Genomic DNA, 72,089 nt, shown 5'->3' on the forward strand with positions numbered 1-72,089 from the left:
GGAAGCAGTGCTCGTCGACTTTCTCCGTGCAAACGCCGACGTCTTTGCGTGGAGTCCCTCGGACATGCCCGGCATACCGAGGGATGTCGCCGAGCACTCGCTGGATATTCGGGCCGGAGCCCGACCCGTCAGGCAGCCTCTGCGCCGGTTCGACGAGGAGAAGCACAGAGCGATAGGCGAGGAGATCCACAAGCTAATGGCAGCAGGGTTCATCAAAGAGGTATTCCATCCCGAATGGCTTGCCAACCCTGTGCTTGTGAGGAAGAAAGGGGGGAAATGGTGGATGTGTGTAGACTACACTAGTCTCAACAAAGCATGTCCGAAGGTTCCCTACCCTCTACCTCGCATCGATCAAATCGTGGATTCCACTGCTGGGTGCGAAACCCTGTCCTTCCTCGATGCCTACTCAGGGTATCACCAAATCCGGATGAAAGAGTCCAACCAGCTCGCGACTTCTTTCATCACGCCCTTCGGCATGTACTGCTATGTCACCATGCCGTTCGGTTTGAGGAATGCGGGCGCGACGTACCAGCGGTGCGTGAACCATGTGTTCGGCGAACACATCGGCCGCACAGTCGAGGCCTACGTCGATGACATCGTAGTCAAGACAAGGAAGGCTTCCGACCTCCTCTCCGACCTTGAAGTGACATTCCGATGTCTCAAGGCGAAAGGAGTCAAGCTCAACCCCGAGAAGTGTGTCTTCGGGGTGCCCCGAGGCATGCTCCTGGGGTTCATCGTCTCCGAGCGAGGCATCGAAGCCAACCCGGAGAAGATCGCAGCCATCACCAGCATGGGACCCATCAAGGACTTAAAAGGCGTACAGAGGGTCATGGGATGCCTCGCGGCCCTGAGCCGCTTCATCTCACACCTCGGCGAAAGAGGTCTGCCTCTGTACCGCCTCTTAAGGAAGACCGAGTGTTTCGCTTGGACCCCTGAGGCCGAGGAAGCCCTCGGGAACCTGAAGGCGCTCCTTACAAAGGCGCCTATCTTGGTGCCCCCAGCTGATGGAGAAGCCCTCTTGGTCTACGTCGCCGCTACTACTCAGGTGGTTAGCGCCGCGATTGTGGTCGAGAGGCAAGAGGAAGGGCATGCATTGCCCGTTCAGAGGCCAGTCTACTTCGTCAGCGAGGTACTGTCCGAGACCAAGATCCGCTACCCACAAGTTCAGAAGCTGCTGTATGCTATGATCCTGACGAGGCGGAAGCTACGACATTACTTCGAGTCTCATCCGGTAACTGTGGTGTCATCCTTCCCCCTGGGGGGAGATCATCCAGTGCCGAGAGGCCTCGGGCAGGATCGCAAAGTGGGCGGTGGAAATCATGGGCGAAACAATCTCGTTCGCCCCTCGGAAGGCCATCAAGTCCCAGGTGTTGGCGGACTTCGTAGCTGAATGGGTCGACACCCAGCTGCCGACGTCTCCGATCCAACCGGAGCTCTGGACCATGTTTTTCGACGGGTCGCTGATGAAGACGGGAGCCGGCGCGGGCCTGCTCTTCATCTCGCCCCTCGGGAAGCACCTACGCTACGTGCTACGCCTCCATTTCCCGGCGTCCAACAATGTGGCTGAGTACGAGGCTCTGGTCAACGGGTTGCGGATCGCCATCGAGCTAGGGGTCAGACGCCTCGACGCCCGCGGTGACTCGCAGCTCATCATCGACCAAGTCATGAAGAACTCCCACTGCCACGACCCGAAGATGGAGGCCTACTGCGATGAGGTTCGACGCCTGGAAGACAAGTTCTACGGGCTCGAGCTCAACCACATCGCTCGGCGCTACAACGAGACTGCGGACGAGCTGGCTAAAATAGCCTCGGGGCGAACAACGGTTCCCCCGGACGTCTTCTCCCGGGATCTGCATCAACCCTCCGTCAAGATCGACGACGCTCCCGAGCCCGAGGAACCCTCGGCACAGCCCAAGGCACCCTCGGCACAGCCCGAGGCACCCTCGGCACAGCCCGAGGCGCCCTCGGCTCAGCCCGAGGCGTCCGTGGTCCAGCCCGAGGTACCCTCGGCCCCCGAGGGCGAGGCACTAGACGTCGAGGAGGAGCAGAGCGGGGCCACGTCTGATCGAAACTGGCGGGCCCCGTACCTGCGATATCTCCGCCAGGGAGAGCTACCCCTCGACCAAGCCGAGGCTCGGCGGGTAGCACGACGCGCCAAGTCGTTCGTCTTGCTGGGCGATGAGGAGGAGCTCTACCACCGAAGCCCCTCGGGCATCCTCCAGCGATGCATCTCCATCGCCGAAGGTCAGGAACTCCTGCAAGAAATACACTCGGGGGCTTGCGGTCATCATGCAGCGCCTCGAGCCCTTGTCGGGAATGCTTTCCGGCAAGGCTTCTACTGGCCAACGGCGGTGGCTGACGCCACTAGAATTGTCCGCACCTGCGAAGGGTGCCAATTCTATGCGAAGCAGACCCACCTGCCCGCTCAAGCTCTGCAGACGATACCCATCACCTGGCCCTTTGCTGTATGGGGTCTGGACCTCGTCGGTCCCTTGCAGAAGGCGCCCGGGGGCTACACGCACCTGCTGGTCGCCATCGACAAATTCTCCAAGTGGATCGAGGTCCGACCCCTGAACAGCATCAGGTCCGAGCAGGCGGTGGCATTCTTCACCAACATCATCCATCGCTTCGGGGTCCCAAACTCCATCATCACCGACAACGGTACCCAGTTCACCGGCAAAAAATTCTTGGATTTTTGCGAGGATCACCACATCCGGGTGGACTGGGCCGCCGTGGCCCATCCCATGTCGAATGGGCAAGTGGAGCGTGCCAACGGCATGATTCTGCAAGGGCTCAAGCCCCGGATCTACAACGGCCTCAACAAGTTCGGCAAGCGATGGATGAAGGAACTCCCCTCGGTGCTCTGGAGCCTGAGGACGACGCCAAGCCGAGCCACGGGTTTCACGCCATTCTTCCTGGTCTACGGGGCCGAGGCCATCTTGCCCACTGACCTGGAATACGGCTCCCCGAGGACGAGGGCCTACAATGATCAAAGCAACCAAGCTAGCCGAGAAGACTCACTGGACCAGCTGGAAGAGGCTCGGGACAAGGCCTTACTACACTCGGCGCGGTACCAGCAGTCCCTGCGACGCTACCACGCCCGAGGGGTCCGGTCCCGAGACCTCCAGGTGGGCGACCTGGTGCTTCGACTGCGGCAAGACGCCCGAGGGAGGCACAAGCTCACGCCTCCCTGGGAGGGGCCATTCGTCATCGCCAAAGTTCAGAAGCCCGGAACATACAAGCTGGCCAACAATCAAGGCGAGATCTACGGCAACGCTTGGAACATCAAACAGCTACGTCGCTTCTACCCTTAAGTTGTTTTCAAGTCGTTCATATACCTCGCACCCACGCAAAGTTTAGTCATCAAGGAAGGGTCGGCCTCGCCTCGGCAAAGCCCGACCCTCCCTCGGGGGCTAAAAGGGGGAGACCCCCTCTGCGTCGAATTTTTTCCTCGAAAAAAAGATCTCTTTTTGGCAGAATTTCTTTCGTGCTTTTCGACTACTTCGAAAAGCGGATCCTGGAAACGACGGAGTACACGTAAGCAGCCAAGGCTGACCGAGCCGAGGGACTCCTACGCCTCCGGGATACGGATACCTCACTCATCACCTTCTGCGATAAGTAACTCGCGTTCGGATAAAGTGACTCCGTGGACCGGACAAGTCTTTACGTTCGGAAGCTCTTCTGCCGAAGCGGTCCTTCAAGCTTTCTCGACTGAGTCGGAGACAGGGCCTCATGGACGGGTGAAAGTACGCGTAAGCGGCAAGGCCGACCGAGCCGAGGGACTCCTACGCCTCCGGGATACGGATACCTCACTCATCACCTTCCGCGAAAAGCAACTCTCGCCCGCACAAACATCCCTGTTACCGACGAAAAAGTCCAGATGCTCGGAATAAGAGGAAAAAAGGCGCAGCTTTACAGCGCAGCGAGGGTGTGTTTTCTGGCCTCAGCGGCCGCAGAAGGCACACGCTACAAGGCGATCTGATCCTGCAGGCTCGGGTCTTCACGCTGGAAGGGGGCTAGCACCCTCGGCATCGACGACGCCTTCAGCGAGATCCGACCCAGCCTCGGACGGCGACGCGGTCCAGGGACTTCTCCGGGAATCCGGCCCGAGCAGGCGGCTCGGCCGGTTACCCCTGGGGCCTCGGCCGACCATCTTCCAAGGGCGCCAGCCCGGCCCGAGGCCTCGGCTGATCGACTCCGGCGTCGGCCCCGCTGACGGACAACCCGACTAGGCTCCGGCCAACCAGGTTCCCATTTTCGAGCCAACTCCGCCTCTGTTCGTACTGATATCGCTACCCCTGGCCTCGGCTCATCGAAGAACGGCCAAGGGGTCCCTTTAACTAAGCTAGAGGAGCCTCAGACAACAAGGCCGATCAAGCCGAGGGACTCCTACGCCTCCGGGATACGGATACCTCACTCGTCGCCTTGACACGGGGCGACTCATGCTTGGTGAAGCGTTTCAGATAATCAACAGGTGAGACTTAGCGCTCAAAAATGAGGAAAAACACGGCTCCGTGCCGAAATTACATACATGTTCAGGCCTCGACAGCCACAATGAACAAAAACACTGGCATTCAAAGTGCCATTACAAACGGAACTCCGGTTCCCCCTCCGCAGGTATGAACAACCCCACTCCGAGGGGGAAGGCCTGCGGAGCAACGGAAGGCCGACGAACGGCGCGCCGTCACCTGCTCCAGCAGCAGCGACGACGACGACTTCTGCTCCGGGGGGGCCGAACAGCGGCAACGCTAACCTCAGGGTGGATGCCGCTGCCAGGAGGCCCCCGCCCATGCCAAAAACTCGTGAGGCAAGGACGGGCAGAAGGCCGTAGAGTTGGAGGTCAGCCCGTGGCCGGCCCCGGCTATCGCGCCGGCGGAAGAACCTCTTCCAGCTGCCGTGGCAGACGCCGGCGCCGCGCGCGGCTCCGAAGCCACTCGCGTCTGAAGACCGGGCACGCTGCAGCTGCCAGCACCACGGACAACAACCGCTCCTCCCCCCCATCACTGAGTGAAGGAGCGGGCCACCGCCCGCGCAGGGGCCGACCCCAACTCGGCACTCTCCCCTCCCCAGCCTTGGTGATGAAAATCCTTGAGGCTGAGGGAGGGGCAGAGGCCGCAGCCCGGCTCGCTTTCCCCCACCATCAAGCCGGAGGTCACCGTCTTGGGTGACCGCCGGTGGAGGGGTGCAGCCGGGCTGCACGATGAAAATCCTTGAAGCCGAACGATGGCTGAAAGGTACCAACTCCCACGGAGTTGCGTTCCTCCAGCGAGGAGGCGGAAAGACAGCGGATACCCCCCATCCGGGGGCTTGGAAGATGGAAAGACACGATGCATAAGGGAGGAAGAAGACATGGTTGCCTTCCGAAAGGGGTCGCCCTCCTTTTAAAGGCAACTCTCCCTACGTGCGCCCCCAAACGCCACGGGCTGAGTCTTCTCCAACACGCTCCAAGGCCCTCCCCTGTGGCTCGGGGGCTGGGTCCCGCATGTCATGCAAACCGGCTCAGAGCAGAAGAAGCCAAACCGCCGCGCGTGGTGCACACAACCGCCCAGCGATTACAAGCGACCCCCCACTTTTGCCCAGACCAACGGGCGGAAGGGGCGGGCAGCCATGCAGGCGGCATGCAACCGCGCCAGGTGGACGCGCTTCTCCGACTTCTGACACGCCAGCTTGGAGGCCCAGGCCCACGCGTCACGCAACCAGCGCGCCAGTTGCTGCATGCAAGCAACCACACCGCCACTTGCGCCACCGTCGCACCTCTTCGGTTGCGGAACCTATGCCGCGACTCGAGGCGACCCAGCGCACGACCCAGCAGCGCCAGCCTGGCGCGACGGTCAATGCGGCCGAAAGTGGGCCGGCAGTAATGACGGTGGCAGGCGGGCGGGAGCAGCAGTCACGTCGTCAGCCAGGCTCACGTCCCATCCAAGGGCAGCAAGAGAGCCTCCTCCCACGCCGTGAAGACGGTGCGCCCGTGATCCGTTCCTCGAACGGCTCGCGCACGCGCAGCGGCCGCCCCGCCAACCACTCGCCCCGTCGCATTAACTCCGCGGCGGGACAGGCGGCGCCTCTGGCAGGAGAAGCGGGCGATGCTTCGCCTTCGCCGCAATAACCGCGCCAAAAAAGGTACGCCACGTCGTTCGATTTCGCATCCTTTTCCTTTTTTCCTCTTTCTCTATCTCTTGCAACAGGGACCGGGAAAGGGGGATACCCCGAAAAGGATCCTTCCCTGTGAAGGAATCGGGCTCCGAGCCCCCCCTACTGATCAGAGGTTCGAAGGCTGGCCCTCCGAAGGGTTCAACAGTCGCCTCAGATCGCGTGGGCCCGACACCCACTACTGGTCAGGGGTTCGAAGGCCGGCCCCCCGAAGGGCTCCATGGCCGCCTCAGGCTACTCGGGCTCCGCGCCCATTACTGATCAGGGGTTCGAAGGCTGGCCCCCGAAGGGTTCACAGTCGCCTCAGACGCCGAGCGAGGGATGACCAGGGGTACGTTCGATACATAACCGAGGCTCGGACTGCGCTCCCGAGGTACCCTAGGACATTTCCGAGACCAGCGGGAGCGATCTTGTAACGGAATCCCATCGGAGGGAGGCATCGAGCCCTCGGACCCCGTCGCCAGGGGACCGGGTCCGGCAGATCACCCGCAGGTACTTTTGGGCGTGCCTCTGGGCCCCTAGCCGACCCCCAACGAACGGGGCACGGACGTCCACTCGGATTACCCGCTTGCAGCTCACCAGAGACACCATGTTCGGTGCCCATCGAGGGTAACATGGCGCACTCCCCCCCTCCTCCTTGCGGAAAGGCGACGTAGGGGCGTATGTAAAAAGCCGAGTCTGTCCCTGATCGCCCTCTCGCCCTGTGCGGAGGCTCGGGGGCTGCTCTCGCAAACCCGACTCCGGCCGAACCGTTGACAGCGTCAACATACCAGCCCGAGAACTTGGGCCCCGACCGTGCACCCGGGCTACGGCCAGTTCGCATGAGGGAACAACGAGACCAGCCGAAGCGTTACGCAAGGCATTAAGACCTCGAAGGAGTGAAACCACTCCTCCGAGGCCTCGGGGGCTACACCCGGCGGGTGCGCTCGCGCGCACCCACCGGAGCAAAATGCAACCGAGAAAGGCTGGTCCCCTTGCAAAAAAGTGCGACGAAAGCCTCCAAGCGAGTGCTAACACTCCCTTCGAGGCTCGGGGGCTACTGTCGGGGACCATAATTAGGGGTACCCTCAAGACGCCTAATTCTCAGCTGGTAACCCCCATCAGCATAAAGCCGCAGAGGCCTGATGGGTGCGATTAATTCAGGGATCAGTCCATACGAGTGACTCGATCACGCTTCGCCCGAGCCTAGCCTCGGACAAGGGCAGCCGACCTCGAGGGACTTCCGTCTCGCCCGAGGCCCCCCCTTTTTAACGGCGGGCACATCTCCGGCACGCCCGAGGCCTTGGCTTCGCTAAGAAGCAACCCTGACTAAATCGCCGCACCGACTGACCGAGTTGCAGGAGCATTTAACGCAAAGGTGGCCTGACACCTTTATCCTGACGCGCGCCCCCCCGGCAGGGCTGAGGTGACCGCCGTCACTTCACTGCTCCACTGACCGGTCTGACAGAAGGACAGCGCCGCCTGCGCCACTCCGACTACAGTGCCACTCGACAGAGTGAGTCTGACAGGCAGTCAGGTTTTGCCAAAGGCGCCATAGGAAGCTCCGCTCCGCCCGACCCCAGGGCTCGGACTCGGGCTAAGACCCGGAAGACGGCGAACTCTGCTCCGCCCGACCCCTGGGCTCGGACTCGGGCTAAGACCCGGAAGACGGCGAACTCCGCTCCGCCCGACCCTAGGGCTCAGACTCGGGCTAAGACCCGGAAGACGGCGAACTCCGCTCCGCCCGACCCCAGGGCTCGGACTCGGGCTAAGACCCGGAAGACGGCGAACTCCGCTCCGCCCGACCCCAGGGCTCGGACTCGGGCTAAGACCCGGAAGACGGCGAAATCCGCTCTGCCCGACCCCAGGGCTCGGACTCGGGCTAAGACCCTGAAGACGACGAACTCCGCTTCGCCCGACCCCAGGGCTCGGACTCCGCCCTGGCCTCTGCCGAACGACCTCCGCCTCGCCCGACCCCGGGGGCTCGGGCTCGGCCTCGGCAACGGAAGACAGATTCGACCCCAGCTTCGGAGGAGCCCCCACGTCGCCCGGGCGCGGGCCCGCCACGTCAACAGGGAGCGCCATCATCACCCTACCCCGAGCCGACTCGGGCCGCGGAGAACAAGACCGGTGTCCCATCTTGCCAGCTCCGCCAGATAGGCAATGATGGTGTAACACCCGGGTTTTAGGGGTCCAAAGCCCGGGCGTAAACATAATCACCAGGTGTGCTGGGACCAAGTCTCACACATATGATGAATCATGGCACAGGATCGAATGTCACATCTTTACTACATAACAGGAGTTCTATACAAAATAATTAAATAATTACATCATATGAGGAAACGATCCAGCAACCCAAAGTTGACTGGGAGACGACGGCCTAGACCACTCACGAACTCATCACAGCATCCTCCACGCGCATCATCCTGCGATACCTGTTCTTGACCTGTGTGGGGGGGGGGTGTGAGACAGCAAGAGTGAGCTCACATACGTTCATCGCTCAACAAGTTGTGGGGAATAATGTGCATGAACTCGCCAAAGGTGGGAGCTCACGTGAAGTGTAAGGCTTACCAAAAAGGATGGTTAGAGCTGAGCATTGCTTTTAAAGTTGGTCAAAATTTTATTAGCAATTACTAAGTATAAGTAAATACCAACCCAATTAAGTAGTAGAACAAAAGTAACAACATCACCTGCGATGCAATGCATATGACAAATTGAATTTAAGTTCCATAAATTAATCATGTGAGGGTCCGAGCTGCTCATGACCGTGAGCACGGCTAGTATACCAGTTTTACACTCTGCAGAGGTGGCGCATCTTTACCCACAAGTCATGTTACCCATCTGCCAAGGGATCGCGACTTCCCATACACCTCTACCGAGGAGGCGAGGCAGGGTAACACTACGAGGCCTTTACAAAGTTCCACTAGCTTCAGAAAACCCGCTACAGTTTATAGGAAGCTCCAATGCAGGAATTCCCTTGCAGGACCGCCATCGCAGCAAAATCCTCCTGAGGGCCTCCCTACACTGACCACTCCCCTACTGCCCTTGCCCCTTTCGGGTAAGGTAGTCCTCCACTAGCTTTCCTAATTAATCAGCCAAGGGCGTCCCATTATACCCTTGTGGTAGCACTGTTTTCCCGGGTGGTCGCTCCATGTTCCAATTAACATAATGATCTTATCATGAACGATAAATAACAACGGATAACAAAAGTATAATCATGAGTAATGTATCTTCATACCCAAAACCACATAAAGCACTAGCAAGTACTACCCAAAAAGTTCAGTGGTAACAAGGTATAAAGATAATCAAACTAGGGTAACCTATTGGGTCCCATCAAAATTAACCTATGCAGATCATTATGATTAATTAGAACATGGCTGGGTAAAAAGAAGTGATCAAGGGCACAACTTGCCTGAGACTTGAGATTCCAGGTACCAGGATGATCTTCAGGTGACACGTGTCCTCACCGCTAAACGTAGCAATACAGACATACATGGTATATGCAAAATTAACATCACACCAAACATAAAAACAAAATACATATTAATAATCTACATATTAAAATAAGATCATAAGAATAGGAATCATAATTTTTTGAGTTATAGATTTTAAGTTATGAATTTTTAAAGGTTTCATGTGTTTTAAATAGGATTAAGTGAGAAATAAATTTTATTACTGTTTTCATGACAAAACATAGACTCTAAGTGATAGAGAATTAAATTACAAAAATTTAGAAAGTGGAATGGCTCAATTTGGACCAGAGATGAATTTTCTATGAATTTTATAAGTTCTAGCAATTCTTTTCATATTAAATATTCAATTTCTAATTCATTTATACAGTTTAAATAAGCTCTGGACTAGGCGCACTATTTCCAGAGAACTCAAGGGCTATTCTACAACTAATCCTGAGACACAGGCGCTCCCTAAGTGGATCGCGGGTTATTAATACGTGAGTAGAGGGGTTTATATGCAAAACTTGCGCGGTCCAAAAGTGCGGTGGATCCCGGCCGTCAGATCGGACATGGGTGTTCCAGATTAGATCTGGAGTGGATCGAAACGGTACGCGTCGGCCACCGCACGATCAAATATCAACGCTCCAGATTCAAAACGCTAGCTACACCAGTCATCCGTCTGATCTAAATCAGACGGCCCACAGCCCCCAAACCCGAATCGGTATACCGGTTCTAATCGCAGCCGTTCCTGGTGGATCCGACGGCGCATGGTTATCGCCCCAACTGGGCAGATGCGCACGGCGGCGCCGCCCACCAGGCCGCGGCGAAGCTCACCGGAGAGACCCGAAACCGGCTAACGAATGCCCTATTCTCCAATCCGCTCACTTCTACGCGATAAGGGAATCACTGCGAACTTGATCGAGCCATCATACCAGGAGGATTTGACGCGCAGAACGCTGGTCGTGGGGACATGGCGGAGCCACGGCGGAGATTAATTGTGGCGAGGAATTCCGGACGCCGGTCTCAACCTCCGATCTTGATTCTTCGCACACGCACTCCACACGGAGTGCCGAACACCTACGACCCCACACCGGCCTCCAAACGACGGTGAAGGTGGAGACACGGCTCCGACGGCGGACGGGCCACACGTATTGGTTTTCTCGGTCACGGGGGATGACGGCTGGGTTCGTGCGGTTTTAGGATCTAGGGTTTCTCGGGCGAGCACGTATTTAACGTCCCGAACCGACGGAATCGGAGTCGACCAGCAGCTCCAGAAGAAGGGGAAGGAGACCGCCCGCCATGCGCGGGATCCAGTTGACGAAGAAGCTGACGACGCCGGCCGTTGCGCTCGGTTTGTTACGGACGCGAGCAGGGTGACAGGTGGGCCGTCAAGCGGGCCCCGCATGTCTGTGGTCGAACGCGCTGGTGGACACGGAGAGAGGGGCAGTGGCCCACGCGACATTGAGAGCAACCCAACGCCCGCGGTGAGAAGAACTGGGCAGTGGGTCCCGCCTGGCGGTGACTGGCGCACGGTTGAGAGAGTTGGGCTGCGTAGAGGATTTCACAGGGTGGGCTGAATTGCAAGCCAAAGGCCCATTAAGTTAATTACCCCCTTTTCTTTTATTCTATTGGAATTTTCCCTTTACAAATTTGAATTTGGTTTTCAATTCCCAAATCCAATTGAAATTCAAAGTTCACAGCAAATTTGTCTTCACATTTATATGCTCAATTCCTCTGAACATAGTATGGGTAATTTTATTTATTTCTCCATTTATTCTATTTTGCATAATATTTCCTTTCTCTAACTCAAACCCTAATTCTCTATTTAGGATTCCAATTTCCTCTCATTATTATATTTCTTTTATTATTATTATTATATTGTCACAAATAATGCACACAAAATAAAATTTCATCATGATGCAATGATTTAGTGGTATACATATTTTATAATTATCTGTTTTAAAATATGGTGTTCACATGTGATGGCACAAAAGTTCAAACTCCCACATAGATAAAGTGAACTTGTTTATCCCTTTGATATTAGCTCTTGCAAATTACAAATCGGGTATTACAGATGGCGCCCCGCGTGCCCTGTGACGACGGCGGCTCTCAGCTCCCTTACGGAAGCAGGGGGACGTCAGCAAAGACTCGACCGCCCCGACAGCTGTCCCTCCGCCAAGCTCCGTTGCTCCTCCGACAGCCACGACATCACACCAGCAGGGTGCCAAGATCTCTCCGGCTGCCACATTGGCATGTACTTAGGGCGCTAGCTCTCCCTCCGCTAGACACGTAGCACTCTGCTACACCCCCATTGTACACCTGGATCCTCTCCTTACGCCTATAAAAGGAAGGACCAGGGCCTTCTTAGAGAAGGTTGGCCGCGCGGGACCGAGGACGGGACAGGCGCTCTCTTGGGGCCGCTCGCTTCCCTCACCCGCGTGGACGCTTGTAACCCCCCTACTGCAAGCGCACCCGACCTGGGCGCGGGACGAACACGAAGGCCGCGGGATCTCCACCTCTCTCACGCCCGTCTCCGGCCACCTCGCCTTTCCCCCCTTCGCGCTCGCCCACGCGCTCGACCCATCTGGGCTGGGGCACGCGGCACACTCACTCGTCGGCTTAGGGACCCCCCGGTCTCGAAACGCCGACACTTAGTAACTGCTAATAAAATTTTGAGCAACTTTAAAAGCAATGCTCAGCTCTATCCATCCTCTTTGGTAAGCCTTACACTTCACGTGAGCTCCCACCTTTGGCGAGTTCATGCACATTATTCCCCACAACTTGTTGAGCGATGAACGTATGTGAGCTCACTCTTGCTGTCTCACACCCCCCCACAGGTCAAGAACAGGTACCACAGGATGAGGCGCTTGAAGGATGCTGTGATGTGTTCGTGAGAGATCTAGACCGTCGTCTCCCAGTCAACTTTGGGTTGCTGGACCGTTGTCTCCTTATAATGTAAATATTTATTTATTTTGTATAGAACTCCTATTATATAGTAAAATGTGACATTCGATCCTGTGCCATGATTCATCATATGTGTGAGACTTGGTCCCAGCACACCTGGTGATGATGTTCGCGCCCGGGTCTTGGTGCCCCGAAACCCGGGTGTGACAGTGTGTCCGTTGCTGGAGGGGGTCCTCGGGCGAGACGTAAATCCTCCGGGGTCGGCTGCACTTGCCCGAGGTTGGGCTCGGGCGAGGCGAGATCGTGTCCCTTGAGTGGACCGAGCCTTGACTTAATTGTACCCATCAGGCCTTTGCAGCTTTGTGCTGATGGGGGTTACCAGCTGAGATTACGAGTCTTGAGGGTACCCCTAATTATGGTCCCCGACAGTACTGTAGTATTGGCGAGATATGAGGTCTGTTGCAACAGTCTAACACTATTTAGCTTAAAAAAAGCTATATAGCTAAACTAGAGTTAACTAGCATTAAAAACAACTATTTTACTGCACAAATAAACGCCGCAGACGTCATGCGTGGTACGGCTCTGCTGAGTGCGAGACAAACACGGCAGACGTCATGCGCTCCCACTTGAGGCCCACATTCCGTCTCACCAAGCAAAAACTCCGTTCTACCGTCACAAAAAGACCACAAGAGGGCACAAACAAGGCGCATGTTTACGTTACGTGGCGCCACAGCAAAAAATGTAATGACCATTTCTCTAGCCCAAAGCACCTCTACAAAACAGCGCTTGTCTTTCCGTAACCGTTCACCTTAAATCATGAACGGATTTCGCAGCGGCTTGTAGATTAGCAAAACCAAATACGAGCACGAATGAACGATCTCAATTGATATAATATAAATGGATGAAATCTGTGATATTTCAGATGAACATGCCACTTTTAGTCGTACTGAACATCTTATTACATGTCATGCATGTAAACCACGTCGTTTCTTCAGAGTTCTACAAAATTATCTCAAAAAAATTCAGTTTAGAATGTTATTCAACCCATCTCAAATTAAATAAGCTGAACATATGTGTGTATCCAAATAAGTCCTTAATTTTATAATAATGACAATAGTATAGGCTGATCCATCAACAACCTTATTTTTCGCGAGCTAGCTGCTACTAGTGATTCCTAATATCAGGAACGATGTGATCTCATCTATATAGTATAGGATAGCTAGCTCTACGTATATATAGGCCGTAGCATGCACACCCACAAATGCCCTAGTGTCCCTCATAATACAGACACGGCGCCATTGTACACCCATGCATGCATAGCCTCTTTTAATCTAACCCTGATAACTTGGTGAATGGTGACAATGACAATACAAGCATGCAAAACTTCTAATATTTTTTAATTAGGAGGTTAATTTGATGCTGACTCGAGAAGAAGGCTGGCATCTAGTGGTATATACATACGTTGAGCCCGAGAGAGAGTGGAGCTTTTGGGTCATCGATGAACCATGTACCATCATGCAAAGGAAGCACTCCCTTCTACCTCTAGTCCTCTACCATGCATTTTTTATAAGCAAGCGATACCCCACACTAGAGTTGGAGTAGAAGGCATTTGTCTGATCGATCAGTCAGTTCACTCACCGTCATATTATATGCTTGCTTGCTTGCACCATTATTCTCACCCCATCAGATCTATGTACCCTAGCTTGCGCTAGCTAGCTCTCTGTTGGAAGAAGCGCACACGTCTATATATACTCCACCAAGTGCCCTCAAATGCCTTGCCAAGCATATACATTACGTCTATATCCATGCATGCTTGCCAAGCACGCGCGCGCCCGGCCGGCCATGTGCATGACGTGTGCGGCGACGGCGCTCGATCTTTTTTTTGAAGTAAAAGTCACTGTAGCGGGTCCTACAGTATTTTATTGCTTAAGAAAACCAGAGTATGGAAGAAGATACAGGAGAGTGAGTACAGAAAAAAGTAAGAATTACAGAACAAAATAAAAAAGCCAGGATCTAATTTTATCTCCAATTACTGGCTTAACTCGATGACTAAGAAGGTTCATTTCAGATTTGAACATAGCACGACAACCTTCCACCGTGGGCGGAGTCTCATTGAACATTCAATTATTTCTGCATTTCCAGATGCCCCAGGTCAAAAGAATTATAGCTTCAAGTTTCCAAGGGACTTGCCAACGTCTTCTGATTCTTAAAATGGTGTTGAGTAAATCCGCAGAATGTGAAGGAGAGATTCCAATCAAGGACCAACATCTCTTAGCAAAATTGCATCTGAAAAAGAGGTGAATGACCGTCTCTTCAACTTGAAGAATACAGTTGCCACAGGAATAAGAGTCCAAAAACATGGACCGCTGCCTTAGAAAAGCTCTGGTATTTAGTCTGTCTTTCAGTAGTAGCCAAAAGAACACCTTGTGCTTGGGTTGACATTTGGATTTCCACAACTAAGAGAAAATGGGATGTGTCCACTGGTTACCCATCAGATGAGCATAAATCTTTTGCGAGAAAAATAAGCTAGAAGAAGTAGAACAGTTCCATTTGTCTTTATGGTTATTATGTGTTTATATATCTATCCGTGACGGCGATGGAGCTCATGCCACTCACTTATCCGTCGAGGTACGTAGCTGCCCAGCGCGGTCGTTGGTTACTCCACCAACAAGAGAGCTAGCAAGCTGCCAAGCTTACGAGCTCCAGCTTGCTATTGCTACTTCGATGGCCGCAGCAACTAACACGACGACGCCGACGACGGCGCCGCTCAGCATGAAGCTCCTCATCGACAGGAAGGCGCGGCGGCTGCTGTTCGCGGAGGCGAGCAAGGACGTGGTGGACTTCCTCTTCTCGCTCCTCGTCCTGCCCGTCGGCGCGGCCGTCAAGCTGCTGGGCAAGGACGGCGTGGCCGGCAGCGTCGGCAGCCTCTACGGCAGCGTGGAGGGCCTCGACTACGCCTACGTCCAGCCCGGCGCCGCCAAGGACGCGCTGCTCCGCCCCGCCGTGCTCTGCTCGCTGCTGGACGGCTCCTCCCTCCTTCGCCTGCTACCACCGCCGCCGGGGCATCATCCCACCACCACCAGCAGCAGGAGCCTGCTGCTGTACCGCTGCACCAGCATCTTCAACAGCAGCTGCCGCACCTACATCACCGACGCCTACGGCAAGGCGTGCCCGACCTGCGGCAACCTCATGACCGCCGCCGCGCAGTACCTCCCGCCCGCCGCCCAGATGCCCGCCGCCGCCGCCGGGTTCGTCCAGGGCGTCGTCACGTACACGGTCATGGACAACCTCACCGTCATGCCCATGTCCGCCATCTCCAGCTTCACGCTGCTCCACGCCTTCGCGGTCACCGACCTCGCCGCGCTGCAGGAGAAGACCGTGCAGCTCGGCTACAATGAGGTCATCGAGTTAACTCTTTGTTTGGTTTAGTTTATATATATGTGTGTAAATAAATATATGAACTTGTAGCTGTAAAAAGCTGACGGCATAAATTTTAATTTGCTGCAGGGTTTAGAGATTCTCAGGGCCTCGCTGCAGTCCAAAACCGTTCTGAGCGATGTGTTCCTCGGCAGGAAAGATCGCGGTGATGCTTGAAGCCAAGTGGTGAATGCATATTTTGCCTGATCACCGTCGTATCACATGGTGTTTTTCTTCACTAATTGCTCTTCTCGTGTCTGTTGATACTACCATTATTGTACGAGATCATATGTTTTCGGTGTACAGGCCAGTTAAAGTCTCGGTGTAAGACGGTCTTCACTGCATCCCTTGTATATATGTTATTTATAAAAGATTCTATTTTATTTCTCTTTCCTCTATATCTTTTTATTTATGTGTTAAAACTAAGGATGTATTTTGCTCTAATTTTTTATGTACATATTTGGTATACCTTCACGTGTCTTATACATATTTTAGTTTTTTTAGTTTTCCTTGATTTATTGTCTAAAATATAAAAATAGATAAAAAAAGAGGTGGTAGAGTTTCTATATATACTAATCGGTTACCCGTGCGTTGCGACGGTTCACAACAATATCCATGTAATTATCTACCAAAAAGATCTCAAGATTTTTTATTGATTGTCTCCGCTTTCCGAATAATATTGTTATGAACGCACGAGTACCATAGGCAGCAAATCAGAGACCCCCACCACATCTCGCCTCCCTCACTTCCAAGGTTTCGTAGAGCAGGAGGGGAAGGGAAGAGACAGACATATCTGTTCGTTGCCGGAGAAGGACACGACGAAGACCTGGACATCTGGAGGCGACATAGATAGTATACCGTTAGATATATAGGGAGAGAGCATGTAAGCGAAGAAAGAAGCCCAGCCGGAGCAGCTCTAAACCGAGAGGCACCCGCACCAGGCGTCAATCCGAGAAGGACGAGAGAATGCGAGTGTCTTCATAGCCCTAGACCCGCCGAAGCGACACAACACCACCACCAACTCCGTAGCATATGCCGACTGTTGCCACGCTACGGGCTTGGTTGTCCAATATCTCAGACCTGGACTCCTTATCGCCAAGATAACCTAAGCACGACAGGCGCCACCATGTCCTCCTCAACGGCACGCACGGAGAAAGGCCAGGAGCATGACCAAATCGCCCTGTACCCGCGTAGACTAGCGTTGGTTGGCTCGCGGCTGCGATCGTGGGCGGGGGCAACAGGTTGGGGAAGAAGAACAGGGCGAAGGCTGGGAAGACGAATGGGACATCCGACGACAACAAAAACGATGGTGCGCGCATGATGTGAAACGTCCTCGTGGACGTGCAATAGCCACTACGCGAGTCGGTGTCGGGGCTAGTGTCGAACGAATACGGGGAGGAGGCGCATGCTTCTACGCCCTCTGCCAAGAATGGAGTGGCGCGGAGGTGGAGGCATGAGGGGAGAGAAAAGAAGTAGAATGGCGAACGAGGTGGTGGCAACTGAGGCTAGGACCATCACTATCGTGCAGAGGTATAGATGGTCAAATGAGTTGTGTCTAGCGAGTCGGTTCGAGGCACGACCCATTTAATAGTGTCTGGACCAACCTGGCATGAGCGTCGTGCGGTGCTTGGGCCATAGCCTCCGCCTGTAGTGTTGGCCCGGCCCAACACGATTATTTTTTTATTTTACAAAAAAGCATATATATATATATATATGTGTACAATTTATATTCAATATTATAAACACCTGAGCATGATGTTCTACTGGTTAGATAACTTCGTCAAGTGTCTCCCACCATCCTTCTTCCATCAGGATGTGGGTTCAAACCTCAACTCCTACATCGCTTTTTAACATAACCCACCTCCTGCACCGCTTTTTAATATTTTACGCTGAGTTGATTTGAAAAAAATGTAGGGACTTTTTTGTAAATAGAAGACCGTTGAAAGTGATTCTTTAAGTATAGTATATATATAGGGACGAGCTAATGGAAGCCTAGGGCTTCCATTAGTACTGGGAAGCCCCAGCCAATTTGCCGACCCGGGCAGCGCGCAGGTTTTCTGGACGGTTTTCTGGGCTGGTCGGACCAAAGCGTAAATCATTCACAAACAAATGTAAACGACTTCGTCTTTTAGCGTAAACGTTATACGCGATAAAATCGCAAACCATAAATGGTAGTTTCCGATAATATTGCATGGCATGCACGTCAGCGGAAACTCGATCCATAAATATGTATCGAAAATTGTGTAACTGGTTTCATTTAGTAGAGTAATACAAAACTGTTTCAACAAACCGAGATAAAATCTACCGGGTTGTTGTCACGTTTCCGAGAATTTCTCCGTGCATGCATGAACAAACTAAATAGACCGTAAATGATAACAAAAAATAGCGTAAACATGACTACCCAAAATTGGACAGCGCGGTGCATATAAGAAAGGGTACTGGTGACGGCGCTTCATAGTTGACCAATGGCTGACGGCGGAGAACAAGATATAGGATATGTTTCTTCTGCAACATGGCGCGGAGCTGCATCAGGTGCGTTAATATTTGTCGAGTTCCATCAGTTTGTAAAAATATGAAGTAAAATATGTTAGTCGGCGTGCAGACTCATGCGATGGTCTACCAGCAGCGCATGCACTTAAGACGCTGGGAGGAGCACATGCAGAATTACGAGCGCCAGGGATACTTGAATCTCTGAACTATGCTGCGAGTCCATGGAGAAATATTGTAACACCACATGCAGAATTACGAGCGCTAGGGATCAATGATGACAATACAATGGAAATTGAAACAATGGGAGCAACAAATCAAATGGTGCCTATGATGACAATTAGTGATCATGAACAAGATACACCTAATATCCTACGGACGGAGCCATGTAAGTTGTTTATATTTGACTATGTCTATTCTTCAATTTAATCAAACTTATGCATCAGGACATTAAGAGTATAACTAATATTATATTTATTGTATTTATGATTATGTTAATTCACAGCCTGAAAGTATTGATCTAAGCATGGTGCCTAGGATCGGTATGACATTTGGAAATGTCGATGAGGCATACACTTTTTATAGTCGTTACACATATGAGGTTGGTTTTCTACTTAAAAGTATAGGGAGAGGAAGAACTGTAAGTGGTTAAATTGTTCAATGGAGGGTAGAAATACGGAAAGGTTAGCTAGTAATCCAAGAATCCGTAATACATCCTCGAGGAGAACACAATGCAAAGCTGGTATGAAGCTAAAAAATCTATGATGACTCCAAAGAAAATATTGTAGCCGTACGAATCGATCTGGTGCACTTAGAACATAATCATGATTTCATTAAGAAGGATACTGAAAAGAAGCATCTACAATGCAACAGGATTTATAATCTTGAGTACATGGAGTTTCTAAGTTCAATGCAGCAAAGCAGAATCCCGCAGCACTGTATGATGGACTTCGTGTCTGAGATGCATGGTGGTCCTGAAAATGTACCAATTACAGCAAAGGACATTGCTAATTTGTAAGCAACGTTTTCTTTATGAATTTAGGATATAAAATTTAAAATCCATGTCAAATTAATGAGTAATAATTCTAATTTTTTTATACAGGAAACAGGCGAAGCAATGAGAAAAAATGCCAATGATGTGTCTAAGCTTTTGGCATTTTTCGTTATGCAAAAGGGATAATCCACATTTTTTCTCTGACTTCCAGCTAGACAACGAAGGAAAAATATTGAGTATTTTTTGGTCTCATGCTAGTCAGCAAGGAGAGTATGTTGATTTTGGGGATGCAGTTACCTTTGATACAACTAATAAGACTAATTTGTATGGAAAACCCCTAGGGATGTTTGTTGGTGCAAACCACCACCTACAATGCATAGTGTTTGGGTTCTCATTTGTCACACCCGGGTTTTGGGGCACCAAGACCCGGGCGCAAACATAATCACCAGGTGTGCTGGGACCAAGTCTCACACATATGATGAATCATGGCACAAGATCGAATGTCACATCTTTACTACATAACAGGAGTTCTATACAAAATAAATAGATAATTACATTATAAGGAGACAACGGTCCAGCAACCCAAAGTTGACTGGGAGACGACGGCCTAGATCTCTCACGAACTCATCGCAGCATCTTCCATGCGCCTCATCCTGCGGTACCTGTTCTTGACCTGTGGGGGGGTGTGAGACAGCAAGAGTGAGCTCACATACGTTCATCGCTCAACAAGTTGTGGGGAATAATGTGCATGAACTCACCAAAGGTGGGAGCTCACGTGAAGTGTAAGGCTTACCAAAAAGGATGGTTGAAGCTGAGCATTGCTTTTAAAGTTGGTCAAAATTTTATTAGCAATTACTAAGTATAAGTAAATACCAACCCAATTTAAGTAGTGGAACAAAAGTAACAACATCACCTGCGATGCAATGCATATGACAAATTGAATTTAAGTTCCATAAATTAATCATCAGAGAGTCCTGAGCTGCTCATGACCGTGAGCTCGGCTAGTATACCAGTTTTACACTCTGCAGAGGTGGTACCCTTTACCCACAAGTCATGTTACCCATCTGCCAAGGGATCGCGACTTCCCATACACCTCTACCGAGGAGGCGAGGCAGGGTAACACTACGAGGCCTTTACAAAGTTCCACTAGCTTCAGAAAACCCGCTACAGTTTATAGGAAGCTCCAATGCAGGAATCCCTTGCAGGACCGCCATCGCAGCAAAATCCTCCCGAGGGCCTCCCTACACTGACCACTCCCCTACTGCCCTTGCCCCTTTCGGGTAAGGTAGTCCTCCACTAGCTTTCCTAATTAGTCAGCCAAGGGCGTCCCATTAAACCCTTGTGGTGGCACGTGGTTCTCAAGTTAAGCTCTATGTTCCAATTAACATTAATGATCTTGACATGAATAGTAAATAACAATGGATAACAAAAGTATAATCATGAATAATGTATCTTCATACCCAAAACCACATAAAGCACTAGCAAGTACTACCCAAAAAGTTCAGTGGTAAACAAGGTATAAAGATAATCAAACTAGGGTAACCTATTGGGTCCCATCAAAATTAACCTATGCAGATCATTATGATTAATTAGAACATGAGTAGGTAAAAAGAAGTGATCAAGGGCACAACTTGCCTGGGACTTGAGATTCCAGGTACAAGGATGATCTCCAGATGACTCGTGACCTCACGGTAGTCGTAGCAATACAAACAAGCAGTGTATAGGCAAAATTAACATCACACCAAACATGTAAACAAAATACATAATAATAATCTACACATTAAAATAAAATTCTAGGAACAGAAATCATAATTTTTGGACTTATAGATTTTAAGTTATGCATTTTCAAATGTTTTATGTGTTTAAAATGGGATTAAGTAAGGAATTAAATTTATTACTGTTTTCATGACAAAACAGAGGCTCTAAGTGATAGAGAATAAAATTATAAAATTTTAGGAACTGGAATGGAGTAATTTGGAGTTCATATGCATTTTCTATGAATTATTGAAGTTCTAGACATTATTTATACATTGAAAATCAATTTGAAATTTAAATTCTCGGGTGAAAACTATTCTGGACGGGGCCTCATTTTCCAGAAAACCCAGGGGCTATTACAGAAGAATTCCTGAGACTCAGAACCTAGCTAAGTGGACGGCGGGTTCATTTACAAAAAGAAGAGGGGCTCTTTACAAAGATTGCCACAGCGAAGGGGTATCGGTGAAGATCGGCCGCCCGATCACTGATCAAGGGCCCAGATTAAATCTCACATCCCTGCGAACCGGTACGGCACATGGGCCGATGGATCCGAGATCCACGCCTGATATCTATCCACGCCACTTATCAGATCAGAGCCCCCGGATCCACGATCGACGGTCCAGAGTGAGACATCGAACCGGTATGCGCAGATTTAATCCCACGCGCTCATCCATCAATCAACGGCCACAGTCATCTCCCCAACCCCGATACGCGACCACGGCGGCTCCACTGTTGCCCTCAACGGAGACACGCCGGAGTCACGCAATCAGGCGCTGCTATGCGTAGTTTCTATGCCTGAACCCCAAAATCGAGTGCGGGGCAAACAATGAACTCAATAGATGTATGTATACCGGGTATTAGGGTGTCCAGCTACTTCGACCACGACCAATGGCGGCACTACGGCGCGGTTGAGATCCGACGAGCAATTACCGGCCGACCGCCGACCCAACTACCGCCCTACCGGTGTAACATGATGCTACGGATGTAAGTATCAGGTCTGTGCACTTACCAGAGGTCAGGGTAAGGATGGTGAGCTTGGCCTCGGCACGGGGCGGGAACGGTGGTGCTCTCCAATGTCGGCGAGAAATCCCGAGCTCCGCCAAGCACCGAGAACGTGTGGCGCCCCCGAGTGTGTGAACAGCTGGACGAGAGGGGGGGGGTTGATGGGTACTTTTATAGAGCAGGGGAAAGAGTCCGCGCCGAGGAGGTCGGTAGGTGGGCGGCGTAGAAACCGACTTCTGTTATGAGGACGGCGGCAGCAATTTCATTGAGCTGCGGACTTGGGAAGGGATGAGTCCGACAGGTGGGTCCCGATGCGTAGTGAACCAACGCGAGTGCGTGCCTGAAGGACCCCATCCGACCGGTGGACCCCGCGTGACAGAGGGAGCGGGAGGAGCTGGGCCAAGCAGGAAGAAATGTCATGGTGGGCCGAATGAGGTGTAGTGGCCCAGCTGGCTTTTCTTTCTCTTTTTCTTTTATGTTTTTTTCCTTTTAAGTTTTGAATCCAGATTTGAATTCAAATGTTGTTGTAAAGTTCATGCTTAAGTGAATTATTCATATTCAAGCACTAGTATAAAAAGGTGCATTTATTTCATATTTATATATATATATATATATCTTCCTTATATTTATATAATATTTCTTTAATTCTCTTTCTATATTATTCCCTTAACTCATTTCTGAATTAGGATACACTTTAATTTGAACATCTCTACTTATTAACCCTAAATGCACAATCAACAAACTCCAACATGATACACATTATTTTATTTTTAGTATCATTTGTTTTAGTTAATCTCTCTTACTATGAATACTCTTGTTGTGATAAATATATGACACACAAAAATAGGAGATCAACTATATTCTCCATGTATACATTTTTGGGCATTACAAATCCTACCCCCCTTAAAAAGAATCTCGTCCTCGAGATTAGTAGAAAGAGGAATGTAGAAAGTTTGGTTAGCTTTTTTTTAGTCTTTTTTTTGTTTCTAATTGGTTCCAATAACAAAAGGTTCCTTTTCCTTTAATATTAATTAGTAGGTGATTAAGAAGGCGTAAGCATCTTTTATCTCATGCCATTTAGTAGGCAAGGTGGGGGTGGTTATAGCGAGGATAGGTTGGGGTAAGAAAGGTTAGAGTAAGGAAAGACTCCATTTTAGATGGTGAATCTTGATTCATATGAAGATCTGGTTCTACTCATATTCTTCGTTGTCGAGGTTGACCTTCTTCTTTCCTTCGGTCTTGGCGTGATCATCTGAGTTAGGGACATATTGTTAAGATATATGTGGGTAGGATGGATTACATGGCGTAGGTAGGTCAGAATCTCTGTTGGGTTAAAACAGAGGGGTTATGCAACCATCGGATGGTCAGGTAGTTGTGTATGGTCAAGTTAGTCCAATGCACCAATTTATCTTAAGACATATTTATAGGAGTATGGTCTAATCTATTTCATCACTATGAACTTGTTAAGTAGCTGACCTTAAATTAGCTCAACTTAAGGTTAGACTTCGTTAGCTTAGATGGATCTATCACACAAGATTGAATCTAGGTTAGATTGGTATGACTAGTTTGACTAAATAAGATCTAATTAATTTGCATTAGATCATGGTTGTTTAATCTAGGGTGGATAAGTATGCTTATTAGGATAAGATGGATCCATAAAGATAAGATAGAATCTTTTGAGATCAGTTAGATCTATTAGGATAAGGATTAAATCTTTTCAAGATAAGATGGATCTAGATACATTAGGATAAGTTAAGATCTTTTGAGATAAGATAGATCTATGAGTGTAGGATATAATCTTTTAAGATGAGATGAATCCATTAAGCTAGATACATTTTTTTTAATGAGGGATAATCCAACTTGTCTAGTTACTTTTATAAGCATTTTTTTCTATATGTATATGCAGATGTAATTGTGGACATTACTCCACAACTAATCACACTCAATCAAAGATCCAAATCAAACAAGTATCATAAGAACAAGCATTCATGTGCATAGATATCTATAAAAAAATAGTTTTGTTTTTGTTCCTAAGAGTAGGTCTCATATTCCTATAGGTCACTTTAGGTACAGGATTTCAAAGTGTGAAATCCATTTTTGTCTTTAGAAAAAAAAAGGTAAGAATAATCAGAGTAGAGCGGAAATAGATGAGAAAAGACTTAAGAGAAGTTTAGAAGGAATGAGAGTAGCAAAGGTAAGTAGACAATGGTTGTCCAGTTCTATCTAGGTTTCGTCCTACAGTCAACATTCCTCTGATACCACTTCTGTCACACCCGGGTTTTGGGGCACCAAGACCCGGGCGCAAACATAATCACCAGGTGTGCTGGGACCAAGTCTCACACATATGATGAATCATGGCACAGGATCGAATGTCACATCTTTACTACATAACAGGAGTTCTATACAAAATAAATAGATAATTACATTATAAGGAGACAACGGTCCAGCAACCCAAAGTTGACTGGGAGACGACGGCCTAGATCTCTCACGAACTCATCGCAGCATCCTCCATGCGCCTCATCCTGCGGTACCTGTTCTTGACCTGTGGGGGGGGGGGGTGTGAGACAGCAAGAGTGAGCTCACATACGTTCATCGCTCAACAAGTTGTGGGGAATAATGTGCATGAACTCGCCAAAGGTGGGAGCTCACGTGAAGTGTAAGGCTTACCAAAAAGGATGGTTGAAGCTGAGCATTGCTTTTAAAGTTGGTCAAAATTTTATTAGCAATTACTAAGTATAAGTAAATACCAACCCAATTTAAGTAGTGGAACAAAAGTAACAACATCACCTGCGATGCAATGCATATGACAAATTGAATTTAAGTTCCATAAATTAATCATGAGAGAGTCCTGAGCTGCTCATGACCGTGAGCTCGGCTAGTATACCAGTTTTACACTCTGCAGAGGTGGTACCCTTTACCCACAAGTCATGTTACCCATCTGCCAAGGGATCGCGACTTCCCATACACCTCTACCGAGGAGGCGAGGCAGGGTAACACTACGAGGCCTTTACAAAGTTCCACTAGCTTCAGAAAACCTGCTACAGTTTATAGGAAGCTCCAATGCAGGAATCCCTTGCAGGACCGCCATCGCAGCAAAATCCTCCCGAGGGCCTCCCTACACTGACCACTCCCCTACTGCCCTTGCCCCTTTCGGGTAAGGTAGTCCTCCACTAGCTTTCCTAATTAGTCAGCCAAGGGCGTCCCATTAAACCCTTGTGGTGGCACGTGGTTCTCAAGTTAAGCTCTATGTTCCAATTAACATTAATGATCTTGACATGAACAGTAAATAACAATGGATAACAAAAGTATAATCATGAATAATGTATCTTCATACCCAAAACCACATAAAGCACTAGCAAGTACTACCCAAAAAGTTCAGTGGTAAACAAGGTATAAAGATAATCAAACTAGGGTAACCTATTGGGTCCCATCAAAATTAACCTATGCAGATCATTATGATTAATTAGAACATGAGTAGGTAAAAAGAAGTGATCAAGGGCACAACTTGCCTGGGACTTGAGATTCCAGGTACCAGGATGATCTCCAGATGACTCGTGACCTCACGCTAGTCGTAGCAATACAAACAAGCAGTGTATAGGCAAAATTAACATCACACCAAACATGTAAACAAAATACATAATAATAATCTACACATTAAAATAAAATTCTAGGAACAGAAATCATAATTTTTGGACTTATAGATTTTAAGTTATGCATTTTCAAATGTTTTATGTGTTTAAAATGGGATTAAGTAAGGAATTAAATTTATTACTGTTTTCATGACAAAACAGAGGCTCTAAGTGATAGAGAATAAAATTATAAAATTTTATGAACTGGAATGGAGTAATTTGGAGTTCATATGCATTTTCTATGAATTATTGAAGTTCTAGACATTATTTATACATTGAAAATCAATTTGAAATTTAAATTCTCGGGTTAAAACTATTCTGGACGGGGCCTCATTTTCCAGAAAACCCAGGGGCTATTACAGAAGAATTCCTGAGACTCAGAACCTAGCTAACTGGACGGCGGGTTCATTTACAAAAAGAACAGGGGCTCTTTACAAAGATTGCCACGGCGAAGGGGTATCGGTGAAGATCGGCCGCCCGATCACTGATCAAGGGCCCAGATTAAATCTCACATCCCTGCGAACCGGTACGGCACATGGGCCGATGGATCCGAGATCCACGCCTGATATCTATCCACGCCACTTATCAGATCAGAGCCCCCGGATCCACGATCGACGGTCCAGAGTGAGACATCGAACCGGTATGCGCAGATTTAATCCCACGCGCCCATCCATCAATCAACGGCCACAGTCATCTCCCCAACCCCGATACGCGACTACGGCGGCGCCACTGTTGCCCTCAACGGAGACACGCCGGAGTCACGCAATCAGGCGCTGCTATGCGTAGTTTCTATGCCTGAACCCCAAAATCGAGTGCGGGGCAAACAATGAACTCAATAGATGTATGTATACCGGGTATTAGGGTGTCCAGCTACTTCGACCACGACCAATGGCGGCACTACGGCGCGGTTGAGATCCGACGAGCAATTATCGGCCGACCGCCGACCCAACTACCGCCCTACCGATGTAACATGATGCTACGGATGTAAGTATCAGGTCTGTGCACTTACCAGAGGTCAGGGTAAGGATGGTGAGCTTGGCCTCGGCACGGGGCGAGAAACGGTGGTGCTCTCCAATGTCGGCGAGAAATCCCGAGCTCCGCCAAGCACCGAGAACATGTGGCGCCCCCGAGTGTGTGAACAGCTGGACGAGAGGGGGGGTTGATGGGTACTTTTATAGAGCAGGGGAAAGAGTCCGCGCCGAGGAGGTCGGTAGGTGGGCGGCGTAGAAACCGACTTCTGTTATGAGGACGGCGGCAGCAATTTCATTGAGCTGTGGACTTGGGAAGGGATGAGTCCGACAGGTGGGTCCCGATGCGTAGTGAACCAACGCGAGCGCGCGCCTGAAGGACCCCATCCGACCGGTGGACCCCGCGTGACAGAGGGAGCGGGAGGAGCTGGGCCAAGCAGGAAGAAATGTCATGGTGGGCCGAATGAGGTGTAGTGGCCCAGCTGGCTTTTCTTTCTCTTTTTCTTTTATGTTTTTTTTTTCCTTTTTAGTTTTGAATCCAGATTTGAATTCAAATGTTGTTGTGAAGTTCATGCTTAAGTGAATTATTCATATTCAAGCACTAGTATAAAAAGGTGCATTTATTTCATATTTATATATATATATATATCTTCCTTATATTTATATAATATTTCTTTAATTCTCTTTCTATATTATTCCCTTAACTCATTTCTGAATTAGGATACACTTTAATTTGAACATCTCTACTTATTAACCCTAAATGCACAATCAACAAACTCCAACATGATGCACATTATTTTATTTTTAGTATCATTTGTTTTAGTTAATCTCTCTTACTATGAATACTCTTGTTGTGATAAATATATGACACACAAAAATAGGAGATCAACTATATTCTCCATGTATACATTTTTGGGCATTACATCATTGTTGGGAGATGAAATTGTTGAAACATTCGAGTGGGTGTTTAATACATTCAAGACATGCATGGGGACTGAAGGACCAAGAGTAATGTTGATAGGTATGATTTATTTATATATAATAAATATGAACTTGAAATACATGGAGTATAAATTCAATAACTTGTGCATATTTACAATGCATGTGAGTCATGTTTTGGTATATACCATACATTGTTTACAAAAATAATCATCTAAGAATGCCTAACAATGTATATTTATAGATCAAGACCCTATAATGCCAGTGGCATTACGTCAGGTCTTCCCAAACACAGTCCACATGTTGTGTATATGGCATGTGCAAAATAGGTACATGCCATTTCTAAATAAGTTGTATGCACGTTATGCTGAAGCGGATTTTAAGACAAAATTCCAGTCTATAGTTTATCATCCATTGACTGAAATAGAGTCTGAGGCTGCATGGACAATGTTGCTTGATGAATTTAACCTGCATGAAGATGACACTCTTAGAAAATTATATGAAATGTGTAAGGAATGGATTCCTGTTTTTTTCAAACATGACTATTGTGGGCTTATGGTCTCTACACAACGTAGCGAGAGCATGAACAAACTCGTGAAGAGCGCTCATGTCGATTCAAACACCCCACTTCATGAGATTGCAAAGCAAATGTTGAAACTACTACATAGCAGGAAGATGCAAGAAGGAAAAGAGACACTAGGTTGTATGGTATGTAATATTATTTATGCATTATACTGTTTAATAGGCTCACAATAAATATCTAATTAATACATATGCAGGGTCAAAAGGATACCAAAACACTATATTTGTTCGAAATTAGGGTTCCAAGGGCATACACAAGGGCTGTGATGAATAGGTTCGAGGAGTCAATAAAATACGCTATTGCTTATAGGATATCACTTAATCCAGATGGAGGCGCAAATGATTAGTTGGTGTAGCATACATCGAGGTTGAAAAAATCATGTGGGGGCAACACCAATTCAGAGTGATGGCGGATGTAGAGGCTGGGAAGTTTAAATGTGAATGCAAACAGTGGGAGCACACAGGTAAGCTAGAGTTGTGATATAATGTCATATGATTTATACGCTAATAATAAAAGGTGAATGTGAAATTTGCCCCCTTGTTTAAATGTAGGCCTATTTTGTGTGCATCTTATCTGAACATTCATGCACATTCAGCTAGAAAGGATACCTAAGGAATACATTCTACAACGTTACACATACTCAGCTAGGCAAGATGTGATATTTTCAAGAGATGACAGGAAAATGAGTGGAAAGGATGGAGAGACAAAATCATATAGGCAGAAAATGTTGCTTAAAAAGGCAATGAAGGTGGTAAACCATGCTAGTGTGTCAAAGGCAGGGAGTGATAAGGCCTTGGATGCAATGGATGAACTATTGGAGATGCTTGGGCGTTTGGAGCCAGATATAGGATGTGATGATGCTAGTGGTGCAAGAGAGAGGGCAACCATGTGGGTGTTGTTATTTATATAATTATTGTACATTTTATTCACAACTTAATTATTGCCAATTTGTAATAATTAAACGTTCTAGGGCGAAGAGGATGCTGTAAGAAACGATGAAGGTGAACATGTGTCGCAATGTGATAATGAAGAGCATGTGCCAGTACGTTCACTGCAACAGTTAATATATGGCAAAAAACAATGGCAATTTATGTATAATGCAAACACATTTGATGATTTAAACATTATTTGTAATATTGACTATAATGCACTAATAAGTAGGATGGAAGCAGAAATATTGATGCACATCATCAATCTGAGTTGCAAATGACGCTTGTTGGAAATGATGATTTTGAAGGGACACAATATGGGGATGTTAGAAAGGTTAAATTTTAATTTTATTAAATTGCAAATATTCTGTTTATTTAATGTTCATAAATATATATAATTTGACATCATAACATTTGTCCCTATAAATATTTTTTGTATGGCATGTAGAGACTGGAATATGATGTAGATGGCATAAGCTTAGTGCGTCCAAATAATGCAAGGCCAAAGGGAAGGACGATCAAAACTGGTGAGCAAAGAGTTGTGAAACTAGGTGCGAAATGAGAAAAGAAGAAGACTCGAAAGTGCCAAGAATGTGGCATTGCTGATGGACACAACAGTCGCACCTGCCTGTCTGTGGAGGAAAATAGGGTTAAATTGGCTAGGCTTGCTGATAGAAAAAGAGGACGACCGCCTGCACTACACCAAAATAGTGAACTTCCTAGAGCCTAAACCCTAGGAAGTTAGCCCTAAACTCTAGGAAGTTAGCTAAACTCTCGGAAGTTAAGCCATCCCGTCGGAAGTTTGGCTCTCGAATTTTTTTGTCGGAAGTTAGCTTAACTTCCTAGAGCCCTCTAGAAAGTTACCTAACTTCCTACAGCCAAAGAAGCCTCTCGGAAGTTAGTAGGTTCTCGGAAGTTAGTAGCTTCACGCCGTCAGCGCCGTCAGCTAACTAACTTCCTACGGCTGACTGTAGCCCCTAGGAAGTTAGCTGGCGAACTTCCTACGACTGACTGTAGCCCGTAGAAAGTTAGCTGGCTAACTTCCTACAGCTGACTGTAGCCCCTAGGAAGTTTGCTGGCTAACTTCCTACGGCCCAGTTGGCCTCTAGGAAGTTAACTTGACCAGCATTACAGATGTTGTTTATTTTTATTTTACACCACATTCCACAATATAACAAATATATCAACAGCTATATAGCACAACATATTTTCACATAAAACATCTCATACACAATCACATAACAATATTTAAATCCATAGTCTCATCAATTACATCACAAAAGTCTCATCCATAGTCATAATAAGGCACATCTCATCCAGTCATAATAAAAGACAATATCTCATACATAGTCATAATAAAAGTCTCAAGTATCACAACACATAACATTGAAGCTCACGATCGCCGATCACCATCGGGGTACAGTGACGAGTGATGGTCGATACCTCCACTAGCGAAGAGGGTTTCAACAAAGTCTAACTCGTCTTCTCGTTGATGCGTCGGCAAGGTAGCTGGAGGGGCCTAATATACATGTACAAATGATATTTGCTGAGTTACGTCATAATATAACTAACAACAAGTAAATGATGATGAATTTGCATACCTGATGTTCGGTAGGTGGAGATGTAGGTGTAGGTGGAGGTGAAGACCAAGGATAATGTATGGGAGGTATAAACAATAAAAAAATCCATGCTAACACACTAAAAGAAGTATATAATGCCGTAGGTCAGGTCTGCAAGCAAAAGAATAAATATCCAGCATTTAGATCTAAACCATGTGCAGAAGTAGAATTCACTTCATTTAGTGCATTATGTACAAAGGCAACAGGACATAGGACTAAAAACGTATTCACCTGGACTAGGATGAACGACAAAGCCACTCCACCAGAAGGTGCGTTTCCTGAACCATACAATTGCTCATTTTGTTGAATCAGGTTTTGCAAACCTACATACTTGATATGCCAAAAAAAGCCCACAGATACGAAAATCACAAATTGGTAGTTGATAATAAATAGTGGTTGTAAGAAAAGGCAAGCATAAAATACAAAGAAATAATTATTGCACATGTTTTCTGTGAATCAATACTTTGACAATTGACAAATAAAGTTAGGAATGATGATGGCACACCAAGTTTTCAGTAAAACTAGAAAAAGAGGCACCCTATCGGGCGCTTGACCAGAGACAAATAAACATGATTACAAAATGGTTACAAGTTACAACATTTACAAGTTATAACAAGATTACAATATATATATCATCAGAGTTTATTACAAAAGAAATTGATTCAAAAATAATACAAACTGACTGTATAAAACATTTATAAGTTTTAAAATACATGCTAGCTTAAGTGACAATCCTCAATAAAGAAGCTATAGATAGAAATACATAAAGATTGACAATCCTCAATAAAGAAGCTATACATAATCCTCAATAAAGAGTGACAATCCTCAATAATGAATAGAAATACTTCAACTAACTTTTAGAACTACTAATCTAGACTATTATGTATAGCACACCAACTAAATTAAGCATCACACTAATTATTCTAACAAGTAGAGCCTTATCACACAACATAGAGTTTCACAAGATCATAATTTAAATCCTATACTTAAAGTTCAAAGCATTGATATACACCTTTATATCAATAAATCCTCATATTTTAATTGAAACAGACTTATAAGTCCTTGGGGGTAGCAATCAACGTTCCTCTTTGACACATAATCGATTTCTAAACGTCGAATATAATGATTATCGGAATAACTATCGACTTCACTATACAAACAAGATTTATCAAAATCAATACTGACAGTACTTACTAGCAACACGTTAAACCTACTTTATGCATTACTAACTCAACCAGACAACTTATATATATTAACCAATTCAACGATATTTGAGACACACTCAGCAAAGCACTCCACACAATATTCATATATCGAACTTGAGTATTTACTACACGAAGTGATTACTTCATATTTATGCACATAACACTACATGAGATGGGGTGTTTTTAACAAACACTAAACGCACAATCACAACACCATAATACCTCAAACCTAGACTTCACCACACATCGCACCTGTTAATGACACAAAATCAATGTGACTAATACACACTAGTAACGTGCGCGCGCCCTGCGCGCGTAGTAAACATTTTGTAATATAAGTGGTAAAAATATTATATCTTTGTAGGCAAGGAATTTGTATATAGTGCAAGTAATATACCTATGGAATATGCAAAAGTTAAAACAGCTAGATACATCCATTAGTTGGTTCTGGAACAACGAACGTCTAAAACAAAGAGTTGCCAAAGTCTTGTTAGTTAAACTGATTTCTTTTTCAGCCTCATTTTCTATGTGAAGTTTTAATTGCTATGTATGCGGATGAGCAAAAAAAATAGAACAAATTATGAATCTATAATGGTTTTTAGAAGGCTAACGTTTAAACTGGTGACACCATGGATGCTGACACGTCCGCCCCCACTGCAGCCATATTTACACTTTGTCAGTGAAGTAATTAATTTTCGTTCGAAGCTGCAAGCAACAGGAAAGGGATTCAAATAAGCTAGCACATACACTGATATACATACCTGACCAAGCATCTGCTAAAAGAACCATACCGGCTTTTTCAGAGACTCTCCAGATCGTTGCAATTATTTACACACCTTAGCATATTTTCAGGAGTCTTGACTCCTCGAACCTGCAGTGATGTGCTTAGCTTTAATACATGTCAAGAATATTCATGAAATAGATGATGAGATTACAACAAAGTTGTGTTCCCATAATTATAGAATTTAGATAAATAATTGTTCAAGGAATGATAAAACATTCAATATAAATTCATAGTGTTACTTAATGCAAAATTTAATATAGAATTACCAGTAGCCAAAACTGGAAGTAGCGCCAAATAAGAGATAATTTAAACCACATAAACTTTAACAAGTGTAATGGAAAGGTTGAGAAGTTAATGGGATTGACAAATCAAAAAGGCAGCTAAGTATATCAGATAAGAAGAGATACATAACACTTATTTAAGTAGAGAACCATAGCAACTGAGACAATTATTACACAAAAGAAATGTAAAGCTGTGATGTTCCCATAGATACTGCAAGAATGGGATTGACAAATCAATAAGACAGCTCAGTATGTCAGATAAGAACAGATACATAAAACTTATTTCAGTAGGGAACCATAGCAACCGAGACAATTATTAAACAAAAAATATAAAGCTGCGATGCTCCATAAATGTTGCAAGGAAAGTTATATGTAGGCTTTCTTTTAAAGGCGAGAGGCGTCGCCTTGTGAGAGGTGTCACCTTGTTCCTTGAAATATCTCTGGGAAGATGAAGTTTCAAGATTCCTAGCTTCATGTGTAAAGTAGAAGCGAGCACTGCCAGTTCATTGGTCAGCTTTTTGAAAGATATATGGAATAAAACTTTCGAAATAAGTTTAGAGTGTTACTGAATGCAAATCTAATATAGAATTACCAGTGACCGCCTCGCGAGAACTTGGCCAATGGGGTGACACAGCACTAAGACCACAACACAAATTTGGCACTATAAAGCATGAACCAGATCTATCAGAATATCATGTTAAAATGATAACAATTAAACTGATGTATTTTTGAAGATAATTAAATCAATGTAACACAACTTGGACAAGACATGGACAAACGGATGGGTGAATCCATTGAACCCCATGCATACAATTTTACATAGAAGAAAAGGTAAGGAGATAGCGCCGTGGTACCACCACCACTATATATATACCGAGCTGGGAGGAACCGCACGGCCGAATCCATGGGCGCAGCATGAAGGCGGAGATCCGGTGAGGTCGTAGACCAGGAGTAGAGGTCGTAGGCCATGGACGACGGTGAGCCTGGGCGAGCACCGTGGTAGGGAGTTGAGGGCGAGCTCGCCATGGGGGAAGAGTGCGCGCAGGGGCGAGTGGATGCTAGGGCGCGCGGCCATCAGCAGAGAGGGGGAGGGAATGGGAGTGGCAGCGGGTGTGGGGAGCTTGCCCTGGTTCGGCGGTGGCTGATGACGAAGCTGAGGGAGGGGGCAGCCATGGAGAGGGGCAGCGACTTGCTCCCAGGCGTGCACGAAGAAGAAAGGTGTGGGGAGGATAGAGAAGAGCCTAGAACAAGTACGGTAGATAAGGATGAGAATGAGGATAAGATAAAAAATATAACTTCCTAGAGTTAAGCCGTTGGAAGTTCAATAACTTCCTAGAGTTTGTACATGTACTATAACTTCCTAGAGCAGGCTGTAGGAAGTTAGCTTTTCGTTTGACTAGTCAAAAGCTGAAATCTAACTTCCTAGAGGCAGCCGTAGGAAGTTAGCTTTTCGTTTGACTGGTCAAAAGCTAAATATAACTTCCTAGAGGAGGCCGTAGGAAGTTAGTTGCCCATGCTAACTTCCTAGAGGCAGCCGTAGAAAGTTAGCTTTTCGTTTGACTAGTCAAAAGCTGAAATCTAACTTCCTAGAGTCTGCCGTAGGAAGTTAGCGGCTCGTTTGACCACACCCGCGGATCAACAATTAAAAGCTAACTTCCTAGAGGAGGCTGTAGAAAGTTAGCTGTCCATGCTAACTTCCTACGGCCGCCTCTAGAAAGTTAGCGGCTCGCTTGACCGAACACACGGGTGAGCATGTGAAAGCTAACTTCCTACAGCTTTTATAAAATACCGTAGGAAGTTATGTTTATTTCCTAGAGCTACCAGTTGCCTCTCGAAAGTTATTTATTTCCTACAGTTTGTTATAAAAGCTGTAGGAAGTTAAAAAACCATAGGAAGTGTATGATTTTGGTGTAGTGCTGGGTCTAGAAATAAGAATTCAACAATGGCCCCCAGTGGAATGAGACATCCACATCAAAGAAGCATAAACCGGTTGATTCTAGAGAACATGGATCCGATGACGATAATTTGACATGATTGTGAAACATACATGCAAAAATATTCTATAGGATTGTATGGAAATGTTATGATCATGATACTATATGATGATTATTTACGTTAAAAGCTCACTGTATGGATTATATCTATTAATGCAACGTAATTATTTCCTATGAAATATGCAAATGGTGGATATGTTTGGCTAAATAAGCAGATATTCATTCCATGACATAAAGTATTTATATTGAAAAAACTGAACAGCCGGCGCATTGAAGTCACTATGTATATACTGGCGCATATCGTAAAAACTAAATAAAAAGGCATAAACCATTACAAATATTTGCATAATCACAACAGAGCAGAACTGAAAAGAGTACATAACTAAACATAAACAACCGGCGCATTGAATTCACTATGTATATACTGGCGCATATCGTAAAAAACTAAATAAAAAGGCGTAAACCATTACAGATAAATGCATAATCACGACAGAGCAGAACTGAAAAGAGTATATAACTGAACATAAACAGCCGGCGCATTGAAGTCATTATGTATATGCTGGCGCATATCGTAAAAAACTAAATAAAAAGGCATAAACCATTACAGATAGATGCATAATCACGCCAAAATAAAAATGAAAAAGTGCATAACTAACATATATAAATATGTCCATATAAAACATATCTAGTACGACATAGCTAGGAGTTTGCTAAGAGCGCATATGGACAAAAGTATTATCTGTATGCTAACATAAGCCAATAGACCATTATGTACATAAGCACCATTCAGTGACAGTAACCTAAACTAGGCTACTACTGAGATAACTTGAAGCCAACTAGAGCCAACAGACCATCATGTTGAGACTACCATTCAGTGACAGTAAACTATACTAGGCTACTACTGAGAGAACTTGAATCTTTCTAGATCTGAAACCATGAAGTTGTTTTTGTTTAGGTGATAGAATATGATGTAATGCAGTGCAAGAGAGCGAATGTCCTCTGAATTATCCTGCAAACCAATATAAGGAAAAGGTGAGTTAGACATAATTATACATACATTGTGTCATAACACAAAAAACGAAGTCTAGCTATCAAATACGTACCGGTTCAATGACTGCATTGATAGCTCCATCCATGTAGTCGTAGTGTTGCATATATCTCATAACAAAAAATCCACAATCATTAGACCCCGCTTTCATTGTTGGGCAGTTCATGGGGAGTTCAATAGGGTACTTCCAAAAAGCAGGGAGGGATGATCTTGGTCGAACATTTTGTATGGCTAGATTGAGCCTACTCATTATTAACCTGGCCCATGAAATCTTCCTGTCACCCATATACATAGGTGTACAATGGTAAGTCTTCCAGGTAGTCCCACCAAGTTCTGGCCCATATGGGTTGGAATCTAACACATGTATGTGTCCAATCTGAAAATTAACAACATACAAGGTCCAATGACCTGCACGTAGCATGGGTACCATTATCTGCATGTAAAAAATGAAAAAGCCAAATGTTGAACACACTATGGTTGATATGCATTAATGTGATTGAAATTTAAATGCAGCAAAAATGCAGTGACAATGTGATGGGTCAGGGAACATAAATTTACCGATTTGTACTCATCCAGCTTCTTGAAGGAAGGCAGTTTGTTCAAAAGGTAACTCTCCAGAATTGAAGGGTCAAATGGACGAGGAGACTTACTATCTTTCTCGTGCTCCTCAAAGTCCAATATAGCCTAATAGGATAGAGTAGTATTATGTATTTTCCATATATGTTATGCATTCAATAAAAGTGATATAAAGGTAGATGTCATACCCCAACATTAACATCTAGGATGAGCTGGTGAGCATTCAATGAAGGAATATGTTTAGACGAGTCATCGCGGACACACTCAATGAAGCATTGCATAAACACATTGTCGGTACACGCACCATCAACAAAGGATTGTTGTATGTCACGACAATTGCCACGATGTTCACCAAAGTCAATGATATTTCTACAAATGAAAAAAATTGAACATACAACAACGGAAACAACTGTTATTTGTAGATATGAGATACATAATTACATAATATATCTGCAAATACTTAACAATGTATAAACATTGAATTTAATCTACTACATGGGAAGAATGACTTATTGCCTTCTGACATCGAATAAAACATAACAGTGTCTATACCATTGCCACGATGTTGATCAATCAGAATACATAAGAATTAGACAGTATGTCAGGTAACATAAATTTACGAGTCTGTACATGTCCATGTCAATGGCATTAGAACACAAGTGGGTTCAGAGAGCGTGAGCACATTCTAATTTGGATATGAAGATGCCTGAGGCACAAACATTTCCAATAGGAGTCTTGTCAAAGTCTAGGTGAAAGTCGCCTAGAGGGGGGTGAATAGGGCGAAACTGAAATTTACAAATATAAACACAACTACAAGCCGGGTTAGCGTTAGAAATATAATAGAGTCCGCGAGAGAGGGTGCAAAACAAATCGCCAGCGAATAATGAAGTGAGACACGCGGATTTGTTTTACCGAGGTTTGGTTCTCTCAAACCTACTCCCTGTTGAGGAGGCCACAAAGGCCGGGTCTTTTTCAACCCCTTCCCTCTCTCAATCGGTCCCTCGGACCGAGTGAGCTTCTTCTTCTCAATCAAACGGGAACAAAGCTTCCCCGCAAGGGCCACCACACAATTGGTGCCTCTTTCCTTGGTTACAATTGAGTTTTGATCACAAGAACGAGTGAGAAAGAAAAGAAGCAATCCAAGCGCAAGAGCTCAAAAGAACATGGCAAATCTCTCTCGCTAATCACTAAAGCCTTGTGTGGAATTGGAGAGGATTTGATCACTTTGGGTGTGTCTAGAATTGAATGCCTAGCTCTTGTAAGTGGTTGAGAAGTGGAAAACTTGGATGCAATGAATGGTGGGTGGTTGGGGGTATTTATAGCCCCAACCACCAAACTAGTCGTTTGGTGGGGTTGTCTGTCGAATGGTGCACCGGACAGTCCGGTGCACACCGGACATGTCTGGTGCGCCAGCCACGTCACCAAAGCCGTTGGGTTCTGACCGTTGGAGCTCTGACTTCTGGGCCCGCCTGGATGTCCGGTGGCGCACCGGACATGTACTGTAGAGTGTCCGGTGCGCCACTACGCGCGTGCCTGACTTCTGCGCGCTCTGGCGCGCATTAATTGCTGTTGCAGGTGACCGTTGGCGCGAAGTAGCCGTTGCCCCGCAGTTACACCGGACAGTCCGGTGTACACCGGACATGTCCGGTGAGTTATAGCGGAGCAGCCGTTGTAGTTTCCTGAAGCTGGCGAGTTCCTGAGGACGCTCTTCCTTGGAGCACCGGACACTGTCCGGTGTACACCGGACAGTCCGGTGAATTATAGCGGAGTCGCCTCTGGAATTTCCCGAAGGTGACGAGTTTGAGTTGGAGTCCTCTGGTGCACCGGACATGTCTGGTGGTGCACCGGACACTGTCCGGTGGCACACCGGACAGTCCAGTGCGCCAGACCAGAGGTGCCTTCGGTTGTCCCTTTGCTCTTTTGTTGAACCCAATACTTGGTCTTTTTATTGGCTAAGTGTGAACCTTTTGCACCTGTATAACTTTGTACACTAGAGCAAATTAGTTAGTCCAATTATTTGTGTTGGGCAATTCAACCACCAAAATTATTTAGGAACTAGGTGTAAGCCTAATTCCCTTTCAATCTCCCCCTTTTTGGTGATTGATGCCAACACAAACCAAAGCAAGTATAGAAGTGCATAATTGAACTAGTTTGCATAATGTAAGTGCAAAGGTTACTTAGAATTGAGCCAATAAATAACACTTACTAGATATGCATGGATTGTTTCTTTATTTTTAACATTTTGGACCACATTTGCACCACATGTTTTGTTTTTGCAAATTCTTTTTGTAAATCTTTTTCAAAGTCTTTTGCAAATAGTCAAAGGTAAATGAATAAGAATTTTGCGAAGCATTTTCAAGTTTGAAATTTTCTCCCCTAGTTTCAAATGCTTTTCCTTTGACTAAAACAAAACTCCCCCTAAATGAGATCCTCCTCTTAGTGTTCAAGAGGGTTTTGATATATCCATTTTGAAATACTACTTTCTCCCCCTTTTGAACACCATAAGATACTAATTTGAAATTTACCAATTTGAAAATCTTTATCTTTATTTTAAAATTAGGTGGTGGTGCGGTCCTTTTGCTTTGGGCTCATATTTTCTCCCCCTTTGGCATGAATCACCAAAAACGGAATCATTAGTGCCCTTCACTAACTACTATATCCCCTTTGGCAAATAAAACATATGAGTGAGGATTATACCAAAGACGGAGAGTGAAGCGGAGCGATGGCGAAGGATGAGTAGTAGAGTGGAGTGGAAGCCTTGTCTTCGCCGAAGACTCCAATTCCCTTTCAATATACCTATGACTTGGTTTGAAATACACTTGAAAACACATTAGTCATAGCATATATAAAAGAGATATGCTCAAAGGTATACTTATGAGCTATGTGTGCAAATTAGCAAAAGAAGTTTCTAGAATCAAGAATATTGAGCTCATGCCTAAGTTTGGTAAAAGTTTGTTCATCAAGAGGCTTGGTAAAGATATCGGCTAATTGATCTTTAGTGTTAATGTATGCAATCTCGATATCCCCCTTTTGTTGGTGATCCCTAAGAAAATGATACTGAATGGCTATGTGTTTAGTGCGGCTATGCTCAACGGGATTATCTGCCATGCGGATTGCACTCTCATTATCACATAGAAGAGGAACTTTGGTTAATTTGTAACCATAGTCCCGCAGGGTTTGCCTCATCCAAAGCAATTGCGCGCAACAATGACCTGTGGCAATATACTCGGCTTCGGCAGTAGAAAGAGCGACCGAATTTTGCTTCTTTGAAGCCCAAGACACCAAGGATCTTCCCAAGAACTGGCAAGTCCCCGATGTGCTCTTTCTATTAATCTTACACCCCGCTCAATCGGCATCCGAATAACCAATCAAATCAAATGTGGATCCCCGAGGGTACCAAAGCCCAAACTTAGGAGTATAAGCCAAATATCTCAAGATTCGTTTTACGGCCGTAAGGTGGGATTCCTTAGGGTCGGATTGGAATCTTGCACACATGCAAACGGAAAGCATAATGTCCGGTCGAGATGCACATAAATAAAGTAATGAACCAATCATCGACCGGTATACCTTATGATCGACGGATTTACCTCCCGTGTCGAGGTCGAGATGCCCATTGGTTCCCATGGGTGTCTTGATGGGCTTGGCATCCTTCATTCCAAACTTGGTTAGAATGTCTTGAGTGTACTTCGTTTGGCTAATGAAGGTGCCCTCTTGGAGTTGCTTGACTTGGAATCCTAGAAAATACTTCAACTCCCCCATCATAGACATCTCGAATTTTTGTGTCATGATCCTACTAAATTCTTCACATGTAGATTCATTAGTAGACCCAAATATAATATCATCAACATAAATTTGGCATACAAACAAATCATTGTCAAGAGTTTTAGTGAATAAAGTAGGATCGGCCTTGCCGACTTTGAAGCCATTTGCAATAAGGAAATCTCTAAGGCATTCATACCATACTCTTGGGGCTTGCTTGAGCCCATAAAGCGCCTTAGAGAGCCTATAGACATGGTTAGGATACTCACTATCTTCAAAGCTGGGAGGTTGCTCAACATAGACCTCTTCTTTGATTGGTCCATTGAGGAAGGCACTCTTCACGTCCATTTGGTAAAGCTTGAAGCCATGGTAAGTAGCATAGGCTAATAATATGCGAATTGACTCAAGCCTAGCTACGGGTGCATAGGTTTCACCAAAATCAAAACCTTCGACTTGTGAATACCCCTTGGCCACGAGTCGAGCTTTGTTCCTTGTCACCACACCATGCTCGTCTTGTTTGTTGCGGAAGACCCACTTGGTTCCTACAACATTTTGGTTAGGACGTGGAACTAAATGCCATACCTCGTTCCTTGTGAAGTTGTTGAGCTCCTCTTGCATCGCCATCACCCAATCCGAATCTTGGAGTGCTTCCTCTACCCTGTGTGGCTCAATAGAGGAAACAAAAGAGTAATGCTCACAAAAATGTGCAACACGAGACCGAGTAGTTACCCCCTTATGAATATCGCCGAGGATGGTGTCGACGGGGTGATCTCGTTGGATTGCTTGATGGACTCTTGGGTGTGGCGGCCTTGGTTCTTTATCCTCCTTGTCTTCATCATTTGCATCTCCCCCTTGATCATTGCCGTCATCTTGAGGTGGCTCATCATTTTGTTCTTTCTCTTTATCATCTTGAGCCTCGTCCTCATTTTGGGTTGGTGGAGATGCTTGCGTGGAGGAGGATGGTTGATCTTGTGCATGTGGAGGCTCTTCGGATTCCTTCGGGCACACATCCCCAATGGACATGTTCCTTAGCGCGATGCACGGAGCCTGTTCTTCACCTATCTCATCAAGAACAACTTGCTCTACTTGAGAGCCGTTAGTCTCATCAAACACAACGTCACAAGAAACTTCAACTAGTCCTGAGGACTTGTTAAAGACTCTATATGCCCTTGTGTTTGAATCGTATCCTAGTAAAAAGTCTTCTACAGTTTTAGGAGCAAATTTAGATTTTCTACCTCTTTTAACAAGAATAAAGCATTTGCTACCAAAAACTCTAAAATATGAAATATTGGGCTTTTTACCGGTTAGGAGTTCGTATGATGTCTTCTTGAGGATTCGGTGCAGATATAACCGGTTGATGGCGTAGCAAGCGGTGTTAACCACCTCGGCCCAAAACCGATCCGAAGTCTTGTACTCATCAAGCATGGTTCTTGCCATGTCCAATAGAGTTCGATTCTTCCTCTCCACTACACCATTTTGTTGTGGGGTGTAGGGAGAAGAGAACTCATGCTTGATGCCCTCCTCCTCAAGGAAGCCTTCAATTTGTGAGTTCTTGAACTCCGTCCCGTTGTCGCTTCTAATTTTCTTGATCCTTAAGCCAAACTCATTTTGAGCCCGTCTTAAGAATCCCTTTAAGGTCTCTTGGGTATGGGATTTTTCCTGCAAAAAGAACACCCAAGTGAAGCGAGAATAATCATCCACAATAACTAGACAGTACTTACTCCCGCCGATGCTTATGTAAGCGATCGGGCCGAATAGGTCCATGTGTAGGAGCTCCAGTGGCCTGTCACTTGTCATGATGTTTTTGTGTGGATGATTGGTTCCAACTTGCTTTCCTGCTTGGCATGCGCTACAAACCCTGTCTTTCTCAAAATGAACATTGGTTAATCCTAAAATGTGCTCTCCCTTTAGAAGCTTATGAAGATTCTTCATCCCAACGTGGGCTAGTCGGCGATGCCAGAGCCAACCCATATTAGTCTTAGCAATTAAGCATGTGTCGAGTTCAGCTCTATCAAAATCTACCAAGTATAGCTGACCCTCTAACACTCCCTTAAATGCTATTGAATCATCACTTCTTCTAAAGACAGTGACACCTACATCAGTAAATAGACAGTTGTAGCCCATTTGACATAATTGAGATACAGAAAGCAAATTGTAATCTAAGGAATCTACAAGAAAAACATTGGAAATAGTATGGTCAGGTGATATAGCAATTTTACCCAATCCTTTGACCAAACCTTGATTTCCATCCCCGAATGTGATAGCTCGTTGGGGATCTTGGTTTTTCTCATATGAGGAGAACATCTTCTTCTCCCCTGTCATGTGGTTTGTGCACCCGCTGTCGAGTATCCAACTTGAGCCCCCGGATGCATAAACCAACAAAACAATTTTAGTTCTTGACTTTAGGTACCCAAACGGTTTTGGGTCCTTTGGCATTAGAAACAAGAACTTTAGGTACCCAAACACAAGTTTTGGAGCCCTTGTGTTTTCCCCCAACAAACTTGGCAACTACCTTGCCGGATTTGTTAGTAAGCACATATGATGCATCAAAAGTTTTGAATGAAATGTCATGATCATTTGATGCATTAGGAGTTTTCTTCTTAGGCAACTTGGCACGGGTTGGTTGCCTAGAGCTAGATGTCTCACCCTTATACATAAAAGCATGATTAGGGCCAGAGTGAGACTTCCTAGAATGAGTTCTCCTAATTTTGCTCTCGGGATAACCGGCAGGGTACAAAATGTAACCCTCGTTATCCTGAGGCATGGGAGCCTTGCCCTTAACAAAATTAGACAATCTTTTAGGAGGGGCACTAAGTTTGACATTGTCTCCCCTTTGGTAGCCAATGCCATCCTTGATGCCAGGGCGTCTCCCATTATAGAGCATACTTCTAGCAAATTTAAATTTTTCATTTTCTAAGTTATGCTCAGCAATTTTAGCATCTAATCTTGCTATATGATCATTTTGTTGTTTAATTAAGGCCATGTGATCATGAATAGCATCAACATCAATATCTCTACATCTAGTACAAATAGTGACATGCTCAATGGTAGATGTAGACGGTTTGCAAGAATTAAGTTCAACAATCTTAGCACGCAAAATATCATTGTTATCTCTAAGATTGGAAATTGTAACATTGCAATCATCAAAATCTTTAGCCTTAGCAATCAAATTTTCATTTTCTACTCTAAGGCTAGCAAGAGATACATTCAATTCCTCAATCTTAGCAAGCAAATCATCATTATCATTTCTAAGATTTGGAATTGAAATATTACAAACATTTGAATCAACCTTAGCAATTAATTTAGCATTTTCATTTCTAAGGTTGGCAATAGTGTCATGGCAAGTGCTTAGCTCACTAGATAGTTTTTGACATTTTGCTATTTCTAGAGCATAAGCATTTTTAACCTTAACATGTTTCTTGTTTTCCTTAATTAGGAAGTCCTCTTGGGAATCCAAAAGGTCATCCTTTTCATGAATAGCACTAATTAATTCATTTAATTTTTCCTTTTGTTCCATGTTAAGGTTGGCAAAAAGGGTACGCAAGTTATCCTCCTCATCACTAGCATTTTCATCACTAGAAGACTCATATCTAGTGGAGGATTTAGATTTAACCTTCTTCTTTTTGCCATCCTTTGCCATGAGGCACTTGTGGCCGACGTTGGGGAAGAGGAGTCCCTTGGTGACGGCGATGTTGGCGGCGTCCTCGTCGGAGGAGGACTCGGTGGAGCTCTCGTCGGAGTCCCACTCGCGGCACACGTGGGCATCGCCTCCCTTCTTCTTGTGGTACCTATTCTTTTCTCTCCTCTTGCCCTTCTTGTCGTTATCCCTATCACTGTCACTTGATAATGGACATTTAGCAATAAAGTGACCGGGCTTACCACACTTGTAGCAAACCTTCTTGGAACGGGATTTGTAATCCTTCCCCTTCTGTTGCTTGAGGATTTGGCGAAAGCTTTTGATGATTAAAGTCATCTCCTCATTGTCGAGCTTGGAGGCGTCAATTGGTTGTCTACTCGGTGTAGACTCCTCCTTCTTCTCCTCTGTTGCCTTGAATGCCACCGGTTGTGCTTCGAACGTGGAGGGTTCATCAAGCTCGTCGATCTTCTTTGAGCCTTTAATCATACATTCAAAGCTCACAAAATTCCCGATTACTTCCTCGGGAGTCATTAGTGTGTATCTAGGATTACCACGAATTAATTGAACTTGAGTGGGGTTAAGGAAAATGAGAGATCTTAGAATAACCTTAACCACCTCGTGGTCATCCCACTTCTTGCTCCCGAGGTTGCGCACTTGGTTTACCAAGGTTTTGAGCCGGTTGTACATATCTTGTGGCTCCTCCCCTTGGCGAAGACGGAAGCGACCGAGCTCCCCCTCGATCGTTTCCCGCTTGGTGATCTTGGTGAGTTCATCACCCTCGTGCGCGGTCTTGAGTAGATCCCAAATCTCCTTTGCATTCTTCAACCCTTGCACCTTGTTATATTCCTCTCTACTTAGAGAGGCGAGGAGTATGGTTGTGGCTTGGGAGTTGAAGTGCTCGATTTGGGCTACTTCATCTTCATCATAGTTTTCATCCCCTACGGATGGTACCTGTGCACCAAACTCAACAACATCCCATATACTTTTGTGGAGCGAGGTTAGATGAAATCGCATTAAATCACTCCACCTAGCGTAATCTTCACCATCAAAAGTTGGTGGTTTGCCTAATGGGACGGAAAGTAAAGGTGTATGTTTAGAAATGCGAGGGTAGCGTAGGGGAATCTTACTATACTTCTTGCGCTCTTGGCGCTTAGAAGTGACGGATGCCGCGTCGGAGCCGGAGGTGGATGTTGATGAAGAATCGGTCTCGTAGTAGACCACCTTCCTCATCCTCTTCTTCTTGTCCCCACTCCGATGCGGCTTGTGGGAAGAAGATTTCTCCTTCTTCTCTTTGTGGTGAGAAGAGGATTTCTTCTCCTTCCCTTTGGAGTGTGAAGAAGACTTCTTCCCTTTGGAGGAGTCCTTCTTCTTCTCCTTCCTCTTGGTGCGGGACTCTTCCGATGAAGTGCTCCCGTGACTCGTAGTGGGCTTGTCGCCGGTCTCCATCTCCTTCTTGGCGTGATCTCCCGACATCACTTCGAGCGGTTAGGCTCTAATGAAGCACCGGGCTCTGATACCAATTGAAAGTCGCCTAGAGGGGGGGTGAATAGGGCGAAACTGAAATTTACAAATATAAACACAACTACAAGCCGGGTTAGCGTTAGAAATATAATAGAGTCCGCGAGAGAGGGTGCAAAACAAATCGCAAGCAAATAATGAAGTGAGACACGCGGATTTTACCGAGGTTCGGTTCTCTCAAACCTACTCCCCGTTGAGGAGGCCACAAAGGCCGGGTCTTTTTCAACCCCTTCCCTCTCTCAAACGGTCCCTCGGACCGAGTGAGCTTCTTCTTCTCAATCAAACGGGAACAAAGCTTCCCCGCAAGGGCCACCACACAATTGGTGCCTCTTGCCTTGGTTACAATTGAGTTTTGATCACAAGAACGAGTGAGAAAGAAAAGAAGCAATCCAAGCGCAAGAGCTCAAAAGAACACGACAAATCTCTCTCGCTAATCACTAAAGCCTTGTGTGGAATTGGAGAGGATTTGATCACTTTGGGTGTGTCTAGAATTGAATGCCTAGCTCTTGTAAGTGGTTGAGAAGTGGAAAACTTGGATGCAATGAATGGTGGGTGGTTGGGGGTATTTATAGCCCCAACCACCAAACTAGCCGTTTGGTGGGGCTGTCTGTCGAATGGTGCACCGGACAGTCCGGTGCACACCGGACATGTCCGATGCGCCAGCCACGTCACCAAAGCCGTTGGGTTCTGACCGTTGGAGCTCTGACTTCTGGGCCCGCCTGGATGTCCGGTGGCGTACCGGACATGTACTGTAGAGTGTCCGGTGCGCCACTACGCGCGTGCCTGACTTCTGCGCGCTCTGGCGCGCATTAATTGCTGTTGCAGGTGACCGTTGGCGTGAAGTAGTCGTTGCCCCGCAGTTACACCGGACAGTCCGGTGTACACCGGACATGTCCGGTGAATTATAGCGGAGCAGCCGTTGTAGTTTCCCGAAGGTGGCGAGTTCCTGAGGACGCTCTTCCTTGGAGCACCGGACACTGTCCGGTGTACACCGGACAGTCCGGTGAATTATACCGGAGTCGCCTCTGGAATTTCCCGAAGGTGACGAGTTTGAGTTGGAGTCCTCTGGTGCACCGGACATGTCCGGTGGTGCACCAGACACTGTCCGGTGGCACACCGGACAGTCCGGTGCGCCAGACCAGAGGTGCCTTCGGTTGTCCCTTTGCTCTTTTGTTGAACCCAATACTTGGTCTTTTTATTGGCTAAGTGTGAACCTTTTGCACCTGTATAACTTTGTACACTAGAGCAAATTAGTTAGTCCAATTATTTGTGTTGGGCAATTCAACCACCAAAATTATTTAGGAACTAGGTGTAAGCCTAATTTCCTTTCACTAGGCTAGAGTCATGGTCAACTATGCCACCTAACACGGTCTGACCTTGCTGCACAAAAAAGTGAAGTATTCGTTCATCATAATATGTAAACGGCAAATGCACAATATCAAGCCAGAAAATATATATAAGTCAAACTTAAATACTAACAGTATTAGGTGTAACAGATTCATTAGGGCAACTCTCGAAGAGTCGTCGCACTTCCTGTTGTCTGATAACTAACTCTTCCACCTGACTAGGAGTCATCTGTGACTCCATCTAGGTGGGTGTCATCAATGGTTCAGATAAAAATTGATCACCAGATTTGGAGGCTGGTTCAACACATTGAAAACTATGGATTAGTGCATCATATGTTTGCATGAAGTATACATATATGATGAAAATGACAACTGGCCTGGAATAGATTTATTGCAAAATTGTGTCACATTATCTTCAATGTCTGAACTATATGACTCAGCTCGAAGAACCTCGTCAATCAACTCTCCAAATGTATCTGCTAGCTTGTAGTGCTTCCTACCAATATTATTCAGACATTGCTTCATAGTGGCAACTATCTTGCCAACCTCTGAGTCATAAGCAAGCAACTTAGCTTGGAACTTGGAGCGTTGATGTACAAGAAGCTGCTGGATCTTAGTTGACATCAGATCTTAGATAAGAGGCAGTTGGATGTTTATGTTGGGAAGTCGACCATGTTCATTTGGGTCTGCCTCACCTAAGTCTGGCCTTATTGTGTACTAAAGTAAAAAATATATATAATGAGAGAATAAAAATGTTAAAGAAACAGACACACAAAGAACAGTGTGGCTATGTGATCTAACCTCGAGCTGACCAATAGATACCGATTTTGAGACATAACAAGTCTCACTGCTGCTCCAAAACTGATGAAACCGAATGAAAATTAATAATTATGTATATGGATTGACTCGTAGCATCAATTGAGATCATGATATAACTACTAAAATCAATTAGATTTAAAAATAGTCATAGATAACATTGTTATAAAAAACAAAAAAAATCTGATGTGATACACCTAACATAGATGACACCTTGTATTGTGCAAAATGGAAACACTACAAAAATAATATAGTATCAAAAAATGTGCATAAAGCTAAAATTATGATATAGAAGAAGTGAATACTAACAGGGCAATAACCAAATGGTTCACCACCCTATCAAGGCTTACGCTTATCAGCCATTGACAGCGCCCTTATGATATTCTTGTTAAAATACTTGATGTGCGGGGTGCCACTTTTGTTGTTGGGAGCTGCGGCATGGTGCAAGTGGTCCAAATAATACAACTACATAACATATAGATATCATGTGAGTCATATGCAAATGAAGATAAGTGAACGTAAACACATAATATATGTATGTATTTTCAGATTGCAATTGATTAATCTAATAAAAGATTTACCATATTAAGTATGAAACTTACAAGAACAACGATGGAACACCCGTATATCGTCGTCGAGATGTTATTAGTGCTCCTATTGTGCCATTTCTGGGCAGCTTCACATATGTCACTGAAAATGAGATGGCACCAATAAATGTGAGGGAACCGCTCCAATTCTTTCGTTAGTAGAACCTCGTTGTAAAATATCGACCCGCTAACTGTTGGGAAAAGCAGCCGGTTGAAGAGGATAAAAAAACATCGGATTGAGAGCTCATCATCGTTGCCTAGCCTCAGTCTGTCCTATAGCTTTGAAATCACAAATTCATCCTTGCTAATACTCAGGGAGGACCGAAGGGTTGCCGCAGCATTCGCTTCGTCAATATTTAGTGGCTTCCCACCACAAGAATTTGGAAGACCCAATATCAGATTGATAGTCTGCTTGGTGATTTTCAGTTCTTTGTCTGGACCAATACGAAGAGTCATGTCTCTGGGGTCTAGCTTCTGCATGAGCCAACAAAGAAGTGTTCGACATCCAATTGCATCAATTGTCATGTCAATAATACTGGAGAAACCTTTTCTGACTATAGCTTGACGATGCCTTTCATTCAATATCTGAATGGATGCAAGAACATCTCCTGGGTTGCATCTGATGTTGAGTCTCTGTAAGGAAAAGGTGGATAGATGGATAAATATGTTAATAATTAAATAACATAATATCTGCATTCTTATTTTTACATAGTTCCATGGCCTATTACTATTTTAGATTGATGTGCTAAGGTAATATAGTAAGTTGTATGTTTCAGCAAAGAAAGTATGCATTGTGATTGTATGCATGATTAAAATATTGGAAAAGCTAAGTTTTTGCAATGTTGTAAACTCACTCGCGTCTTGTTTGGGGCATCCATTTTGATATTACACTTCTTTTTTGGGGGCTCAAAGTCATCTTCATCATCCACACTAGGCATGGGGAGCTTTTTAGCATCGGCCGCAACACCTCTCTTTCTATGTTGTGGAGGATCACCATCACATCGCATATTTGTAGGGTCTCCGGTGTCTGTCGAGCGCAGGATGTCAACACTAAAGCATTCTTGACTTGACTCAATGATTAATCGCTTCGGATTGGTTGGGAGTCGATCAACCTTCCGCATAATTGAAGCAGTAGCCTGCGGAGCAACAATGTAAAACATATGTGCAACTAATAAAATGATTATCAGTGAACAAATATACATGCTAATTTTACATGTACTTTATTGACTTACATACATCAACATATACATCAGTGATTATACGAAATAATTGTACACTCTACACACTCATCCACATTATAATTCCTCAATTGTGTTATATGGCCCTACCAACATAGATGGTAAGTGAACAAAACATCATAAAAGTCGTATCATTGCATTGTAGAAATTGCCATATACATCTATGCATACCAACAGAATGTTCATATAAAACACTATTTATCCAGTGACTAACCAACATAATAAACATTTATGCAGTAGTAGTAGTGACTAACCAGCAAAATAAACATTTATACAATACTAGATAGATCCAATGACTTTCCCTTGCCCAAAGTCAGCAAATGTCAGAATGAAACCAATCCATCCATACGAGAGACTAGCTGCTATGAACTAATTTTTTGTTCTCATATCCCGGCAAACAAATAGGCCAGTGCTCAAAATGCCATATACATTCATGCATACCAACACAATGTCCATAAAAATGACATATAACCGAGAAAATATTTCCCCCAGCTTTCTTTGATGTGATGGTGGATCTAGCTATGCATATACCCGATGAGGCATTATTGCGAGGTCCTATGCATTATGGTTGGATGTACCCAATTGAAAGGCAATTGTATACTTTGAAGCGCTTTGTGAGGAACAGGGCACGACCAGAAGGCTCAATCGCTGAGGCATAGATTGCGGACGAGTGCTTGACATTTTGCTCTAAATACATGGATGATGTCGAAACAAAATTTAATCAGGAACCAAGAAATAAAGGGTTTTCTAATGAGGAAGCCTATACTGTTGATGTTTTGGGCATGGAGTTAATTTTACCTCTGCGCCTGAATAAACATTCATATCCCGGCAAACAAAAATAAACATTTATGCAGTAGTAGATCACCTGTGATTTCTTTGTCATCGACGGCCAGAAAATCCATCAGAGGTTGAAATGCAACAACTAGTCGCCGATGATGGAGTTGGGCACCTAGAATATGGCGCAGTGATTAACGCCTCACAAATACGGCACACGACCATGCATAAGAAAATGGCGGAGATGAATGGGGAGATTGGGAAGTAACAGTGTAGGGCATAAGATTTAGTGAGGAATGCGAGCACCTTGGGAAGCCAGACGACCGTCGGCGGGCATGTAGAAGACCAATGCGACGCGGGGGCAGAGGATTGTCAGCGGCGGGCGGCTCGACGACACTGTCAACGGTGGCGCCGATTAGGGTTGAGGGCGTGCGGGGGCGGAGGATCAAAGAATTGCCCTGGCAACGCCCGAAGAATCACGATGAGTTGGCCAGGAAAGTTGACCGCGCGGGGAGTTAGGGTATAGAAGTGTTTGATCGCGTGGAAAGTGGGCCTAAGCCGGTATTTCTGGAACATGGGTTCGGATGAGGTATTTACGCTAAATCGATATTGTTGCATAAACATTGGATGGAAATAGCTAAACATGTTTTGACTATGGCAGGGGTGGTTGACCGCGTGGAAAGTGGGCCTAACCCGCTTTTTCTTAGACGTGGGTTCAGGGGTGGTCCTCTGTTTACGCTAAATTTGTTTTCTATTTACACTAAATTGGTTTGGTTGCATAAATGGTGAACGGAAGTGGGCTTAACTGGATTTGTTGGTGTTGGTGGTCGGGGTTACCTACAGTTATTGAGAGCCCAGGGCTCTTAATAGATATACTATATATATAGTATTGAGAATGAATGTCATCTGTATTTAAAAGCACGAGACTTTAGATAACACTATTGAAGGCTATACAGAAAGAAATCTTCTCTATATTTATGGCAGATGAGTCTGTAGTTTCATTGGAGACATTCTAATTAACTCTGCAATAGTAAAGCGTCACGGAGGCTCATTCTAACTGTGTGCGGTTGTGCCGCATCCTTTTTGTTTGTTTGCGTGAGGAGGGGCATCCATGTACATAACGAGACAATTTATTTCAATGAATTTTCATCGTAACAAAATAAACAATAATTGCAATAGAAAAGCTAACTAATTAATGCCCCATGCTTAAGGCATGTACTTGGTTTCTTGGGAAAAAACTAGAAACATCGTTCGGTATATATTTCCCTGTTTGCCTCCATAAACATTTGTTCATTTGGTGGATTCTCCTATTCTTGGAAATAAAGTTTTACGAATTTTTACCAAACCGGCTAATTTATGTTGGCTGTATGCATGACAGAGTTCACCATTTAGTTTCCTTCTCTTTTCCAGCTACCTCTGAGAACGGAAAATCGAGCGGTTTAGAATTTTCAAATTTGAAACGCCGGATTTCAGTTGTCTCGGACGGTTTTCGCCAAATCCCGAGCGGTTTTCGGCATTTTCCAGACAGTTTTCGATGCTTTCGCTAAACCCTTGCCACCACATATAGAAGGGATCTGATCTCCTATCTAGCGCCCCCGATGTTTGGAAATTACCTAATCAATCCATAGCGTTCGTATATCATAACAATTCTTCATCATCGACCAATGATGTTCCACTCCACCCAAATCCAAGGGCACGTTTGGTTCACGCCCTCGTAGGCATTTGCCTGCCATGCAGATGATCATAGCCCCAAGCGATCGAAATCGAACGCCTGGGAGCTCTGCCTGGGCCAGGCAGGTCTGGTTCAGCGTCAACCAAATAGGCTCCAAATGCGCAAGGAGGAGAGATGAGTGAGGACAGAGGCATCCAACTCTAAGACCCATCTAGGACCCCAACTACCACCATGATTGCTCTCCAACTCGAGTCCAAAACTATGGTCCCCGTACTCCCTTGCACTCCTCTACCTCACTAGCGCAGAAGTCACAAGTTTATTAATCCACTAGAAAGAACCTAGACGAATTAAGAGAGGGAATTTGCTAGTTCTTAGAGGTTAGAAAAACTATCACTACAAACTATGAAAATAGTTAACCTCTCATATTCTAAAGATCGTCTCTAACTGTATCGTCTCTCTATATACTTTACATATTCCTAAAATGATTATCTCAAATCTCATTCTCTTTAATAAAATTCTCTATATATTGGCCTCTATACGTCAAATATTTGTATTTTAGTTTTTTAAATATGTTTTCAACTATAAAAATGTATAGAGAAAAGGAGGGAGTCTTCCTGGAGGGAGAGGATGAAAAGTGTCATTTTATATTTAAAGAAGGCCTTAGACGGTCTCCAACGATTAACAACCACTCTCCCCCTGCTCCTTGCCTAGGGCCATAGGTTATGTGAGTGGGGATTAGTCCTAGGACCCTAGGTTATGAGTGGGGCTTAGGCCTAGGACTCGTAGGTTATGAGTGGGAGGTAAATCAACTCTTTCCCACGCCTTGGCTTGGTGCCAGATGCAGTTAATGTGGTATATGTGGTATTGTTGACGAGAGCAGTCCTTCTATTAGACATGGAATCCACTCGGGTGGCTCCCTAGCGGTTCGTCTGACCCCCCTAGGCTCTGCCTCATCCAACCCTAGGCTCGCAGCGCAGGGGCCATCCGAGGGCAAATTCATTTAGGCAGGTTTCTCTCTCCCTTTCATATGACTCATGTTCCCCTAGGGACCCGGGGATCTGATCCGCGACATCCCTCTTCGTGTACCCTCCTCCTGGTGCCGCCATCGGCCAAAGATCAAACCATCCAAGTGGTTTTTTCCTGAGTATGATACTTTTGGTTATCTTTGGTTACTTAACTTGTGGCTATCCCTGAGTAGCTCAAACTATCCAAAGCTCAAACGTTATATACTTAACTTGTGGTTGTATTTGGTTATGGATGATGAATGGTATGTGTTACACTCAATTTTATGTATTTTGGTGAACAAAACACTTGTCTCGTTTTTGTGATTTGAAATGAATATGTGAGCTATGCATTAGTGAATTGGTAATGTGTTGGTAATGTGAAGTATGGAAGTTTTGTGAATTGGATATGAGGCATATTTATGTATGTGAGTTTTGTGAAAATATGTATTGTATGTGTGCTGTTGTGTGAAAATTAGATGGGAAATTGATTATAATAGGGTGTTGTTTTGTAGCAGGACAAGGAAATTCTCGTCGGCCTGACTACATCCAACGAGGATTACTTCACTTATTCTCGTCGATCAGATGGGGGGGGGTTCGACGAGGATTGATCTCCTTAGTGTTGTTGGCCAGGGTGGAGCTGACATATATTACCTATTGCACGCTTAAGCCGGCGATATGGTTAATTCTCGTTGGCTTATTGTAGCCAACGAGAATTAATTAATCTCCATCGATGGACAATGGAATTAACTAATCCCTAACAAGAAACCCCCATCGATTAGGTACCGACGAGAATTAATGATTCCCGTTGGTACCAGACTAATTCCTGTTGGTACATGAGATTAACTGGTTTCCTGTTGTGATAGGGGATAGTTGGAGAGGAGGAGAATATGGGAAGGAGAAGGTATTTAAATATAAAGAAAAAAACTAATGAGGGAATTTGGGAGAGGATGATTGGAGTTAGCCTTAGAAGGACGCGTTACAATCTTTTAAAAAATCCTTTCAATATCTAGGATATTTTAGTTTAGTGGAGCAATATAGTGTGCTTTTAAACTAATTCCAACCATTTCCCTCCTATCGCTCCTCTATTTGTATTTTCTATTCATTTTTAAATACCTCCTTCTATTTCTTCTTCGCTCCAACGGTTCCCTCTATTCAGCTTCCTTTTACATTTTAACCGAGTTATTTAACTTTTATACAACATTTTTTGAAGTTTAAAAAAATTATACAACATTTATAATATCGTAATACACATTTTTATCTGATAATCAAAGTTGAAAAAGATTAATTTCATAGCTAATATCATTGATTAGTGAATGGAAAGATTAGAGCTCCTACAGAGAGATTTGTTTCTCTCACCTAGAAGAGGGGAAAGAAGGAGAATATCGTTGGAGCAGCTACTGGTCAATGGTACACCGAGTACTATATATGTCCAACAAGTACGAGGCCCACGAGCTAGACACGAAGTCCGCTACTTGGACCCCAGCTAAGCACGACTCGACACAGGAGACGTGCCAGGCTCGTTCAGGATTTCAACCCATTAGACTAGTCTGGTCACAACTCTATTCTTTATTTAAGGTCTATCGTTTATTTGTAACATGTTTATTATTTATGATATGTGTAATTATGTTCAGTTGTATTGTTTGATTCTGACTTGTGAATATATTTAATTTTTAATGGTGATCTAATTCTGAGCTTGATTTATAGGCTAAAGGGCTTAGGTTAGCACAATATTCTTTCTCGAGTCATGTTTATCGAACTGGCCTCGCATGGTTAGGTCTATCTTGTACCGTGCTCGTTCACGGATCCCAAATTATCGGAGAGCCCAACTCAATATAAATCTATACTATACTTAAAGCACCAGTTTCAACGGTCGTCACGTGTCATCTTTTTACAAAAGACACCTCACAGTTATTTCAAATTAATACGTTGCACGCCTATAGATAGCCAAACGGCGGCCCGACCGAGCTAGACGCCCGCGGGCCACAACTCTGGCCCAGGCACGTTATGCCGGCATGCTGACTGTGCCGAGCCAGCCCGTTAGCCCATCGGCCCATTTAATTAAATCAACGTAAAATATTAAAAAACAGTGTAGGAGGTGGGGTTCGAACCTATGCCCTGATAGAATCAGCGTAAAATATTAAAAAACAGTGTAGGAGGTGGGGTTCAAACCTATGCCCTGATAGAAGAAGGACGGAAGACACTGATTGAAGCTATCTAACCAGTAGAACATCATGCTCAGATGTTTTTAATATTGAATATAAATTGTATATATGTTTTTTTGTAAAATAAAAAATATAATCGTGTCGGACCGGGCCAGTACTACGGGCCGAGGCTACAACCTAAACACAGCACACCGTTTTTGGCTCTTGCAAGCATTAGGGGCGTGTTTGGTTCGGCTTTTTTCTGAATAGCTTTTCTGAAAAGCTGACTGTGGGGAAAAGCTGGCTGTTGGAAAAAGCTGGTGGTTAGAATTTAGGTGTTTGGTTCGCCAGCTGTGCAGAAAAGCTGTTCGTTAGAATCTAGGTGTTTGGATACACAGATTCTTAGATTGCAGATTCTGTTTGAATAAACTATACACAATGACACCGAAGCAACAAAAGGTCATTACATATAATTAGTGGAGTTCATTACAACATAACTACTGTTACATTTATATACTTAACTACGGCAGTAAAGCATTAGAAATTACATCTCGAAATACACTCATGTTTAACTCATTACATATAATTATCTTGCATTAGCTTTGTTGTACTCCTCCATAATTGAACCGATAAGTATTCAACTGCTTGAACTCATTCAGCATGGTCTCCAGAGGCCTGTCACTGATGAGTTCAATGTTCTGCCAGCCAATGATGCGCCCCATGGCAGCCCCATTTGGTTCTGTCCGAAGCTTTGCATAACGAGGAGTAACGTTGATAATTTTTTCAGCATCCAATGACACCTAAACATCATGGCAATGCAACAGTAATTAGCCACAATTTTAAGGGGGCAAAATAACCTACTGGGGTTGAAGTGATGACTGTTAGGGTGTCCTCCACGTTATCAGGAGCTAGGACAAAAGGATGGAGGGAAGAGTGATCAGGAGTTAGGGACAAAAGGATGTAGGACACCTTCTACTCAGGATGCCAACCAATTGACTAATCTTGCCCTTAATCAAGGACAAAAAGGTATGGTGTTTTATCTGTTTGTATATTAATCTTACTCAAGAAAAGATAAGTGCATTATCTGTAGTTGTTAGAACTTGGATTACTAAGTGTGATGCAGTTTATATCCAGAATTCTCTTCATTAGTCTGTTATTTCTATCAACGACAACTGAAAGTCTAGTGCAGAGTGGGACCAACAAAATTAAAGTTATTACTGAGAAGGTCCAGTGCAGTATTGCAGACTCTTTTTTGTGCAACTAGTGAGAATACAAACGCTCATATGAAAAAACTGGGCTATCCAACTCTATGAGCAGATCAACAAATTATCTGAAGTTCTGAACAATGTAATTTGCCAATAATGTAGAAAATGGTCAAACAGTCGGTTGCCAGTTCTTACTTGGGTACCACATAGGATCTGTCCCGGAACCAATGAAAGTAACGTGAACAACACGTCCATGGTTCCAAGATCTGATTTCATTAACCAAACACATACCGCAACAGCCGATTGCTGGACATCAACATAAGAGCTACAAGTTCTCAACGACCTGAAATCGGTCCCCCCACGGCCCCACTGCATCTGCAGCCCGTTCACGCGCACGGAGAGGTCCGGCTCGCTGGCGGAGGCCGTGGCGCGGATGTACGTCGCGCGCTGCCGCCCGGGGAGCAGCCGGCGTCGCTGCAGCTTTGAGGCGGCCGTCGAAGCGCGAAGCGTCAGCGATTCCATGGTCCTTGTTTTTTTGCGACGGCCGACGGGCTCCTCTGTTTTGGTAAAAATCTGAGGGAGTATCACGGATGAGGAGATCGCAGCGGTGTTCGTCCGTACCTGCGAAGCCGCCGGTGTGGGGAGGAGAGGGAGCGACGGCGGCGCGGTGGGTGCGCGAGAACCCTAGCGACGGAACCGAAGCGTTCGCAAGAAGCCAACTGATGGCCGCTTCTCGGGCACCGTAGGCGGCTCGCTTCTATTAGAAGCGCTGCGAGGAAAAGCCGCCCGAGAAGCTGGTCGTTTGGTTACAGCTTCAGCTTCTGGCGGCCAGAAGCCGTCCAGAAGCTGAACCAAACAGGGACTAGGTCGTTTCTGAGACCACATTGGCGCAATGGACTCCATGGTGTTTGAGGTTGTTGAATTGGATGGAGCAACAATGATTTGTCACACTAACAGTAAAATGAAAGGTTATTTATTGGTTTTAAACGTTAGTAATTGCTACGAAGTAGCATAATTTATATGGAGCGCATCCAGTTTTTATTGATGCCTGACTTTATCAGTCACTCTATATTTGATCCATCTTTTTTATAAGTTTGAGTTCATGTGACTTATTTTAGAAAGTTGAGCTCACAAACTTTCTCTTATTTGGTCTCTGTATGGTGGAAGTATGTCATTTTATAATTTTTGTTCGTTCAGTCAGTCGTTGTGAACTCTCTTCTAATCGCTCACTTCATTGGTTGTGTTGCACCATAATATATTGCATGGAGTAAACAATAACATCAGTTAGCCAAATCAAAAAAATATTATACGGAGAGCGGAGACGGTCAATAAAAAATCTTGAATTTTTTGGTGAATAGTTTACGTTGATATTGTTGTAAGCCGTCGCAATGCACGGGCAACCGACTAGTAGCTATTCATATTTAACTGTGTCGTATTTAAATGGACCGTACATATTTTAAGAGGTCAGACCAAATCGGACCATATAAACATCTTTATCAAATACCAGGCACGGTTTACAAAACCGTTTCGCATGCGAAAACCACAACCCACCAATAATGGTTTACCGCCGATAAATCAGTAAAAACCGACCGGTTTAGCTAATTCAAATCAATTTGAATTCGAACCGGTTTACCGGTGAAAACCTGACAAAAACCGCTCTAAACCACCGGTTAACCGCGAAACGAATCGTTTTTGCTGTTTTTTTTACCGAAAATAGAAAATTTTGACAAGATTTATTTGCAGTTTGCTCCATTCACATTGTACAGATATTAATTGATCAACACGACATGTGTTCACCAAAATAACATACAACATACATATGCAACCACAAACGTCAGTTCTCATGCAACAAATAACTAACGAACTTCGCAATACTTAAATACAAGTTCTTTTAGAACTCTCCATCGAGGCAACGACACATAGGTCGACTTATTTCACAATACTCACATGTTTAGCTCGAGTCATAGTGATAGTAGTAAGATATATTGGAAGGATCGTGATATTATTTCAATCCGTCATAATGATAGTCGTAATGATAGTGATAGGTCTATACAAAAGATATGAGATACATTAGAGAAAATAAGAACGACAAATAAATACTTATCTACAAAGCAAAAAGATATATCTATATGTGTGTTTGGTGTTTGTATATTGCATATGAACCTCACGGAGTGTTGGATTTTTCTCCTGATCAGCAAATCTTAGGAACATATACTGAATAACTGGAGTTAACAGTTGTAGACTGGTTATTGTCATCTGCACTCTTGACTGTGGGTATTAGGACAGCTACCCACAGTCCCATAGGAACAAATAATCTGATCTGGACTTTGGACTGTTTGTGTGTGGATACCTGAGAGCTTGCAGCCATGCACGTCATCTCCCATAGTCCCATCAAACATCAAAGCGACGCTGCTGCTTATCAGAGAGCAATTGCACAGCTTGTGAGCCTACGTCAAGGGCTTGTACAGCTACCATCCATAGCTTGCAGGCTGAGCTGTGACCTGTGAGCTCCCGTTCCAATATATAATCCCCAACCGGCAAGCCCGAGCTTGCTGAAGTACGTCAGATCAGGGTCTGGAAAATCATTTGCTTGATGAGGCTCATCTCGTCTATGGAAGACCACGGTCATGTTCATCCACGTGTCCGTGCCGAGGCGAGGTGCCTCTCTTTATGTACCCCAAGTAGAGATGGCAATGGGTACCCGCTATCCGAAATTCAGTGGGTTTTTGCTCTATTAGGATATGGGTTTGGGTCAATTTCTCTACCCATGGGTTTGTTAATAGGTTCAAATGGAAACCCAACGGGTACATGGGCATGGATTTGTTCTTCCACTACCCATACCCGCAAACCCATGGGTTTTTAAAACCCGCCTTAAAATAAACATTTCTTATAAATATGTCTCATAATATTATTAATTGAATATGTTCTAATTGAAATAAACTTTATGTAACAATTTTTAGGCTAAAATTAGTCATCACTTGTTCCTTTTATGCTAGCTTATTAATGTATTGATTGTCATTTACATGATAAATTATTTTTTATGTTGATGTTAGTGGATATGGGAAACCCGTTGGGTACCCGAAACCTGCATGGGTATGGGTTTGGACAAAATTTTATATCCGTCATGGATATGAGTTTTTTAGCGGGCGTATTTTTTATTCGCGGGTACGAGTTTGGGCAGGTAATACCCAGCGGGTTTTTACCCATTGCCACGCTCCAGTGCAGCCGGGCGAAGCATCCTCCTCCACCCTTCACCCGTTTTCAAGAAAGTAGCGAAGCCCGACGCCTACGACGAGATGGCAACCACCACAGCCGCCGCCGCGTTGAGCATGAAGCTCCTCATCAACAAGAAGGCGCAGCGGGTGCTGTTCGCGGAGGCGAGCAAGGAGGTGGTGGACTTCCTCTTCTCCCTCCTCGCGCTGCCCGTCGCCAAGGCCGTGAAGCTGGTCGGGAAGGATGCCATGGTCGGCTGCGTCGGCAACCTCTATGCCAGCGTCGACAAGCTTGACTCCACCTACCTGCAGGCCGGCGCCGCCAAGGACGCGCTCCTCTGCCCCACAGTTGTCTCGCCGGCGGCGAACACCCGCAGCTCCCTCCTCCGTCTGCCGGAGCCGTCGTCGGTGCAGCCAGAGAATCTGTATAGATGCACCGGCAATAGCTACATCACGGACGAGTATGACAAGGAGTGCCCGCAATGTGGCTACTCCATGTCCATGGAGACCGTAGTGCACAACTACCGGCCGTCGGCGAGGGCCGCTAGAGGCCAAACGGTGGCGCAGAGCGCGGTGGGAGGGTTCGTGCAGGGCATCGTGACGTACACGGTGCTGGACGACCTGACGGTGACGCCCATGTCCGCCATCTCCAGCATCACCCTGCTGAACACCTTCGCCGTGGCGGACCTCGGCGACCTGGAGGAGAAGAAGGTGAAGCTGGGCTACAACGAGGTCAAAGCACTGCACTGCTAGATCTTTCGTTCGCACGTTTGTCATCTATTGTTGTTGGATCTTGTCATCTTGGCAACATCGTCAGCTTGCATGTGGATGGATTTGGTGCAGGGCTTGGCGGTCCTCAAGGCCTCCCTGCAGTCCAAGACGGTGCTCACGGATGTCTTCATCCACGGCAAGGCTGCGTCGTCTAGTGCTCGCGCTTGAAGGCCACCGTGCTAGCGGGCGCGACTGGCTCCTGGCGTGAACGAAATAAGTAAGGTTTGGTTTGCTCTTTTGTGATGGGATGGATCAACTTGCTGCGACGACGTCGTCCGGCCGTTTTAGCCTTTTGGTTTGGGTTTGTACTGAACTGATATCATCTGGTAGCTTTTGGTTGGCGGATCGCATGGGGTCTTATTTGGTTGCGATGTCGGTGCCGGCGTGCCGCAAAGGGACTGAACTTTGTACACACATGCCCTGTTCAACGTCCATGGATTGCTTGCTGTGTCATCTCTGCGTTCGCACGCCGCAATGTGTGACAGCTAGTACGTACGTGTAGCATCTAATGACATGCGATTACGCTGTCAATGCGTGTGGTTATGCTAATGTTTTGTGTGTGTAGACTTCGACCTGTTCGCCATCTGCTGCTTCCAGATAACAACAGGGCACGTCGCACTCTTCACCCAAGAGCACGTCGCACGCGGTAGGATCACAAAATGGAACAACAGATCATCCCGCACATCGCACGTAGTATGATCGTTTGGTTGAGAGATGAGATTTGACCATTCTTTCTGGATCTTCGTTAGAGTATAATAATACTGTTCCACTTTCAAGCGTCTGGTTAAGAGACGAGATGAAATAGGTGTTAGAAATTTAGGCAATTTTCAGTTTTAATTTTGTTGAGCACCGTTTTGAGCTGGTGGACGATCCGGCCCTGAGGCCGGACGGTCCGCGGTCCGGACAGTCCGCGCCTGTGGGCCGGACGGTCCGCGCATGCGCAGAATAGATTAGGGTTTCGAGTTTTGTGCTATGTTTGTTAGCTATATTCGCGGAATTAGCTCGGAATCCGGTCGTGTAAAGAGTCCAGCCCCCCTCCTCTATAAAAAGAGAGGTCTACGACCGATTTGTAATCATCAATCGAATCAATACAACTTCTATTTCGCATTTTATCCTAGGAGTAGTTCTAGTCTAGTTTAGGTTTAGCCTCTCGATCCCCAAATTCTTCGCCTCTCTTCGACTCTACGCCGATTAGAGGAGTCTAGGTCGGCCGGCCCGAGCCTAGACAACCCCTAGGATCTCTCCTCCCCGACGGGGTCCCTCCCGGGAGCAAGATCCAGGCGCCGCCGGCGATCTTCCGCCGCCCCTGCGCACGCACGGACCGTCCGACCCCAGGGTGCGGACCGTCCGACCATCAGGCAGGAAACCTTAGCCCCTGCGCCAGGTCGCGGACCGTCCGGCCCTAGGCCGCGGACCGTCCGCGCCTGACCAGAGAGCACCACCGCCGGTTCTTCTTGAGTATTTGACGCTACGAAAAGGCGTCAACATACTTTTTGGCGACTCCGCTGGGGACGACAAATACAGAGTCATCAAATCGGCCCTCAATGGCTGGTTCAAGGGATAGCTCTGATATTTCCCCAAGCAACATCATAAAGCCGACTTGGGACACATTGTCGGCTGACGAACAGCTCCAGTTCGAGGAGCACAAGGAACAGATGATCCAGGAGGCAAAAGCGAGGTTCTTGGCCAACTTCAAAGTGGACAGGAACAACAAAGTCGTCCGACATCGGGCGACAGATCCGGCTTCACTGCGACCCACACCAGACATCCCCAATGTAAGTAATACAAACGAGCTGCAATCTCTTAAGAATTATGTAGATGAACAGCGTGAGCAAATGCAAAATATCATAGGGGATATGCAAAACGACTATAGGAGACTAGCGCGTGCATTTGACAAATCTAGCATTGCAAATTTTCCGTCACACGAGGTAGAATTAGGAGGTAACACGCGTAATACATCGGATGTAGGTTGTCACGACCAGTCACAACCCCTTTATGGGATGCTGATGGACACGTACCCTGAGCAACCGCAAATCGGCAGCAAAACAGCTGATCTGCACATGTTCGGACCGTCCGCACGTGAGCGCGGACCGTCCGGGCCAGCCACGGCCGGGCCCATTTTTAATGAAGTACCAGACACGCACCCGAGCCACCACATATGACACAGAACCTAAACTACCCAGTCGGACGGTCCGCATACAACGACGGGCGGTCCGCATATAACCACGGACGGTCCGGGTACGTATCCAGACAGTCCGCGCATGAGTCTTTTGAGGAGGATTATTACCTAAATCCTCGCTCGTCCCAGCAACACTTCCCATCACACTATGCAATGCACCAGCCCATTAATTCAGGATCCAGAGCTCAGGAAAGCTTTCCGGCCCCACCTAGAAGGCCGGAAAGAAACAATCAAACCTATGAGCCATATAGGGCAAATAGAAATGCACCACGTAGTTCAAACCAATGGAGGGAAAGACAACATACTAACATACAACCAACCCCACCTATGTTTGACCAGAGAGTCGGTGGTTTTGCACCGGCTGCCATTGATATAGTGAGGGAAGAAATAGCCGGGGCGTTTCGAGATAAGCTCGGAGTAAGCATGGTCCCTGGGGGGCAATCATATCGGAAACCTTATGACAGCCGATTTGATCACCACCCGTACCCACAGGGAACTAGAATACCCGAATTCGCAAAATTTTCGGGTGATCAAGGGAAAAACACGCGCGAACATATAGGCCAGTTCTTAGCACAATTGGGAGAATTGGCCGACACAAAGGCATTTTGCGTGCGTTTATTTTCATTATCTCTAACAGGAACCGCGTTTGCATGGTATGTCACTTTACCTCCTAATTCCATTTCATCATGGGGGGATCTAGAACAAAAATTTCATGATCATTTTTTCTCCGGTGACTATGAGTTGGATTTGGTAGATTTAGTGTCATTGCGACAGACAAAAGATGAATCGGTTAATGATTACATCCGGAGGTTCCGAGATACAAGAAACCGATGCTTTCAAATTCATTTAGCAGAAAAACAGCTAGTAGGATTAGCCTTTAATGGTCTACGATATTATTTAAAAGAAAGAATAGAAGACATCCAATTTTTTACACTAGCACAATTACACCAGAGAGCTTTGGCTTGCGAAAGCCGGAGCAAAGAAACTGCTAAAACAATGCGTCACAACGTACATATAGTAGAATGCGACCAAAGTAGCTCAGATGACGAATTAGCAGAAGTGTAAATGGTTTGGCCAAAACAGTCCAAATCTTCGGCTTGTTCCTCCTTACAGCCGGTTCAAAAGAAACGGCAAGAGTAGGTTAAGTTTACGTTTAATGTTGGTAAGTGTGATAAAATATTTGACGAATTACTCAAAAATGGCAATATTAAAATAAATCACACTGTTCCATCCGCCGACGAGCTAAAACGCCGTGCGTACTGCAAGTGGCATAACTCATTTTCTCATACCACTAATGATTGTAATGTATTTCGGCGACAGATTCAATTGGCCATTAACAAAGGACGATTGAAATTTCAGGAAATGCAGGTGGATACAGAGCCCTTTCTGATGAACATGATCGACTTCGAGGGCAAGAAAGTACTGGTTCGGCCAAATACAACCGATAAAGGCAAAGGCAAAGAAACAATCATCGGCAATGCTAAAAAGGCCGATGAGGATTGTAAAGTTTCTTGCAGGAAAGTGGTGGCCGAGAAGACTCCCGATGGAGGGGAGACCCTAAAGGTGACCATCACAGCCTCTAGCACTGGAGGGCAAGCGCAGACAGGGAGACAGTTGCGGGAACCCGTGCTACGCATCGCGGACAGTCCGCCATCCAAACGCGGACGGTCCGACGCTTCTCCGGACGGTCCGGAGGACTCCAGCGGACGGTCCGGCCATGCTCAGGACTCGCAGCGGCCACGTACCTTCAAACCACGACGACCAGAGATAGGTACGTGGAAAACAAATACATTTAAAGCAGCTGGTCGGCTGATCAAGCCTGGCCCGACTTTCGATCAATTGTTGTCTAAATACGTGAAAAAAGGCCGGCCCCAGTGACCGGCCACCAAAGCGACCTCGCTTACCCATTCATGAGCAACGTCAGGTCAGGCCGATTGGACCACCTCATCAATCGGAAGAAATGAAAGGTCCTATTGTACAATTGAGACCTAACATGCCGACATAGACACCTCCACCCCCTTATCCGTCCATGCCATATCCATACACATACTTACCTCCACAATATGTCCCAAATCAAATGTGGGGCATGCCGCCATATCCATTTGGGATGCTACAGTACCCCGCCTGGGGGGCACCCCAAACATCTGTTTTTGACAGGTTGGCGCCGCCAGTACAAAACCGATTGAGCGATGTTGAATCCGGTCACCAGGCACAGGCCCGACAAGATTGCCGGACTACTCGGCCTTCAAGGCCGACCAATCCGGCAGGGGGACATATGCCTGCAGCAATTCAAAGAACAACAAAAAAGGACATCATCAAAATAGGCACTGTAGATGTTGTCATACAGGGAGACAATAAAGGGCCGATGATTTTTGGTGAATCGGCCAACACAACCAAAAAGGATACAGCTACCATCAAAACAGCCGATCCAAAATACTCCATGCCTCGATGGTGCCCAGCGGGATTGACACGGTCCCAAAAGAAAAAATTACAGTGCCTAAGAGCAAAGGAGAGCCAGGAGAAGGAGGTGGAAAATATATTCAATGACACACATCCACTATACCCACCACCGCAAAAGAAATGGAGACCAAAAGCCGTTGAGGAAAAACAAACGGCCACAGAAATAGAAAATCAAACAACACATGTGCAGCACCCTGCAGATATGGCAGATAACACGACCAGCAAGGCTGGAAAATCTACACCAGGCGCGGACCGTCCGGCCTCTGCGCGCGGACCGTCCGTCCTTCACCAGGAAGCCTCTGGACAACCTGCACCAGGCGCGGACCGTCCGGCCCCCGCGCGCGGACCGTCCGCCATTCACCAGGAAGCCTTCAACGACACGACAACATCAATGGAGGAGGACGACCTGCTGGGAGAAGACCTGGTCGACTACGAGGCTTCTCCAGAACGCCCAGGTATGGATGTAAATATTATTACATTTTCCGCCGATTGTACTATTATCGGCGACGATGAACCTGTTGTTGCCCAGTTTGATTTTGGTTCTAAAGAAGCCGCCTTTACTAAACCAAAGGAATCAGTAAATCATTTAAAGCCGCTCTTCGTGCGCGGCCACATTGATGGGATACCGATTGCTAAGATGTTGGTAGATGGAGGGGCGGCTGTAAATCTAATGCCTTATTCATTGTACAGAAAATTAGGTAAACAAGATGACGAACTTGTCAAGACCAACATGACCCTCAGCGGTGTTGGAACTGATAGTTCGATCAAAGCCAGGGGAGTCACATCCGTTGAATTAACCATCGGGACTAAGACCCTTGCTGCTGCATTCTTCGTCGCTGATGTAGATGGAAATTACAGTTTAATCCTAGGCAGAGATTGGATTCACGCCAATCAATGTATACCTTCTACATTACATCAAATGCTAATACAATGGGTATGCGATGACATAGAACAAGTACATGCTGATGTATCGGCCTGCATCGCTGTGGCTGATGCCCCTATACTCTGGACTTATGAGACTGCTACATGTCTCATAGGAGTAGATTTTTTTTGATTATCAATTCATAAGTATAGATAAGAAAGGTTTCATTCCTGTAATGCTAGAGCCGATGGAGAATCGGCTAAATCCTAAATAAAGTTTAAATGATGAATACACAAAGTTCATGAGTCTCTGGTCACGGACAGTTCGGCTTCCAAGGCCGGATGGTCTGGTCCTTCACAAAAGGGTTCGGACTTTAAGACCGAACATATATCACAGCAAAAGGACAGTATTACGGATGATCTGGTCCCCGAGACCGGAAAGTCCACCGTCACACAAAGATCTTCTAATTCCTCTGTGGGGAACATGATAGAGGAATTCAGAGATCTTGATAAACTAGGACAGGGGTTTACATCGGCGATCCTTTGGAGGAGATTGACATAGAAGATGGTAAAACTCCAAGGTCGACTTTTATAAACAAGACCCTGGAGACCGATCCTAGAGATGAGATGATCGGTCTATTGAAGGAATATTCAGATTGCTTTGCTTGGAATTACACTGAGATGCATGGATTAAGCCTAGAGATCGTAGAGCATCGACTGTCTATTAAATCTGGTTTCAGACCTTTCAAGCAAAGAGCTAAAACATTTCGTCCAGATCTTCTCCCACGCATTAAGGACGAAATCCACCAGCTGCTAGAAGCTGATTTTATCAGACCTTGCAGATACGCAGAGTGGGTCTCCAATATTGTGCCGGTGGAGAAGAAGGAGTTAGGTAAACTTAGAGTATGCATTGATTTTCGCAATTTAAATAGAGCAACTCTTAAAGACAAATATCACATGCCCATAGCCGACACATTAATCAATAATGCATCAGGAAATAGAATTATTAGCTTCCTTGATGGTAATGCCGGATATAATCAGATTTTTATGGCCGAAGAAGATGCGTCTAAAACGGCCTTTATATATCCAGGCTTCATTGGTTTATTTGAGTGGGTTGTCATGGCATTTGGTCTGAAAAATACTGGTGCTACTTATCAGAGGGCTATGAATTTGATCTTCCATGAATTGTTAGGAAACACTGTGGAAGTTTACATTGATGATATTGTAGTCAAATTGGCTGAGTTTAGTTCTCATATATCTGATTTGCGCAAAGCCTTTGATAAAATGCGTCAGTATGGTTTGAAAATGAACCCACGTAAATGTGCTTTTGGAGTGTCGGCTGGTAAGTTTTAAGGATTTATCATACATAAACATGGTATAGAGATAGACTCTGACCGAATCAAGTCTATTCGGAATGTGGGACCTCCGACCTGTAAGGTCGAGGTACAAAAGTTTCTCGGCAAGGTGAATTATTTACGAAGGTTTATTTCTGAAGCGTCCCGATCCTTTGGGACTCAAATGTGATACAATTATTAGTCCCAGGAGGCTAGTAAACACATTCCTTACTTCAAATAGTACAGAGTTTAGATAATTGTTATTACAATATCGGGGTACAAGCTCGAGAGAGAGCCAAAATAGGAAGCGCAGTAGGAAAAGAAATACTAGTCCAAGCCACAGGCAGAACTGGGTGCAGACACAGCCCTCTCAATCAAGCATAGCAGAAAAGAAGTCTTCGGTTGCTGAAAAACATAAATAAATCTGGGTGAATACACTAGATATTCCGCAAGCCCACCCCGCTCCCGTAGAGAGAAAGAGACCTATAATATACATGCTTTATTTGGTGTAGTTGAAGTCACTCATCATTTTCTTAGAGAAAGGCAATTGCTGTAAGGTTTTTCCCATAGTCTTAAAAGTAACCAAAACTCAACTACCACTGAGCTTCCCGCTCCCATGGCCTTAGTTTCTTTATCAACACCCACTTCACCACTCTTTTCCCCTTTTATGAATTCAGAGAAACATCTCTAATTGTCATGCCATACCAGACTCGTCCATACCAGTGGACACGGACTATTCAAATAGGTTTCAACTCTGCGCAGAGGGGTACACTTTACCCACTAGCCCGGTTTCTGCGATCTCACCGTCGCGAGACCCGAATGTCGGATCTCTTTCCTTCCTCGTACGTCCTAACCTTAGCGGTTATCCGGAAGGAGTCAGGCCACCACCATGTCCAAACCGGACAAAACATTCCACCTCCTTATCCTCCCAGTGCTCCCCGGCCTTCTTAACCCTGGGGTTGGACCGCACGAGTTCGGATTGAGTGACTGCCCACACAGTCTCGAGTGGTTGTACGATAAAGGAGTACAGGTAGTGAAAATGACAAGCCGGTCCTTATATGAGGGGACAATCCTTCTGCTCACGCCTAAACCAGCTGAGCCAACACCTTAGGCCCTCCCCTAAACCAGGGAGTCCCTGATCATCCCACTCTCAAGGTGATGAGGGTGAGTACCCTTCATCGCATAACTTTTCAAAAAGAGATTTTATTTGAAGAAACACATTGCCCTTCTTCCTAATCCATATTTCGTATCCAGAATGTATATGTTAATGCGGGCCATCTCTCACTCACAATGCAATATTCCCCCTTAATTCCTGGCCTAGGCAGTGGTAGAGATTATAGGAAATTTATGCATCAAGGGAAGGATGGACTTGCCTTCGTCGAAGCTTTCCTGGCACAAAAGATCTACCTCCGGGTGATCGAGCTCCGGCCCTTCTTCCGGGGCTACGGGTTCCGGGCCATCGGTCCCCGCTTCTTCTAGTGAAAACAGTCAATAAAAAATACATCAATCAGTGGTTTCACCATCATAGTGTGTCATTATTATTACATGTGACTCTAGAAAGTGTTTTGATGATTTTTGGTACATAAAATATTGAGAAAAACTAATTAGAGGAAAAAGGGCTGCAAAAAGGAAAAAGAGAAAGGATTTAGGCGCTGGTGGGCCGGGGAGGGGGAATCTGGCCCAGCCGGGTGCAGGGGCGCGTGCGGGCGCGAGGCGCTGGCCCAACAGCGGCCCAAGGCGGGGAGATGGCGCGGGCGTGAGGGGAAAACGCCGTCGCCGCGGGGCCCACGCGACAGAGAGAGCGGGAGGGGAAGACGGCGCCAACGGTCGACGACGTGGGGCGAACCGGCCGTTTGCGGGGAGCAAAACCGGCCGACGGTGGCCTTGACGGCGATTCTCCGCCGGTGGGTCGGTTCTCGGGCAACGGGCGGTTGCCCTAGCTTGGTGATGGTCTGGTGGACCTAGGGGTGGGCTCAATTTGGCTAGAGGGGGCAGGGAGGGGGTTGTCCGCGGGGAGGTGGCGGAGCTTCGCGGCGGGGTTGCCGTCGGTGAGCTTTGGGCGAGGAATCGGGGTGGGGAAGTGGTGTACTGCTTTCGTGGCGGTGTGGCGAAGCTAGGAGGCTTAAGCAATCGCTTGATGGACCAGTAGAGGGGCAGGGAGAAGAGAGGGAAGGGCTCACCGGGGAGGAAGACGGCGGCGGCGGCTCTTCCACGAATTGAGCTCGGACGAGGGGGGAGAGGGGTGGCTGAGGCCGGTGCGGGGAAGGAGGAGCTCGGGGCGGCCCTTTTATAGGCGCCCGAGGGAAGGGAAGCGGCGGAGCTCCGCGGTGCCGGTGAGGCGCATCGTACCGGAGTTAATGCCGCACAGCGATGATGACGAGACCGCACGGCGGCAGTGCCGAGCAAGGACGTGACCGCTGCGGCGAGGACGGGGCGGTGCCCAACTTCCCTGTGCGGCGAGAAGATGGAGGAGGGGACGGAGGTGATGGCCGGAGGTGACCGCGATGAGTCGTACGCGGGGGGGGGAGAAGGACGACGAAGTGGGTGACAGGTGGGGCCACACTGCCAGTGGGAGTGATCGCGAGCGAGAGCGAGGGTGGGGCGAGGCTGACGGGTGGGGACGGTTCGTCAGTCAGAGGGAGTGAGGGAAACGAGCGGGCGGCTTCGCGCGCGAGCGGGCCGGCTAATGGGCCGAGGGGGGATGCGCGGGCGCGGGGAAGGGGAGGCGGCCGCGACTTGGGCCAGAATTGGCCCAGCAGGGGGGAAAGCTTTTTCTTTTTCTTTTTTATTTTCTATAACTCATTTCATTTTTGTTTCTTTTCTTTTTGAACAAACTTATTTAGTGGATAATCTAGGTATTGGAAAATAAAATCCTAGGTGAGGTGCTTGTGATCAAACAAAGTGTATGCACATGATGGGAAAAATCTAAGGGAGTTTTGGGATAGAAAATAGAAAGAGGGGAGAGGGTAGATTAGGGTTTCAAACCTAGGTTAGAATTTTGGGATGTTACAAACCTACCCCACTTAAAGGAATCTCGCCCTCGAGATTCAGAAAGGGCTCGAGAAAAGGTAAGGGTATTCCTTCCTCAGAGAATCCTCACTTTCCCAGGTGGCTTCCTCTTCACCATCTCTGCTCCACTGAACCTTACAGAGTCTCACTTCTGAGTTGCGGGTCCTTCTGACTGCTGAGTCGAGAATCTTCACTGGCTTTTCTCGATACTGGAGATCCTTTTGAATCTGAATTGCATCTGCCTCGATGTGGTTTTCTGGTACTTTTAGGCATTTGCGGAGCTGAGACACATGGAACACATTGTGAATATCTGACATGGATTCTGGTAGCTCAAGACGGTATGCTGCGGGTCCTATTCAGGCAATGACGGGGTAGGGACCGACGAAACGTGGTGCTAGCTTTCCTTTCATTTGGAACCTTTTGACACCATGCATTGGGGAGACCTTGAGATAAACGAAATCTCCTTCCTCAAATCTGAGTTCCCTTCGTCTATTATCTGCGTAACTCTTCTGTCGACTCTGAGCTTCAAGTAACCTCCTGTGGATCAAGGCAACTTTCTCTTCGGCTTCTTTAACAAAGTCGGGTCCTTCTAGTGTCCTTTCCCCTACATTGGACCACATTAGGGGAGTCTGGCATTTTCTTCCATACAGTGCTTCGAACTGTGACATTTTGATGCTGGCCTGATGGCTGTTGTTGTACGAGAATTCGGCGTGTGGCAAACTGGACTCCCAATCCCTGTCGAAAGTTAACACACAGGCTCTTAGCAAATCTTCGAGGATCTTGTTGACTCTTTCTGTTTGACCATCTAACTGGGGGTGGTAAGCGGTGCTGAAATCTAGCTTGGTGCCCATTGCTTGCTGGAGGCCTTTCCAAAATTTTGAAGTGAACTGCGTTCCTCTATCTGATACTATCTTCCGCGGAATGCCATGGAGCCTGACTATCTCTTTAAGGTATATTCGGGCAAGGGCGGCTCCTCCAAAAGTGGTCTTTACTGGAACAAAGTGGGCCACCTTGGTGAGACGATCGATTATTACCCATATAGAATCATTTCCTTTCTGTGTTCGGGGCAGTCCGGTCACGAAATCCATGCCTATTTCTTCCCACTTCCATTCGGGTACTGGGAGGGGTTGAAGTAGGCCTGCAGGCTTTTGATGTTCGGCCTTTGTTCGCTGACAGGTGTCACACCGGGCCACATACTGTGCTATTTCCTTTTTCATTCCTTTCCACCAGTATCTGGCTTTGAGGTCTAGGTACATCTTGGTGGTTCCTGGGTGGATGGAGTAAGCTGAGTTGTGGGCTTCATTGAGCAGGACTTCCCGTGCCTCTCCCACTGGTACACACAGGCGGTTCTTGAACCAGAGGACTCCTTGCTCATCTGTCCTAAGGTCTGTAAGTTGCTCCTTGCGAGCTCTTTCTATAAATCTGGCTGTCTCTGCGTCCAGGCGTTGAGCCTTGCATATGAGATCTTCTAGATTTGGCTTGACTTCCAGGCTACCGTTGTCTCCCAGACATGCATTTAGCTGAGCTGATTCTTTCTTCCAATCTTCCAGAAAGTTGGTTCCTTTAATCCCGAAAGGTTTTCGGCTGAGGGCGTCTGCTACCACGTTGGCGGGCGGCTGGGCTTGACAGGAAACTGCTTTTCCTTGGTGATCGGTGAGAAGGACGGTCTTATTTGGGCAGCTGATGATACCTTTGTGCTTAGTTAGCCAATCCATCCCTAGGATCACATCAATCCCTTGGGATGGCAAGACGGTTAAGTCTGCCAGGAACACTACCTCACTTAAGAGAATTCTGACTTGGGAGCACCTGAGTTGGCACAGGAGGTCCGATCCCGGGGTTCGGGTGACCAAAGGGATGGCTAGGGGTGTAGA

The 72,089-nt window shown here is 46.0% G+C and overlaps 2 protein-coding genes across 2 annotated transcripts; both read left to right on the plus strand.

Annotated features, from left to right (window-relative positions):
* The first annotated feature begins 15,029 nt into the window (after window positions 1–15,029).
* LOC103649760 (uncharacterized) lies at window positions 15,030–16,376 on the plus strand. Its single transcript, XM_008675480.3, has 2 exons — window positions 15,030–15,884; window positions 15,993–16,376. Exons 1-2 carry the CDS (start codon window positions 15,210–15,212, stop codon window positions 16,077–16,079), a joined length of 762 nt encoding a protein of 253 aa, XP_008673702.2. The 5' UTR covers window positions 15,030–15,209; the 3' UTR covers window positions 16,080–16,376.
* Window positions 16,377–59,614: 43,238 nt separating this feature from the next.
* On the plus strand, window positions 59,615–60,828 carry LOC103649761 (DUF674 family protein). Its single transcript, XM_008675481.4, has 2 exons — window positions 59,615–60,336; window positions 60,448–60,828. The coding sequence occupies exons 1-2, from the start codon at window positions 59,689–59,691 to the stop codon at window positions 60,541–60,543; spliced, it is 744 nt and encodes a 247-aa protein (XP_008673703.1). The 5' UTR covers window positions 59,615–59,688; the 3' UTR covers window positions 60,544–60,828.
* The last annotated feature ends 11,261 nt before the right edge of the window (window positions 60,829–72,089 follow it).

This window comes from Zea mays, chromosome 3, assembly GCF_902167145.1.
Source record: "Zea mays cultivar B73 chromosome 3, Zm-B73-REFERENCE-NAM-5.0, whole genome shotgun sequence".
Taxonomy (NCBI): domain Eukaryota; kingdom Viridiplantae; phylum Streptophyta; class Magnoliopsida; order Poales; family Poaceae; genus Zea; species Zea mays.

Coding starts and splice junctions, on each gene's coding strand:
- LOC103649760 (XM_008675480.3), top strand. CDS start 15,210: ATGGCCGCAGCAACTAACACGACGACGCCGACGACGGCGCCGCTCAGC. Junction 15,885..15,992: donor TGCAGCTCGGCTACAATGAG/GTCATCGAGTTA, acceptor AATTTGCTGCAG/GGTTTAGAGATTCTCAGGGC.
- LOC103649761 (XM_008675481.4), top strand. CDS start 59,689: ATGGCAACCACCACAGCCGCCGCCGCGTTGAGCATGAAGCTCCTCATC. Junction 60,337..60,447: donor TGAAGCTGGGCTACAACGAG/GTCAAAGCACTG, acceptor GATTTGGTGCAG/GGCTTGGCGGTCCTCAAGGC.